At 40.4% G+C, this 60948-nt stretch overlaps 4 protein-coding genes across 5 annotated transcripts; 3 read left to right on the top strand and 1 right to left on the bottom strand.

Annotated features, from left to right (window-relative positions):
- The first annotated feature begins 260 nt into the window (after positions 1 to 260).
- On the top strand, positions 261 to 5058 carry psmd14 (proteasome 26S subunit, non-ATPase 14). The gene is made up of 11 exons (XM_061035136.1): positions 261 to 395; positions 1241 to 1296; positions 1743 to 1814; positions 1916 to 2035; positions 2207 to 2277; positions 2507 to 2657; positions 2767 to 2874; positions 3027 to 3101; positions 3183 to 3308; positions 3804 to 3866; positions 4890 to 5058. The coding sequence occupies exons 2-11, from the start codon at positions 1249 to 1251 to the stop codon at positions 4986 to 4988; spliced, it is 933 nt and encodes a 310-aa protein (XP_060891119.1). The 5' UTR covers positions 261 to 395; positions 1241 to 1248; the 3' UTR covers positions 4989 to 5058.
- A 19213-nt stretch (positions 5059 to 24271) lies between these two features.
- fn1b (fibronectin 1b) lies at positions 24272 to 46034 on the top strand. Of its 2 annotated transcripts, XM_061035125.1 has the most exons (46): positions 24272 to 24536; positions 24811 to 24936; positions 25232 to 25369; positions 25853 to 25984; positions 26375 to 26512; positions 26595 to 26741; positions 26834 to 27001; positions 27236 to 27418; positions 27683 to 27859; positions 29020 to 29175; positions 29284 to 29412; positions 29529 to 29672; positions 31207 to 31328; positions 32247 to 32415; positions 32504 to 32680; positions 32999 to 33127; positions 33245 to 33334; positions 33421 to 33615; positions 34339 to 34617; positions 34720 to 34983; positions 35073 to 35167; positions 35642 to 35810; positions 36037 to 36123; positions 36349 to 36540; positions 37557 to 37835; positions 37982 to 38173; positions 38312 to 38401; positions 39100 to 39366; positions 39467 to 39583; positions 39671 to 39829; positions 39924 to 40079; positions 40191 to 40307; positions 40416 to 40685; positions 40937 to 41124; positions 41214 to 41301; positions 41387 to 41566; positions 41662 to 41751; positions 42012 to 42200; positions 42369 to 42458; positions 42872 to 43326; positions 43425 to 43563; positions 44150 to 44311; positions 44403 to 44528; positions 44616 to 44722; positions 44849 to 44944; positions 45265 to 46034. In XM_061035125.1, the coding sequence occupies exons 1-46, from the start codon at positions 24395 to 24397 to the stop codon at positions 45340 to 45342; spliced, it is 7383 nt and encodes a 2460-aa protein (XP_060891108.1). In that variant the 5' UTR covers positions 24272 to 24394; the 3' UTR covers positions 45343 to 46034. The 2 variants fall into 2 exon arrangements, with proteins under 2 accessions (XP_060891108.1, XP_060891100.1); XM_061035117.1 differs by lacking the exon at positions 37557 to 37835 and having other exon boundaries at positions 24273 to 24536.
- A 667-nt stretch (positions 46035 to 46701) lies between these two features.
- atic (5-aminoimidazole-4-carboxamide ribonucleotide formyltransferase/IMP cyclohydrolase) lies at positions 46702 to 54156 on the bottom strand. The gene is made up of 15 exons (XM_061035104.1): positions 53960 to 54156; positions 53628 to 53754; positions 53048 to 53191; positions 51920 to 52008; positions 51603 to 51754; positions 50529 to 50685; positions 49166 to 49291; positions 48927 to 49034; positions 48755 to 48840; positions 48559 to 48648; positions 48333 to 48458; positions 48136 to 48228; positions 47861 to 48043; positions 47249 to 47404; positions 46702 to 47058 (listed from the first exon to the last, which is right to left on the bottom strand). Exons 1-15 carry the CDS (start codon positions 53976 to 53978, stop codon positions 46939 to 46941), a joined length of 1776 nt encoding a protein of 591 aa, XP_060891087.1. The 5' UTR covers positions 53979 to 54156; the 3' UTR covers positions 46702 to 46938.
- Positions 54157 to 57143: 2987 nt separating this feature from the next.
- LOC132980233 (hydroxycarboxylic acid receptor 2-like) lies at positions 57144 to 58509 on the top strand. The gene is given in 2 exon segments (XM_061046240.1): positions 57144 to 57414; positions 57417 to 58509. Coding segments are annotated over 2 exon segments (942 nt in total). The 5' UTR covers positions 57144 to 57167; the 3' UTR covers positions 58112 to 58509.
- The last annotated feature ends 2439 nt before the right edge of the window (positions 58510 to 60948 follow it).

The following is a 60948-nucleotide window of genomic DNA, read 5'->3' as shown; positions in this document are numbered from 1 at the left end:
TCCAGTTCTGTTTACAGAAGCAAAAGCACAGTTTGTTTAAAGAAAAAAAAGGATTGAAAACCTGCGTAGTGTATTTTGTTTCTCAGCTCAATAAATTAAACTTTAGTTTAAATTGAAAGCATTGAATATAAAACTGATATATATATATATATAAAAAGAGGCAAGAGCTAGTCGTGGTATGTATTAGTCACAGCAGTAGTGAAATAAATTGTGGCGCCCCCTTGTGTCTCATTTACGCAGTTGCCAGTCTTGCTAAAATCTAAAACGTCATCAGAGCGACGGAAGTAGTTTTTCTAAAAAGAGACAATTCTGGCTGATTCATTGTAGACATTTGGGTTGATTCGACTTCACACATAAACACAGACTTTCTTCTCATATATTGACATTAACACAAGGTAAGTAGACTAAGAGCTTTGAAATGTAGAAAGGCTTTAAAATAATGCGGTGGTGCAGGTTTAATGTTAATAATTTGAAGCTGTTTCGATGTAGATGACACAGGCTAAACGAAGCTAATAATAGTAAGCTAACGCTGTTCGTGATCTCTCTTGTGTTTTTTAAACTCGACACATGTGTTTTTTAAAGAGATGTTTCCCATAAGAGCTAAACTTTAAATCAAATAGGACATCATATCTCACATTTTAATGCTGTGTTGACGTGGTTATTGGTGAATTAGCATGCTGAGGCTAACTAGCGATTGGATGCTAACTCCGATTTTATTTCGTACGTAAAGTTACATTAATGAGTATCAGGCTTGATGACATCATTTTGTAGTTTTTATGGGAATTGCATTTATAAACAGATGTGTGTTAGTCAACTTCTTTGTTGGTAAAACTTTCATTAAACCTTATTTAATAAATCAAAAGTTGATTAATGTCATCAGGGTGTCACTTTATATTTACCCATCAGCACAAATATAAAACACAATGTTAAGTTTTAATTCACTGAGGTTGATTATTTCTTATAGAGGAAAATAAATAAATATATATATATATAAAAAATACAATATATATATTTAAAAAAATAATATATTTTAATATATAAAAAATGCAATATATATACATATTTTTTTAAATATATAAAAATATAATATTATACATTTATTTTATTAAAAGCTTAATCTTGTGTAAGAATTAAATAAGTTTTGAAATCCTAAAACTTTCCTTATGTGAAATGAAATGTATCACTCACTGTACAGCCAGAAGGCAAGATGATAATTACTTTGTTATGTCTGTCTCAACAGATCTTCACATGGACCGACTGCTGAGGCTGGGTGGGGGAATGCCAGGGCTTGGCCAGGTAATTACATTGAGCGAAATTGCCATTGATAAACAACGTAAACAATGGTTTCTAATGCGTTCTTTTCTAGCCTTGACGTGTAGCGTAGTGTACGACAGTAATAAAGGAAACTAAACGATTCAATACTTGTATTATGATAAATAAAATGATCAAATCCAGTACTGTATTTAAAAGGCCTGAATTCGGGGCGCTGGTGGCGCAGTGGTTAATGTGCACGCCCCATGTATGGAGGCTGTAGTCTTCCAAGCGGGCGGCCCGGGTTCGAATCCGGCCTGTGGCTTCTTTCCCGCATGTCATTCCCCACTCTCTCTCTCCCTGATTTCCGACTCTATCCACTGTCCTGTCTCTCCAATAAAGGCACAAAAAGCCCCAAAAAAATCTTAAAAAAAAAAAAAAAAAAAAAAAAAGGCCTGAATTAATAAATAAACCCTGCTTTGACTCCTCAGGGCCCCCCGACTGATGCACCTGCTGTGGACACTGCTGAGCAGGTGTATATCTCCTCTTTGGCCCTGCTAAAGGTAATCACTCAACATCTGCACTAAAATGATCCTCTTAAGTTTTTATGCAATTTTTTTGTAAAATTTCTTTGACCTCTCACTCGTGTATTTGCTCTTATCAGATGTTGAAACACGGCCGTGCTGGTGTACCAATGGAGGTTATGGGACTGATGTTGGGAGAATTTGTAGATGACTACACAGTGCGAGTGATCGATGTGTTTGCCATGCCCCAGTCAGGAACCGTACGTATCTTCCCCTAAACTCAATGTATATGTAATTTAAATAATCTGATCTGGAGGCCCATTAAATAATAAATCTGTAAAGCTGACTTATGTCTGTCTTCATAAGTAGTTGAGTAATAAATGATTTGTTTGTTTGCTTTGGCTCGTCATAACTGAATTATCTATTCACAGGGTGTGAGTGTTGAAGCCGTGGACCCCGTGTTCCAGGCAAAGATGTTGGATATGCTGAAGCAGACCGGCAGGTAAAACGTTGACTCAACACACATCTATTATCGCAATATTTGGAAAAGTATTGGATTTTTTCCCCCATACATTGATCAAAATGAATAGAACTATACTAATGTGTCTTAATCAATGGCAAAACAGTTTCATTAATCCTCACTTAAATGACAAATGATCAAATATCTTGGCTTTTTAAAAATCTTGTTCTTCTAAACATGTTTTCTGTCCTTCTCCCGTATTGTTCACCAGACCAGAGATGGTAGTGGGATGGTACCACAGTCACCCTGGTTTTGGCTGTTGGTTGTCTGGCGTGGACATAAACACACAGCAGAGCTTTGAGGCCCTGTCAGAGCGAGCCGTCGCAGTGGTGGTTGATCCCATTCAGAGCGTCAAAGGAAAGGTAAAGATGTGTGGCTGATTTGAAAGAATCTTGTGACTCTGTATGCATTCATACACGTTCTGATTTTGACTGTGAACTCTTAATAATTTGTGCCGTCGGTCCTCTGCAGGTTGTTATCGATGCCTTCAGATTGATCAACGCCAACATGATGGTGTTAGGTCATGAACCAAGACAAACCACATCCAATCTGGGTCATCTGAACAAGCCTTCAATCCAGGTAATACATTGTTCATGGCACCATCATCATTGTGTAAAATAGATTACTGAAAAGTAGTGGAATTTTACTTCTAGCGTGTGAGATTTTCCACTCTGCACCCTGAGGTTGGTTTTGTTATGATGTCATAAAGTTAAGCTTTTTTATGTTTTCAGGCTCTTATTCATGGACTTAACAGACACTACTACTCCATCACCATCAATTACAGGAAAAATGAGCTGGAGCAAAAGGTTTGCAAAAACACTTATCAAAGAATCATTTAGTTATTTGTTTTTTAATGAGACATGAAAATAATCCGTTTCATTTTTCAGATGCTGTTGAACCTGCATAAGAAGAGCTGGATGGAGGGTCTGACCCTGCAGGACTACAGCGAGCACTGCAAGCTCAATGAGACCATTGTCAAGGAAATGCTGGAGCTGGCTAAGAACTACAATAAGGTACAACTTTAAGACCACCGGTTGTTAAAAACTCAAGAAAAAGCAACATTATCTTACAGTTGAAGGCTGAAATAGCCCTAAAACATCAGGAAGGAGAAAAAAGGTTCTATTGTCCATTATTTCAAAAATACTGTACCTTTAATTTAAATAAACGGAGTAGATTGAAATATTTTAAGAATAAAGTGTATGATTCAGAATAGAAACAAAGAAAGCTTTGTAACCCCCTCAAATATGAAATCAATTGACATGTGATTTTATGATTAATCCATAAAACAAGAAGACGGCTACTGCACTAGTGCTGGTGCTTCATTGATGCAGATGTGCATGCTGTATTTAGCTTTAACAAGATATTAAAACATTTGCGTGGGCTAAAATTCTCTAGTATTTCTGAAGAGAAATAAAATGCAACACGGATGGTCGCATGCATGCAAACAAGCAGTCAGAGCATGCTACTGGAGCCCCTACTCAATATTAAGACTTTTCTTCTCACCTCAGGCTGTTGAAGAGGAGGACAAAATGACCCCCGAGCAGCTGGCCATCAAGAACGTTGGAAAACAGGTAAAAATGACATTTCATGCTTCAGTAAAGAAAATAATTGATACTAATATTATTTTAGAATAATGTATTGCTTCATTTAGGTCAGTGTCTGTTGATGATGGTTAGCACAGTGGTTTGAGTCAGACTTAGCATATCCAAACAGAGTACTGTTGTACCAGCTATGTGTTAAGTTCTAACCTACGATGGAGTCTATGCACTACTAAAATAAAAGGTTTTGCACCAGCTATGGTTCCAACTAAGGCACAAGTTATACTGTAAATGTTAAACGTAGCTCCTAGTATATGTAAAGTCCTCCTTAAATTACAGATTTTCATTTTCAAAGGTGGGATAACGTTGAGGATTAGGTGGAGCAGAGGGTACTACCGTCTGTTTGGTGTCGGCAGTGCGTTCTCTGTGAAAGATTTCATCCCTCAGAAATGTATTATGACTTTGATTTGTAATCACACTTCGTTTTCCATGAGCGGAGATAATTCCATCCATCCAACAACAAGGTCAAATGTCCTAATGTTTTAGTGGTAGATTTCACCACTCAATGTCACTGTAGTTGTATATTGAGGCTATATCTGTTTTTAATCACCTAATTGTAAAGCTTTATCATATTTTACAAACATTTCAGTCGCTGATTATGGATTACCGTCGTTAATGGAAGTAATTTTCAACTCTTAGTCTGTTCTAAGACAGTCACGCAGCGCTGTAACAAACACTGCATTAAAAACTGCTTTTCACTGATTGGTCACAGGAAGTTAAAACGTAATTTCTGCAACAGTATTTTGGTTAGTTTGGACGTTACTTAGTTAAGATGACCGAACAACTCAAGTTAGAATCGAATCAGTTTCAAAGTAGGGTTCAGTGTGAACTTTACACCCAAACTGAAGACAGAACTTGCACGTAGCTGGTGCAACAGGCCACGGATGACTGCTTTGTTAAATGTTGTATTACCCACAGACTTGTTACAGAAACAGTTTGTTTGAAGAATCTTCATACCAAATCCCATCTCATTGTTATTTTCTGTCCTTCTTGCAGGATCCCAAGAGGCACTTGGAGGAGCATGTTGATGTTTTGATGACATCCAACATTGTTCAGTGCTTAGCTGCCATGTTGGATACCGTAGTTTTCCAGTGATGGCCCTGTGTGTATATATTGCAACCATTGTTTTCTTTTATATAAAATAAATGTATGTATGAAAAGAAGACTCCGGCTTCGTTTGTATCTCCTTTTTAAGCAGCAAGTCGTACAATTGTGACAGCACAAATATTTGTTTGAATCAATGCTTCCTATTCAACATTTTAGTGTTGGATTTTTCTTCCCTTTTTCAAACATGTCAAAGGCGTAATTGTCACATCAGTTTTATTACACTTCTTTAAGATAAGGTAAGATGCTCCTTTATTCATCCCACAACGGAGAAATGTACATTGTTACAGCAGCAAAGAGCATGGATTGCCAAGAAAAGAAACACACAGTGCACAGTCACACAGTGCGTAATTAAATAGAAAAAGAAACATAAAGAATATAGATAAAAAATATAGAGAGCTGAGAGCTGAAGTTTAAACAGAATGAAGTCAGAATATTCAGTAGTAAGAACACCATGTCCACAGTGCACATACAATGAAACATGTTATTGCACAAGGTAGTTTGATAACATAAAAATATATTATTGCACAAGGTAGGAATGAATTGTCCGGTTTGTTTGTGTGTTTTGTGATCTACTGGGAGCAGGCTTGTTTTAACAGGCTTGTTATTAAGTCTTTTAGTTTTGTCTGAAATATTTTCTAAAATGAGAAGTCTTTGTTTTGTTAGTTTTACTGCTTAGTTAAGATGTATGAAATTACAGTGAGTGTAGAGTTCAAATATGAATTCAAACTGCACAAATGGAAGCTCTTGCTTTAATGTAATACTCATCCCAACCACTTGATGGTGCAAGAGTTTGAAGTTACACGGACCAAGTTGTGATTACATCTCAGACAGGCTTGTTTGTCTCAGTCGAGTGTTGTCATCAGAAGATTTTTGTGCAACTTTTCATCCCAGTTATTTGTCAAGAGTTAAAGCATCCTAGTTTCACAGACTTTCAGGGATTTTTTTGACAGCTTTGTGGAGATTGTTGTAATTGTTGACAAAGCATACTTCAGGGGAACACTGCGTACTTTGCCAAAATGTAAAAGAACACACTTAACCTTATCAAAGTGTCCACTGTAAACTCTGACTGCTACACTTTAATACTTGACACACTGTGTTTCTTCTATCAGCTCTGTTTTGGTGTTCAAATGTTGATGCTTCCCTTTAAGGCGAAAGCTCCAAGTTCATTAGAAGCGAAATGGTGAGTGGTGAAAGCCTTGTGCCCCTGCTGACCTTTTGTCATCTTAGATTTTCTAAAGCTTGCGTCTTTGTACAGTAGACAGACGTCAAGTCAGACATGAGTAATATACAGCCAGGACTTGAAAAGAGGAATTCAACCCCAAATGTGTCCACTGAATTGCAGCTTTTGCAATGTTTTTTTTTTGCTTACAAAGAGGAAAAAAAGAGCATGATGTTAAAAACATAAACCTGACTCATGAAGAATTTTATCTCTGAGGATCATCCCAGATAAACTCAATGAAACAACTCGATAAAGTCACCTATCCTCTGAAGGAGCATTTGTAGATTATCAATCATATTTATCCAATTGGGTTACATTGCAACACAAGTCCTGTTCTCTAGTAGGAGCTGGACCAAACAGCTGATATTTCGATAAGTTAATCACAATTACAAGGAAAACGTCTCCATAATGGGTTCACATGGTGTCAGCCAGAGGTGCAGCTCATATTGCAATAGCAGCAGAGAACATGCAGCATATGGTCTTTCTCCATCAGCTCCAGTATACACTAACTGGACAGAGAATTATGGCAGACGTGGGCCCCAGCCATAAAATCCAGATCTTCGCGTTACATCATTTTCTGTTCCTAAGAGAGATCTGTGCTGTGTTCCCCTCAGAGGAAGAAGTTGGCTCTTTCTTTGAGCATATTGTGAAAAGTGTGAAAATGTGGGGCTGTGAAATGAAACACCTTTCCTAGCATTTGGGAAAGACGCAGTGGGCCTCACCATCATCCAAAAACGGTCATTGAATAACTCAAAATCCAAGAGAGCTTAAATAAACACTCCAGGCTGTATTAGATCCATGCAACAGCTGTTTGGGATGTGTTGAAGTAGCAATGTGAAAAGGCATTAAAATGCAGATTTTAATTTTCATCAAAGTGGGAAATTTTTACAGATTATTTTTTTGGGGTTTGTGGTGGGGGGGGGGGGGGGGGGCAGTGGGAGTGGAGGATTGCCTTTCTTTTAGATAGCATAGAGCTGAACACAGTTGTTGTTCATGACTTTGTTTCTAAAGCTGAATAATTTAAGCCTCTAGTACCTCAATTAATTTAGTCGAGACACGAGCCAGACATCATCTTAAATGAAGATTGAGAATGTGCACTATGAGCAGACGGACTCTTTTTGGTGCACCTGTTTTTTTTTTTTAAACACTACAAAATGGAAACCCCAGTTTTAGGAAAAGACATGAAAAAGTTGTTTTAAACTGTGTCCAATGTGCAAAAGATAGTAGTAAAGTTCCCCACCAGTGGAAACAACTTGATTTGGGGCCAAATGAGCTGCCCTATGTACGAAAAACAGTTTTGCCTGGTTCAGTGATGAAGGGTCCCAAGATTGTTTGGTTTTTATCCAAGGGTTATATTAGTGATCATTTAATTGGGGTGCCAGATAGTGGTTAAGGCGTGCGCTCGATGAACGGAGGCTGTAGTCCAATAGGTTCCAATTTGTCCTCGGCCCTTTGCTGCATGTCATCCCCCACTCTCTCCTCCCAGCGTTTCCTGTCTCTCCTCAGCTGTACTATCCAAATAGCAATGAAAAATCAATCATCACAACTTTCTTTGCTTATGGTGCCCAACCATATGCTTTTGGTGCACCCCCTTCTTTTGCCACAACTCTTGACAGCCCAAGTCCACCACTGGCAATAAGTTATTTTCCATCATTGTGTAAAGACAGAGGGAGGGGGAGGCAGACAAGCTTGTCTGCATGGACACATGAATTTGTGTACTCACGTGTTAATTCCCTTTTAGGGGCTGAATCATCATGCCGTGTTTTCATTCTCGCCAGCTGAAATCATGGAGACGTATTCAGACATGGTCCATCCTGTTATAAATGTTAGAGATGTCTCACTGAGATTACAGACTCAAATAAAACCAGCGTGCGGCCTGATTAGAAGCCACGCCGTTCGGCAAGTACCATAGAACAATGATATCTCTCTCAGGCCATCAGAAAGAGACTTCCCCTTCAGAAGACTTCAATGTAACACACAAATCTCAACCGGCTCTTTGTAACTCTTAAGATAAAAAAGCTTTAGAAATGCTTTCATCTCCCTCTATCAGTATGGACATTAGTTCATATAAAACCAGCTTAATCTTATTTCTGTTTGACTGGAGACTCAGTAATGCTCAAGACTTTGTCAGACCTTTTTTCCTCCTTCTGCAAAATCTACTTTCTCCTACTCATTGCATGGACACCCAAAGGTGAACCGACTCATGCACATGCTCCTTTCCAAACGAGTGTTTGCCTCCTTCTATCCACTAGTTGTGGCAAACCACTTCCAAGCAGATCATTTAAAGGGGGGAGGCTCTAAACATGACTGGGGCTTTAGTTACCCCTGATGCTGTTTGGTGCGGTTTAGGAGGACTGATCACTCCCACGTGACTTCAGCCAAGTACACAACACTCTGCCCCGCCTCAGTGGATAGGAGCCAAAGGATGACTTAAGGATTTTTTAAGAGTGAGCTATCAAAGACCAACAAAGAAGAGAGTTGCAAACAGTGAATAAACACAGCTTTGCAAAAAGACAATACTTGAACTGTGAAGTGCTTACACTTCTTTAAGCTGATCCAGTGTGCTTTCAAATCCAAAATCATCTTTTTGAGGACCTTTCTTTTTTAAGTTTCAAAGTTCATACTCAACCTTTGAAAACAGCAGATGATTATTCCATGTTACAGTTTATGAGCTATAATAACGTTTCTGACAATTTCACATGATATTTACCACGGCTTTAGCCTTGCTAGCCGCCATGCTAGCTGCTTTGCTCATGGCATGTTGTGTGGTTGATTGGATGGATTTTTGTGACACTGGGGAAAATCTTAACCAGGATGAATCACTTTGTAATCACTTTCGACCACAACAGGTCAAGGGTTTCAATTATCCTGCAAAATATCTAAACATCTACTGTACTCGCTGGATTGGAAGAAAACTCGGTTTAGCATTCCTGGTTCCCAGATAATGAATCCTAATCATTTTGGTGATCCCATGACTGTATTCCCCATCACCATAAGATGGTTTAAATGAAATAGCTCAGCAAACTGTGGGAGCAAACACTTATTGGATTTGGTAAACTCATTAATGGGCTGCTCAAGATAAACCGTAAACTTCTTACGTGATCCTCTGACTATCATCTGATGCCATCAACAGACAAAAGTACTTTATGTTAAGATGCATTCAAAAGCTCAAAGACTCTATTCCTGTACCAAGCGTTGTCCTTCCAGCAGCAGCCCAAGTTTAATTCCAATCGAGGAGGCTTTACTTATTAAACAATGAAAAAAAAAATCAACAACCACAGCAAAAACATGCCAGACCAATCCCTTTCCCATCCTTGTCTTTAGTTCGAATCAATCTCGCTACACTGATATCGCCTCACATTTGTGCAGCCTTCCAGAGCAGCTAGCATAGCTGTTATCTCTTATTCATATATCTTAACCTGGTTAAACCAACATGTATGCATGGCATTTAAAAAAAAGGAAATTTAAACCACTACATTCCCAAAATAGATTCCATACTCTGTGGTACATAAAGTATATATTGTGATTCAGAAAAGGAAGATAAGTGAAACTTTTGTTTTGTGACCTCTCGTTGTTCTGCTCATCAGATTGGTCGCAAGGAATGTGACTACTTGTCTGCACACAGTATGTGAAAAAAGTGTATGTTCTATAAATACTGCTTGTTCATTATTACACATGTATGTGAATTTTTGCACATCTGGAGGAGCATCCCTTCAGGGTCATAAACACTCACCCAACAACCAAGACGTGCTTTCACACAGCCTCCATGAAGCGCCTTCCTCACCCTGACTGTATTCTACCTTTTCTCCTCTTCCCATTAAATGTAACCAAGCAAAGTTAGTGGACCATTAGGGCACTTAAATGTAATGCAATCTGCTAGACAGCTGTGTTACATCAGTCTGACTCTGCCCCAGCAGTCAGATAGCCTGATCAGTCTCTCAGCACATCTGTTCAGTCAAGAAATAAACAGATCTGCCCTCTCGGCTTAGGGCTGCAGTGTTTTCTGGCAAACTCTAACGTATACACCATGTGAAAAATGGTGCCTGCTACTGTAAGAGGGGGCATGACATTTGGATTTAGTGGAATGTGAACTGTTTGTATTTAGTACTGAATCAAACTCAGACCAGACAGGAGACTTGGATCATAGTTTGAACAATCAGTAATCATCTGCAGAGCGAGCCTGCCATTTAAAAATAAATGAAAGCATGAATGAGTGGCAGTGACAACATAGTGATGCTGCTTCCATCATTCCAGTTCAACCAAATTCCATTTTAGGAATATTTACTGTATGACTGTGTTTTGCTCCTTAAAATTTGAGTCCGTTGAGTGAAAGCATAGATATTTACCGGAGCTCTGTGACTGCTTGGCAGAAAATATAAAGTATATGAAGACAGCAAATAAATAACAAATAAGAGTAATTTCATGATTTGGCGAGACTATTTCTGAAACTTCATGGCAATTAAGTCTTTGAATTGAGTTAAGAAACATGAGAAAGAAACTGAGGGTGTGGTGGTATGAAAATGTTAAAAACACATCGCAAAAAAACACAGAACAATTTCAAACACTTCCGTTAACTCGCAGGACTTGAAAAGTTCCCCTTCATTCTTTTCCTCTACACAAACAACTTACGTGAGCCTCTGATCTCTATTAAGTAAAGCAGAGCAGAGTTAACAATAGACCATTCCCCTGACTGGAGGCTGTAAAAGTCACAGTGCAGAGGGGAGTGTGTGTACCTGCCTCTCTTATTGTGGCCTTCAGTGACCTGCTCTGACCCCCACCAAACATCACAAAGAAATCAAATATAGTACCTAATTACTCTCCTACAATGTTTGTGCATTTGAGTTTTTTCCCCATTTGCTCACTACTACCTTTTAGACTTTAAGTTATAAATTGGAGCCATACTAGTTTATTGTTTTAATTTGAGCCTCATTTTGGTTCCTCTGGTTGCTGTCAGTGTCAGAGAATGATCTTAAATGGGAATGGATTAGATGACTGGATATAAACTTTATTCATCATGTCAATTTAAGGTAAACTGACACACAATCAAGAGTTCATCTTCTGGATCAAAAGCTAATATGGAATTGAAAGAGATTCTTATGTAAGTCTTTATTCAAGCTTGCAATGTCAGTCAGTTTGGGCTGGATCCTTCTGCAAGTGGCCATCATAGCTATGCAGCTTTTGTTAAAACATCCTGCAGAATATAATCTAAGGTGCATTCAGTAGTAAGAACACCAAGCAAAAATTTCCAGTCATACAAACCAGGAATATTAAAAAACTATACAGCATTAATGTGCTTGATGTCATTTCTGCATTACAAATATTATTTATTTTTTCATGTGATTTCATGTTCTGCTGTAATCGTGGTTTAAAGATCATCTGAAGACTTCGACGACATGAACATGAAAACATCGACTCGAGAAGCTGAGGAGGAGAAAGTCCTCCAGAAAAATCAGAAACTGGAATACGTTTTAAATGCAGAGGTTTTTTTTTTTTTACTGATGCATTCAGGAGGGCTGTTGTGAAAATATACTAAGAGGTCCAAAATCCTTTCAATTTGTATACATTTATTTTAAAGTCTTGTGCTGCTTTTCATTAAAACTGTTCTTTCATTTGTGTAGATTTGGTCCATTTGTTTGCAATGGTTTGCACTCACTTGACAAAAAACAACTGTAAGTCATGTGAACTTAATCGTGCTCTGCAGATGTGAGTATGAAGTGGCAGAGATGAGTGGGAAGTCTTAGTCCACTGGCCAAACTGTGGTAAAGTGCTGATTCCTGGGAAAAGGAAACTCTGACTAAGACTCCCATTTGTTTTCAGGCATGTGCAAAGGTGCTTGGTTTCTGCAGGGAACGCCAGCGGCCAAATTTTCAAAGCCCGGGGAGTCTACTGCCTAACTGTTTCTTATAATTATGAGAGGTCATATCTCTCTCCAATGTTTCTGGTCTTTGTCTATGTTATGTTATGTTATGTTATGTAATGCAGCCATATGCTTCCAATCCACAGGGGAGAGTCCAGAGCAAAAAAGCAGAATTTACCAGAACCTCTTATCTTCCAAAGATAAACATAGCAGGGAGTAGCTTACCCCCCTCAGAGTGTTTGTTTAAAGGTGGCTCTTAAAGTATCATTTAGACAAATGAATGAAGGGAAGAATGGGAACGAGTACACAAAGACCATCAGCCCCGTGATTAAAGCATCAGGGACGATACACCCCTTAATGTTTTTATCATGAAGCAAGAATTTTTGGAAAGCAGATGATTTCAGAGAAAGAATGAGTTCACTTTGTCCCCCCCAGAGAGATGTTTTTGTTCTTCTGTGTGTTTGGTCCTTTGGTAGGTTTACACACGTGTTTTTCCCCACAGCCTTTGCTTCAGTGGTCGTGGTACAGTAATGACAGTTAGGCAAGGCATCACAACAACCGGGTCATGGTGTTGTGATGTTTTTTGTTGCCCAGGACACTTCCACTCATCTCTGAAATATCACTCAGTGGTCTTGGGTTGATGATGTCACTGTCCGCAGAGTTTCCACCACAGCAGAGATGAAGCGAGTGGGTGTGTTACTCGCAGTCAGACCGGCTGCGTTTGCACAGGGACGAGGGTCCCATGGAACAGAACCACAAAAGAGATCGGCTGTTTTCATTCGTCTTGTTTTCAGGGCCTCAGTGTCTGGGTCTGTGTCAATAATGAACTCTAAAATTCTCTACATGCACTCACACACACAAGAACATTAAGCTACTCTCCATTTCGCACTATATCCCTCTCGCTCCTTTAATTCATGGTTACATAACACATGGGTCCTCTCAAAGTGACAGTAATGAGATATAAGTAGTGGTTTATATGTAGGAAATGGAAAAAACAGCAAAAATATTTTTCAATTCTGTATTGCATTCATGAAGTTTTCTTTATTATTTCAGCTGGAATTACTCACACTTTAAGTTAACTTTGGGGAGGCCTCAACGCTTTGGAAAAATGTTGGTGGGAAGTGAAGTCAAACAGACTTTGGGGTTTGTCTCCACTTATTTTACTGTAATGCAGGCAGCTGGAAAAGAGCATTAAGTGAATGCATTTTATTACAGGAGATTTAAGTATCTCTATATTTCTGACAGATGATGATGTTCTAGAGTCTGAGTCACTGGCTAAGTTGGATGGCTCTACGTAAGACGTTTCTGCAACCTGACAGAACAATTTCAAAGAGCAATTTTTAAGAGATAAAACAAGAGAAAAGCCAAAAAACTCTGAAGTCACACATAATCCCTCTGCTTGGGATGAACAGATGTCCTAAACATGATGTCAGAATTTAAAGTACCTGAATTTTCCCAGATAGTCTACCATTCATTTTTCAAATTCAAACTACCCTGACATGCCCTTGTTGCCAACTTCCTGTTGCGCTTTTAAACCATCTTAGATTTGAGATAACATTTGAAAGAAAAACAAACAGTATCAAATAAAACAGCTCAACCAATGCTTCTTCTTATGATAAAAAGCTTTATTGTAGAGGCTAGTTCATAATGGACCTGGTCAAATTAAACCAACATGGGCTAACAGGTTTCCCATCCTGATGAAGGACTTGTGGCTTCATCATGTGGCCAAAACATGTTGGTTTAATTTGATCAGTTCCATTATAAACCAGCCTTTACAATAAAGCTTTTAATTTTAAGAAGAGTGCCTTGGTTAAGCATTTTTCTCTTGATTCCTTTTTCCTTTAAAGAGCACCTTCTTTATTCTTTATTTTTTCACCTGCCTAAAGAACGACAAAGCTCTTCTATTTTGTTTCAAAATATATAGTGTTCGTCTTTCAGTCTACATGACACATCACTCACATTATATAACAACTACAGTATAAACAGGACATTTTTTGACATGACATAATGGTTTAAGTAGAAAATTATTTTGCATTTGGCAAGATAAAGTGCTGTAGCAGTTTAACTGACATTGTTACATTTTATGAACAAAAATACAGATACTTATTAAGTACTGGTACGGTACCCATTTATTGGCGTTTCCACCATCAAAAGTTGGGAATGGAACCAAAATAAAGGATCCGTACTGTCCTATTGGTACCCTTCTGTTGGGATGCAAAGGGTACCGATATGACCCTAAAGGGTCCCTTTTGTTTACTGTGTCCCGTTCTTCTTCTTCTTCGTTGAACTTAATTAATAGCGGGCTATACTGTGTTGGGCTGCTATGATGTCACACTATTACATAGCTGACGTGGCTGTGGAAACGCAAGCAAGACCAGGGTTTACCATACCAAATTCTACCAAACTGTACTGAACCAAACCGGACTACTTGGTTGAAACGGGGCTTTATACTCTTGATACTCAATATGTGGTATAATGTGTGGGGACTTTTTTTTATGCAACTTTGTTGATGGTCAGTCTATAGCTGGACTGATTCCTGTTAAATGTAGTAGTGATTTACATGTTTTGCAGAATAAATGTATGCTACTGACTCAATAGTTCCCTGACTTTCCTTTGATTCTTTTAGTTTTTCTTGCACTTTCAAAAAGTATAAATTAAATCAGATTTTCAAGAATTTTACTTCTGACCTCCAAAGAAAATTACGTAATTGCTAAAATAATTTGGCAACTTGACCCCTCCTCAGTGGCCTCACCTCAGAAACCTCCAGACTTCCTCTTTGGTCCTTACACAATCACCACTGACCTAAGCATCTCCACAACAAACATAAACTTTCACAATCACAAACAGGTTATATTTAGATTGTTCTGTATACCATCATATCAAATACTTCTCTGTCTTTTTATTCCATTTTGCAATGTTCAGTTCAACTACAGGTCAAACTGATATACTCTCTCTACATAAGTATGTTTTCAGTAGCTATTCAAATGTGGTTAGCCACTGATATGTCACTTCCTTTACCTGAATGTGCACCTTACACCACCTGTTGCATAACAGTCTCCAGTGAGTCAGATGAACAGCACCTCACACAGGCCTCTTTAATATGTCTTTAAAAGTTACCAGCATGTGGTCTGTCAATGTTGTCTGATATGCCTTCAGGGGAATATGAGCTGTGTCATTTGGGAGTGTAGAAGTGAAGAGACATGTTGAACACATAAACATGCACAAGCATACACACTCTGAGATGATGTCATACTTGTGGGAACCTCTATTTACCATCATCTCTTCAGCAGACTTCGTTTAAGCAGGATGAGACAGATCACCCTAAATTTATTTACATTAATTTTTTTCCTGGAAATAATTACGTTAGCCAGGGTGCATGTGAGGCAGATGTTTTTCAGTTTTTGGTCTCTGCTCCTTGATGATTTTTTTAGGCTTGAATGTCCTTTTGCTTGTTAGTTTTTCTCATAAGCACAGCACAGATTTGAAAATGTTGTTTCGGGCAAAACTGAGTAATGAAGAAACAAGTCATTCAGTAAAATATTCTGGCTTTATTAGGAGATAGTTTTTTTTCCAAGAGTATGATGGTGTTTAATAGGCTTGTAACTTTAATTGCAGTGGTAAGCTAGGATTGTGTGCCTACTTTGGTATTTAAAAGGCAGAGCTTCGGGAAACTCCTTTCACTTAATCCTCAATGTTTTCTCCATCCACAGAAGTATTCTGCTGGGAAATAGTGTAATAAGTTCTGTCAGTGTGCCTTTCCAAAGACTGAGTAATTCTCTTGGTTCTGATTTATTTGGTACTGCATTGCCATACATGTGATTATTATCAAACCTAGAACATTGTCAGAGTTTATTATTAAGAATTGTTTTATTCAGCTCTGAGATGAAAAGGAATCTCTCTACTTAATCTTTTATAACAACTGCACACAGTAGGCTTAAAGTATTTTGGCCATAGTTTTTGGCTCTCTTTGGCAGTCAGTCAAACATTCTCCTCAGAAAACAGCACTGTGGCAAATGGTCTGCGGATTTCTGCAGCCTCACAGGGAGCCAAATGGAGAGAAGTGCTCAGGCTGAGACCAAAAATGGTAGTAGGAAGGAAAGGCGAGTGGGTGATGGCAAGAAAAGGTTGAATGATAACATCACCCATATCAAAATTTCTGCTGAATGAATAATACTTAGCACTTCACTTTGTTCAACTTTTTAGAACACCTTTCTATTTCACAGGTAGTTCAAGTAGTCAGTGAGTTCAGTAATACTCAAAATAAAAAAAGAGTCTATAAAATCTCAGTCAGGTGTTGGAGTAATGTGTCACCAATGTGTGAACAACCCATAAAAGTTTAAAAGTGTGGGAACTGACCCCCTTCTTGGTACAGTAAATCCAGTTTTCCTTGACTCAGTAACTCCTGTTATAATATAAAAAGCAACTTGCAGGGACTTGTGACATGCTATTACAACACAATAATTATTACATTTGTGTTGTTGTGTATCATAATCACTGAGTTTCGTTGAATGTTCATGATGTAGCAACTGTGTGACTGAATGCATTTTAGTGCATCCAAGAAACGTACAATATTTTGTTTTTTAGAGTTTGTTTTGCTTTAAATTGTTAAATTATAAAGGCCCGATGATTGAGCCTTGGGGAACTCCACACATGTTGTTACTATAAGGAAACGGCCTATAAATGAACAAACAAGACAACAAAGCCTGTGTCCTCTAGTTAGGCCTTGAAACACTTTGAGATTGTGTCAGAGAGTTTCATCTAGTCTGTTTATGAATCCGTTATAGATGTGTTTACTTAAAAACTAAAATAAAGTAGACCAGATACCTAAAATGTACTCTAAATGTGGATACCTGGTTAAAAGAACCAACTTAAAACAAATCATAGGCATTAATTTGAACTACTTTCTAGTAAATGAATCATACTTATACATCACATTTCTTTCTCTTGATATCTAGCATGGTACCACTTTTTTTTTAAAGATTTGATTATTACCAATGTTCTTGTCTGATGATAGGTTTGTAATATCATCACTTGTCTGTCTTTGCAGGAGGGACGACACTTAATCCCAACATCATCACCACCCTACCAAGCTGTGAAATGCTATTATATCCCTCCTGTTAGACACTGTTAGAATCATTGTCTGGGTGTGAACTGTGACCCATGCTTCACTCAGCAGCAGACTGCTCATCCACAGCTGCACTGTCCTTCCACCCCCCTCAACCCCCTCATCTCTCTGCTTCCCCTGCCCTGCCCTGTCCAAGTTGTCCCTGCTGATCAGTAGACCTGTGTATCACTTCTAAAAGTGGTGTCAAAACAGAAACCTAACACATGTGTCTCCAAAAAAAAAAGGCACAGAGGGAGGATTTTTGTTGTTGTTACTGTGGTAAGGGTTACAGTGAAGTACTTCTTCATTTCTTGTTTCACGTACAAGATCGGTGGGTGACTACGTGCAACACACAAATTGGGTGGAGTCTGTGAAGACAAATCAGCATGCCTTGTAGACTTTGTTTGCTGAGGTGTCTGTGTATTTTTGAGCCCGGGCATATTTGTGGAGGCGTCTGACTATGTATGAGTCGAGGGGACTGTAGTGGTATGCACATGAGTGCTTTCATTTAACCTCCACACAGACTCCTGTCAGTACAACTCCTACTTCTTTTTCTATGCAAACCATTTCAGGTACACAACCCTTATTGTGGCTCCTGCTCTTGATTATAAGACAACAGGGGTTGTTTCTTTCTGTTGATTATTTTCCCAACAAGGCCTGCGGTCTTATGCTCATGGGGTTGTCATTAATTCCTGACTTCACCTGAGACAAGACAGGTGAGCATCCTCCTTCTATGTACAGCTCCAGGTGAGCTGGCATGTCCATGTTGTCTAGACGGGATGAGTGAGTAATGGTGATGCCTACAGCAGGGTACACATTTAATGACATTTCCCCGCACTGGTTTGGAAAGTGTGTCTGCATCATCAGGGTTCAGTTGCAGAAAAATATTTAGTGGTGATGCTCTATGAAAGGCTAATGTTTGTATTTGTGTGTGGTTGCGGTTTGGACAAAGGACTGCTGCTTTTGCAGGGAAATAGTCTTGTCGCAATGCCCTAAAAGTACACATTGGTGAAGAGAGAGAGGGGAAGTGCAGACAATGAGAAAAACATACAACAAAATGAGGGCAAGACTCTGAATTACATTTGTCAACATTCAAAGGACTCATAAACCCTGATTATGCTTCCCTGCAGGGTAGGAAAAGCACAAATCTCCTTTATGTCAAAGACGACGTCAGAAAATTGAAGGAGCAGACAGGAGAGTTGTAAAATACGTTGCTCTGTAGCTGTGTGCACATAGCCTACCGGAATCAAACACAACAACCTATTGTCTTTAAAACCAGAATGATGGAAACTGCTCAGTCGTTAAGGCTCAATGTTTTAAATAATATGGAAAATACCACAAGTAAATAGCCTGGGATTGCATCCCAATTGGCTCCGCATTTTGGGCACAAACAGCTTTTAGTTCAGAAGACGATTAATTTATGTAGCTACTCATTAACAACAAAAACATTTTTTTTTGCTGTGTATGTTTTGTCTGACTGTTGGCTGGCTTCTACTTTGGTCTTTTTCAACTCTCCAAAGGGCCAGTGAAATGTGCCTATACTCAAAGCCTCTCTTTGTCTCCTCCTGCCAGTAGCTTTTGAGGACAACCTGCTCAGTCAGAGATGACGAGGCAGGCAGGTTGTTGCAAGGGGGGGAAGCGCTTGAACCCACATCGCAGACACACACCAACAAAGTGAGTAATAGACTGACCGAGGTCAGGGAAGAATGATTCCCTACCTCACAGCCGGCGGAGCTTCCCGTACAACCCGTTGGAAATGTGCCCTGTCTGTGCGAATATCATCACCTTTCCACTGGCAATCTAATCAGGAAATCATTAGTGTGATGAACTGTGGCCTCTGCTTTGGCAGATTATCAGTCTTAGTTGATGTGACAACAGGAAAAGGCACAGACAATTTCACATGGCTCTCAAATTCTGTGCTCGTCTGCAAAGCTCATTTTGCATGTCTTACAAAGTGGCCATTTTTTATTTGCATGACTGAAAAAGATGTAGATTTGTTTGTTTTAATTTTGCAATTTACCTTCCACAAAAACAGTCTGGGTATTAACCCCAGGAAAGAACAGCTCCTTCTTTCACATTGACTGACTTTACTGTAGACTGTGTGTGAGGGGCGAGGTTAAAGAAGCATCCAAGGAGCACACAACTTCCACCAAGACCTTTTTACTGTTTTACCTTCTTACTCCATCAAACAAACACATGACACACTGCAGAAACAGATATGTAACCCTAATAAGCTCAGCTTATTTTCATCTGAAGTCACAGAGTGAAAAGACCGCACAGCCAATGTTGGTTTGACAGGTGGAGATATAAACCGTGACTGGACAGAGGAGGCTGAGCTGTTTGCAGAGGTGTGGGCTTTGCAGTGGTAGGGATAAAGATGGATCCTAAAAAGATAGAGAGGACAGAATTCTCACAGGAAGAAATTGTCTTTTAAAGTTAAGATTAGACAATTTATAGTGTCTGCAATTGAACCTGCAGAAATGATCACCCACATATAATTCTTCACAGCTCTATCACAATAGATGTGATGTTTCCAACATTTTAAAAAAACAAAAAACTAATATCCTGCTAACACAGAATGGTAGACAGAGCATTTAGAAACTATGGAGCCAGATATTTCCTTCAGGAGTGGGTGGTGATAAAACTGAGCTAAAAGTTGAGTAAATATTGAACTATTGCTTTGTATCTTTCCTACCTGTAAATTTGCAACTTTTTCAGTTTTACAGGTCATACTCGACCTTTTTACATTGCATGGTCAAGGTAGAACAGTTCCAGAATCAAAACAGTGGGGCAAAGTCTTTCAGCTTCGTTGCTGGCATCTGGGGTAGAAACAGAGTTGAAACAGAGGCCAATGGCAAACAGCAGAGCTGATAGGAACAGCACCTATATGTGTCTGTGTTATCTCAGACTTATGTGTGTATATGTAAAGCTTCTGATGTTTGTTTACACACCGTGAGTCTTTTGATTTGCAATGCCATAATTCTGCAGAATTCCTGCTTAAAAAAGCAAATGTTAGTGTTTTGTTTAAGGCTGCCCCCTAACGAGTGACACGACAGTTGTTTCAACTGAATTAAGATTTTAAGGCAAATACTTTCACACCATCATACAACAAAGTCATGCCCTGTGCAACTTGAATTATTTGGTCTGTGCGTGGACAGTTTGTGTCAGCTTACAGTTTTTTTCCCCACATTTTGGAGCATTAAGAGCCATGAAATGTCTTTACTTTATCTGCTCCCTTTGCGCCTCATCCGGTCTCTCGTCTCCGAGGCTGCTCATCTCCTGGGTGTGGGAGCGGCTTGTGTGACTCAGTCGATGAAGCAGCACCATCAGTACCCTTTACTTGTCAAACCCTTGCTGTCACTCTCCACACGGCCTCACCCAATCTGGTTTCCACAGTAACTCTTTATTGTAGCGCCGTGTTGTGGAATCTTGTGAAGAGCTTTGTCAGAGTTTTCGTCTCTGAACAGGTCGCCTACTCCTTGCGACCTCTGGCATTTCTTGTCAGCAGACCAGCAGATGCTCTTCACATCCTGTGAAGAAAATTCAGGCTGATTCAGAGCCGGGCAATGACGAGGAGCAGTGAGAACGCTGACAAGCCCAGATTTAGTTGCTCAACCATTTTCTTTACACCCAACAGCTGTTTGAGTGTGTACTTCTGCATAACTGCATCTGTGGTATTTTTCTCTATGTATTTAAACAACTGCAAAGTTACCTACTCTTACTTTTTCAGGCAGGATGCTTATGGCAAACAGCAGGAGAACAGATCGACATGGGTGTAATATAGAGATAGTCATTGACCCATTGCTGTTTATCTCCCACTGCCTTTCAGCATAAATCTACAATTTTACTACCCAATTTACGGTCCCTCTACCAAACCATCTCAAAAAAAATTTCACCAATCTGTCAATTAACACAATCACAAATACCTTCCCCCAACTATTCCATCCAGCTGTGGCCATCTGTCTCTCACTCACCAAATTGCGCGAGCACAGTTTGCTCCACATGTGTTAAAGTTGGCACACTTCACAGATGCCTTGTTTTAGATTTGGAAATAGTTGAAGTTAGTACCAGTTTCTTTTCTCTGTCTGTCAGCCAAGTAGAAACCCATTACTAATATGGATAAGTTCTGGAAGCACGCAAACTAATCCTTAAGTGAGAAACCATATGAAACCAGTTTGTGATAAATGTGTTTGTCAAACCTGTGCACACATTTGATTGAATAGTCCTGGGACCTGTTGCTATAGTCTCCTCAGGGACATAGCAGTCAAAACCCCACCTGACATTGATTAAGTGAGTCGCTCTCAGTGCACTTTGTCATTTCTGAGAAGTCTATGCACATCTCTGTGACTCGACTGTCAGTGGTCAATTTGCAAGTAAAAAATGAATGGGATAAAACAAAAACGTTATCTCCACTTCAGCTACTTTGAGCCGAAGAGATGCTGGTTGATGGATTTTGTTTGCTTTGGAAACTCTTTATCTCCTGTAGGTTTTAATCTAAACAATGGATACCAGTTTGTGGAGGTAGCTTCAAATGAAAAGTTATCTCTCATTAGGGAGAATAAAATGATCAAATCTCAATGTCTTCTAAAACACATAAGCTACCATTGACAGCTCAGCATTTATGCATATCACAGCTGTAGATTTCTGTGAATAAATCGACTGTGGGAAAATAAACTTGAAGAAAATGTATGTTTTGTTAATCTAAGTATAGATTATTGTTGTTTGGTAATGCTCTGCAGCCTTTTCAAATTAACCTAGCTTAATGTAATGCTACTTGCAACTGATTTATAGCAAATTTCAATGTTAAAAAACAGCTGAATGCAAAAGACTAATTCAAAACTTTAGACAGCAGCATCCTGCAGAAATGCCAGTTCCAGGTCTACAGGATTATCAGTCCAGGTTCTTACTCCACTCAGCTCCAAAATACAAATCACTCACACTGAGGGTCAACAGAAACTCACAGCGAGAACGTCCAGAGTGCACATAAATCTTTGTTGAAATATGGATGTCTTGTATTCAAAACAGAGACAGAGAGAGAAGAAGACGTGAGGTGGTTTGCTTTGAAATAAACCAGGCAGCCTTCCAGAGACTTTAACAGAGACGGCTCATAAATCTGAAAGTGAGACCCAACAGCTCAGGAAATTAAGTCATACCCCAAATACACAATTCTGGTAGGAACTCAATGTCCCTTTGTTCCCAAATATTTATACATTCTTATAAACCCGATTCCTCCCTTTATTGCATGCCTGCACATTTCAGGAACACATGCATTGTATAACTTCTGTGAATATGAAAGTTAAACATTTTGTTAACTTTCTTGCAGCTTCAAAATCTCCTGGGTTTTCATCCTCCACAGTTTGGCGCTGTTTCACAAGTGGAAAGTCTGTGGAGGCTTTTTCCACCCCGCTGAGATTAGTGACTCAGTTGTACTTAGTTTTAGAGCAAAAACAGTGTTTGTGCTGTTTTCTTCCTCTCTTTCCCCAAAACCATGTGTTTTATTTTTCAAACCTCATTTACCACTCGTACCAAAGGCCATTTGACGGGAAATCCAACACCACAGTCTCTCGCACAGGAGCTGTTCTCCACAACAGACCTTTCAACAGGTTCATGACATGAACAAGGCAGCACCATGCGGTCATCTTAATTATTTTCCTTTTTTTCCCCTTGTTTTTTGAAAAACATTTAATTTCTTGGCAGATACATTAACTTTCCACAAATTAACCCACATACCCTTGGTAGGTACATAACTATGACTTCCCAACCATCAGCAACCAACCATCAGCCATGTGTTGTTGCAGATTGTTTATCCACAGATTGTCTTTATTATGCAAAGCCCAAGGATTTAGAGGAAACACAAAATACATATGAATTTCATTCAGCCATCAAGTGCATAACATGTTGTGCCATGCATCTTGAACTATATCATTAAAATGCAAAGTCATTCAAAATGAGTCACATGCAGACACAAATTTAGAGTTACATGGGAACAACTAAAATTAGTTTTTTATTGTCACCAAAATGTGAAAACATTTCATTTCAAAACATTTTAGATTCAATAACTGAATTAAGAATTCTTATGTCCTTAAAAAAATATTGATTCTTTCAATAGCAAAAATGTGATTCCCTAAACACTTGCGTTGCTCATGATGAAACATATTTCGAAATTTGTTTTTATAGAAATGCCAGTACATTCAAAGCACAAAATTTCACTTCCCAACATTTAAACAGAAATGTATGTTTGCTTGGAAAAGTCATGTTGACTGACTGTGAATAACACATTAAAGCACTTCTCTGTAACGCAAACTTGGCTTTACCAGACAGATGATAAATAAAGAAAGGAAGAAACTGTCGACAGATGTAGAACAGGTGAAGTGGAAAGAAGGAGAGGGTGTGTGGGGTGGTGTTGGAGGAAGGCTACATTGATTCGGGTAAGACTGTCTGCGATGTTTTTTTAAAATACGGATTATATTATATAGACAAACATGCAAATAACACATATCAGAACAACAACCTTCAAGGCTTTAAGTATGCGACATAAAGGTATTAAAAAAGACTTGAACTCATTTCTAACAGAGTAGGCTAAGTGTAAAAAAAGACTGTTGTTGTTTTTTTGTATTAGGCCCTAATATTGACACCTTAAGTCTGAAAGAAATCTGGTGATTGTGTTTGATGTCTTATTGTGCATAAAGATAACTGTCATCATTGTTGTCTGGAGTTTAAGCTTCAGAACTTAAAATCTTCCTCGTGCATCAACAAGCTGCTGTTTTGGACTCGTTAGGTTTTTTTCTCATTTTATATTCTGGACAGTATTCACACTGTCAACTTGTTGATTAGGGGGGCATTAGTTATGGGCCTAATAATGTATAACAAACGACAGTAAAACACAGGCTACTGCTTGATATTTTAATTCCCCAAATCAAGTGCCAATATGCATTTTTTTTTTTTTTTTTTTGGTCCCTGGAAGTGAGGTGTCGAGTGTCAGTATTGCTCGGGTGGGTCATCCAAACTCCCGTTAGAGCCCTCCCCCTCCAACAGTGTGCTGCGGTGTGTCCGTGTATAAAAGCAGCGCGCTCCCCTCTCCTCGGCCTGGTGCACCGGCTGCGAGGTGGCAGCAGGGAACTGAAATCAAGGGACAGAAACTACATTACTCCAAGCTGCATACGTTTAAGCCCTTTCATACTTTACCTTGAAATCCTTATTTTTTTTCCTAGACAATGACTAGTAGCCCGCTGACTGGGTTGCTGGTTGCGCTGTGCGTAAGCAGCGCGGTGCACGGGTTGCCAAAGAAGAGCAAAAGACAAACTGGCCAGTATCAGGTGTATCCTGAACTCCGCGATGCATCGGCCGTTTCTCCAGGTTGGTATAAGGGTTGTTGTTTTTTAAATACAAGTTTTACACAGTTTAATTGTCATGTGTTTGTAAATACAAGGCATTATTTTATTTCATTCCTTGATAGTTGAGTGTTTTTGTGCCAATAAATGCAGCATTTAATATTAACTTTTTTTCATACACAATGATTTTATTTTGCATTAATTTGCGGGTCGAATCATCAAATACGGGAACGTCTCTTTTCCGAACCAAAAATTGTAAAAACCTTTATGTGATGATTTTCTTATTGTATGATTTCCAGTCGGCTGTGAGGAAAACGGTCGCTCATTCAGACTGAACGAGCAGTGGGAGAAACCCTACCTCGGGAGCACGCTGTTGTGCACCTGCAATGGAGCAGCAGGCATCAAGTGTAAAACCAAGCCTGAAGGTCAGTGACACACCGACCGGTTCATTACAGAAATGTCTCATGTCTTTCCAAGCCCAAACTGGAAACAAGTTAAAACTTACTTTACTTTTGGAGGCCGACCCCCCTATGTCTTGTTTCAGAACTTTTGTGTTCATGCCAACCATGAAGCAAAAGTGGCTTATCTTAACTAACTAAAGCACCAACCCTTAAAAAACACAAACACTTGAGGATGCATAAAAGTTCACAAGAAGTGCGCACAGCACGTTCACAATGGCAGCGTCGTAACCTTTCTCTCTTTCCTCGGATTTTCTCTCAGTGGAGGAGACCTGTTTTGATAAGTACAATGACCGGACGTACCGGGTCGGGGAAACCTACGAGAGACCAAAGGACGGGATGATGTGGGACTGCACCTGTATCGGTTCGGGTCGAGGAAAGATCAGCTGTACCATTGCAAGTGAGTCACAAGAATATGAAGTGCTTACAGGTTAACAATCAACGCAAATCATGTTAGATTATCACCAAATAAACACATTTTAAAGAATTATGAATGCAGGTTATAGTAGGCTATTTGTAGTTCTCTTGACAAAAAGGGGGATTTTTGGCAACATTTTATTGTGAGGTGAAAAAAAAAACACATGAAGTCTTCCTACTTTGTAGATTAAAAAGCATTTATTCTTTCAAATAGTACTTGATACAGTGTGAGGGAGGTCCCAGGAATAACATGATCCCACACATGACCGGCTACAAAACAATAATTAGTTTGAAATTAAAAATATTTCTGTTATTTTTCCGTAAATTGGAAACCACGCAATCCCTCAGGATGTTTTCTTTAAATATCTAAATTGATAAAACATAATAATCAGTTGTATTGATCTATATTTGTCAAAGTGCATATTAAGGAGATTTTAAATCATTCGGATTGTATTGTCATTCACAGATCGTTGCCATGAAGGTGGCAGGTCTTATAAAATCGGAGACACCTGGCAGAGGCCTCACGACACTGCTGACTCCATGTTGGAGTGTGTGTGTCTCGGAAACGGCAAAGGAGAGTGGACCTGCAAACCTGTCGGTGAGTCACATTTTAAACCATGCAGGTTTAGCAGGATTCTAACATTTTCTGTAAGAAGCCTCCTGAATGCAGATTAATGTGAAATAATCCAAAACGGAATAAGCAAGCTGCTACAACACACACATACACACACTCACAAACTTAGATACAGGGTTAACGTCTCTAAAGCCTTACCATGCAAATATTTGACGACAGTCAACAGCTCAGACAAACAAGGTGAGTGTGTGAGAGAGCACCTTTCTCCTCATTTCCCATTTTATGCCACCGTTGTTGATTTTTACTTGGTTTATTTCTCTAATGTGATTTGGATGTTGTGATTTAAAGTCCGATCTGTAGTTTTTCTTGACAGACTGCAGCAACAATTAAGCCTCTCCTGTGTTTTGTGTGCAGCCGAGCGATGCTTTGACAACAGTGTTGCATCATCATACATGGTGGGGGAGACGTGGGAGAAACCGTACCAGGGCTGGATGATGCTGGACTGCACCTGTCTGGGAGAAGGAAATGGACGAATCACATGCACCTCAAGGAGTAAGAAGAATCTAAACACCCGGATTTCTTTAAACCACTTGTTTATTGGCAGCTTTTTTGACCGCTGTTGTTCTTCTACCAGATCGTTGCAATGACAAGGAAACCCGAAGGTCACATCGTATCGGAGACACATGGACAAAGACAGACACAAGTGGACAGATCCTGCAGTGTCAGTGCTTAGGGAACGGCCGTGGCGAGTGGAAGTGCGAGAGACACAATGCAGTCCGAAGTAAGATTCAAAACCTCAGTTTCAAAGTTGTGTTCATGCCATATGACTCTCTCAGTATTCACAGCCCATAACGCTGTCATTCTATTAAACAGCTGCAGGTACTGTGGTGGTGACCCCACAGACTCAGCAGCTGCCAGAAGGGACTTGCCGCACAGAATCTGGATCGACATACAGCGATGGACAGCGCTGGTTCAGAAGTCAGGGCAGCAAGCACATGATCTGTACCTGTCTGGGCAACGGAGTCAGCTGTCAGGAGTATGGTGAGTACAGCGGGGGGGGAAGAAAAGCAGGGGTCCCAGTGAAGAAAAGGGAAATTATTAGACTTTTTGCTCAGATTTTAGTCTGAAAAAAATCCTCTCAGATTTGATTTACCGTGAGATATTTTAGAGAACATCCCATTCATGTCACAAATAGTCACCATAATTAGATGCACTTGTCTTTGTCTCCACTAACAATTCTAATTTTCCTCACTCTTCCCCCTTCACTCTGTACAGAGGCCAGGAACCAGGCGTACGGTGGCAGCTCTAACGGCCAGCCCTGTACCTTCCCATTCGTCTTCATGGGAAAGACTTACTACTCTTGCACTTCAGATGGACGCACAGACGGGCAGCTCTGGTGCTCTACAACCTCAGACTACGAGGCAGACCAGCAGTACTCGTTCTGTACTGAGAAGAATGGTGAGACTCAGAGAGGAGGACATAATCCTGCGTTTGGTTATTTTACTGGTATTCTGGAAATATCTGGCTGATGTTACTGTTTGTTGTTTTTTAAATTGGATGTTTAGTTCTGTTTGTAACCTGTCTATTCCTGTGTTGATATTAATTAATGATAGGTTTATGTCCTTGATGATCAAGCTTCCCTCTCATAGAGTCACATTCTAAATCACATACTAATCAGACCAAAAACATGCAGTAAGTCCTGTGTCTCCCTTTCCATTCCAGTCATTGTGGCAACAAGAGGTGGAAACTCCAACAACGCTCTCTGTCACTTCCCCTACCTCTACAGCGGACGCAACTATACCGACTGCACATCTGATGGGCGCCGTGACGGAATGAGGTGGTGCGGTACCAGCTATGACTATGACAACGAGCAGCGCTTTGGATTCTGTCCCATGGCTGGTAAGTGTTTGTGTTTGTGCAAAACTGCTCATTGTTTGTTTCACAATATGATTTACTGAGTGGAACTTATTTACGTAGAAAAAAATATAAAACCATGATGTCAGTAAAAACGCGGGTTCATAGGAATACTTCTTTTTGTAGTATGAGTAAGAAGGTAATCAGCTTCCTTGGCAAGACGTAGATAAGAAGATAAATACCACTCGCAAACTGATACATTTTTAACTTAAAGCCAAAACACATTTAGCTTAGTCATAGCATCAAAAGAGAGAAACAAAGCAGAGCTAACCCATAGTCCAAGTCCAAAATAGTCTAATAGCACCTCATAGGCTATGTGCCACACCTCCTTGTATTTATCTACCAGATTTGAATTGGTACCAAATTCTGATAGTGAAATGTATGCACTTTATAAAGCCCTCGAAGCAACAAAAAAGTAAAGTTTCATACTTCAATGTGTCAAGTTCAATGTTTGATACTGAACCAAAGATGGTGATTTTTAGGATCTAAATTCTCCATATTACATCGATCACACTTCTTGGTTTCTTTTTATTTAGGGAGTAGTATATTTTGGAATGTTATTTTAACACGTATGTTCATGTCAAAATAAAGAAAACAAGATTCAAGAAGGGCTGATGTTGTAACATGGAGCAGAACTTTGTGAGCTGTTAGCCCCGCCAATGTCTGTGAGCTGCAAATGTGACATACACACAAGACAGTGCTATCCATTTTCACAATGAACTCTTGGCAGAAGAGGAAAGTTGGTATACTTAAAAAAGTGCCTTCAATCAGTTTTTCCTCACTTATCCTGTTTTTCCCCGCAGAGTTAGAAGTGTTAAACTGTAAACTGCAGTGCTGTGGATATTTTGTTTTTGTAAATAGTGGGATACTTTAAATCCTTTAATCTTTATCTCACCGTGTTGCCAATGACTGGTTGCATGCGTCACTTGCAGAAAATTGGTGTAGAAATAAATTGTGCTCAACGGGAAAAAAAGCTTTGTGGTCATGGGACAGTAACGTCTCTATCAAATCTATTACATAACAACATTTGATTACATACATAATGGTGACACTTTGACACCCAGACAAAGTGAAACACACTGAAGAATACAGGAAAATGTTTGTTTTTTAAACTGTTTTTCCCCCCTTCATCTTTCTTTATGTAGCCCATGAGGAGTTATGCACTACCAACGATGGAACGATGTACCGTGTTGGCGACAAGTGGGACAAACGCCATGATGTCATGGGTCACATGATGGAGTGCACATGCCTGGGAAATGGCAGGGGGGAGTGGAACTGTGTCGCTCACTCACAGCTGCGAGGTCAGAGAGCTTACTCCAAATTGTCTTCTGATAAGTGGTCATAAAGTAAAATCTGACAGTGGAGCACTGAGGTTTGACGTTGACTCTGCTCCTCTTTTATGGAACCAGATCAGTGTATCGTTGAGGGCTACACCTATGAGGTAAACCAGGAATTCTCCAAGCGCCACGACGAGGGCTACATGATGAACTGCACCTGCTACGGACAGGGACGTGGACGCTGGAAGTGTGACGCTATTGGTGTGTTCAATCGCTCATTAGCTGTGGGAATGAAAAGGCAAAAGCACTGTTATCTGTCGATTATTAACGCCACTTCTAACCGTCCTGTGTAATCTCTCTCCCCCCCCCTACATTAGATCAGTGTCAGGAGCCACAAACCAGGACGTTCCATCAGATCGGAGAGGTGTGGGACAAAGCCATCCATGGAGTCCACTATCGCTGTTACTGCTACGGCAATGGGAACGGAGAAATGAGATGTGAACCTCAGCAAACCTACCAAGGTGAAAAAAAACACATATAATCCCAACATGATCTGTTAAAGGTGCAGTCCATTTCAGTAGACGCACAGCCATGTGTCTGCAGAATATATGTGGACAAATGTTAACTGTGTTATGTTGTCACACAACAACTAATAATATGCAATCAACAAGAAGACTTGACAAAAAAAGAAATGCTATACCACAAGCAATTGATGATATAAACACATGACTTAGATCTTCATATTTCTATATTTATCTAAACTACACTAGAGATAATCATTCAAGGATTGAAGGGCGTTTGTTGTCATTCGAAACATGTTATTACCTGAAAGGGGTAAAAGTGAGGTACTCGGGTCTTGGTTGCCAAAGACATAAAGAAATCATAGAAAAAAAGACAAATCTTCAGATCTTCTTTGTACACATTCAAAGAGTTGCAATTTGGAAACCAGAATATCTATTTGAGTGTCTTTTTATCAATAGGTTAACAAATATAGAGTATAGGTCTACATTTCATTCTCAGCAGAAGTTTCTATTTTGTAGAGGATCCAGTTTTCAACATCAGACTTTATATCTGTAACACTTCAATAAAATGAATGTTTTATTAGGAGAGAAAAAACAGACGCTAAGAGATTAAATTCCTAAACCATTGCACAGTTCAGTATAATATGAGTCTGTGGTCATGAATCTCTTTTGCAAAGAGCACTTCAGACAAACATATAAACCAGTCATCATGACCACAGTGAAATGTTCTCCGGCTTCAATTTATTTCCTCCAGGGTCTCCCAGTACTTTCCTGACTTAGTTAGTCTGCTGCTAAAGCTTAGGTCGTGTTTGTTGAACTTATTCAACCTCCCTTCATTATTTAACCCCCCCCCCCCCTCACCTCACCTACCTTTAACCTCCCATCACACGTCACTGAAGTGAGCGTTTACTTGCCATGTTATTGGAAGGATTAGGTTTTTTTTGTGACTTTGAAGCCTGGCAAATGGTGAAGTGTCAGCCAAACACATCACCCCTGTCTTCCCTTTGGTCTTTGTAGTAGTTGAGAGGGTTTTTTCCTCCCCCGCTGACCTGCTGAGGGGTAGCTTTGAACACACTTACTACCTCAAATATCTAGGCGTACTTGGGAACAGTTGCTTAATGTGATACTTTGTACTGCAGAACATTGTGCTAATAAAACATTGACTGATGCTGCAGTTGCAACATTTATCAGTGCAGATGAACCTATGTGTGTGTGTGTGTGTGCAGAACATGGGAGTGTGAATCTCTTTGTGTGTGTGTGTGTGTGTGTATTAAGGAGTACAGAGGCTAGATACATCGTGATGAATATGGCACTCTTGTGTTATGCCAAACCGTAAGATGTCAGGGGGTGTTTGAGTTGGTTTAGCACCGTCTGGTGGTTTTGTTCTGGCCCAGAAAAACGATGATTTCATGTGACAGAGCTTCAGCTTTAAGTAGCCAGCTCTCACCCACACTCTATAAAAGTAACACCAGGTATGTATGTGTCGTATGTATTCTCTTCCACTCAATCTTTTCCTCTATCTGTCTGTCTTCAGACGGCCACAGACCCGTCCAGGTGATCATCACAGAGGCAGGAAAGCAGCCAGACTCCCACCCCATTCAGTGGAACCCTCCCTCATCTGCGCACATTACCCAGTACATCCTCAAATGGAGAATTGTGAGTCAATCATTTGGTTTGCCATGCCGGTTACGTTTTTTTTTTAAATTTTTAAGTCAGTAAGGTCCCATTTTCCCCTTAAAGCCGTGTTTTAATATTTGCTGACTGATAGCATTACTTAAATGAGCAAACAGTCTGAATGAGGTCAGGTGGTTTTTTTATGTTGACTGGAGTTTGAGCAAGGACAAACAAGGTGGGTAAGGGTAAGAGGGTACATGAACCCTCCTTTATGACCTGCACATACACACACAGGTTTAAGCGGATTCCAATGAAAATATCCCGCTGACTGTGATTTGTTTTCTGAAACATCATTTACTCTTTGAAGCTCTTTTAAGGCTGACAGGCTGGTCAAAATATTTGTAGAAATTAAAGTCAAACAGATTTCCTCTGAAGGGGGTTTGTATGGTTTGTATGTTTTGGTACACTTGAAGCTCTCATCTGGCCCTCCTGCTGAGAAAGTTTGTAGTTTTCCTACAGAGGGAAAAGCCAGTCTAAATACTTCCAAAGCAGGATGTGTAAAAAGTATAAAGCTGAATCCAAAAGATCCAACATGTACAAGCTTCCATGTAAGTCCTAATATTTTGAATCAAATAATGCTTTCCATAAATCCCAAAATTTTAATTTTCACACATTTTATTCAAATGTATAATTTCTGTTTCTAGTCCATTTATTCGTTTTTTTCCCTAAAGTTTTATTAGAGCTTCCATAAATGTAACATGGTATTCATCAGCAGATGGAGTTTTTAATCCAGGAGAATGTAGATTTTAACAAGCTTACCTTTGTGCTTTGAAACAGCAGCAGGAAAAAAAAAAAGGCTTTTGATTTCATCACACAAGCAGATGAAGATTGTACAGTTCTTTGATCAGTCAAACTGACGTAAAACCCCATTAACTTTGTATCTTCTCGCCCCTCTGGTAGAAAAATAACCGTGGACCATGGCGGGAGGTGACCATCCCCGGCCAGCACAACTCCTACACCATTGGCGGGCTCCGTCCAGGCATCACTTACGAGGGTCAGCTGATCAGCGTTCTGCGCTACGGAAACCGCGAGGTCACACGCTTCGATTTCACCACCACCCATGGTTCTTGTGAGTAGACTCGACTAGAAACATTTGCTATAAGCCACAAAGATCTGGAGAAATATTCACAGAAACAATTGATCTCTTATCATTTAAGTGGAAACATCGGAGGGAGAGACGACTGTGCCTCCTCCCGTGATGGACACCTCTGAGTCTGTGACAGAAATCACCTCAAACAGCTTCGTTGTGTCGTGGACTTCAGCCTCTGCTACCATCTCCGGCTTCAGGGTGGAGTATGAGCTCAGTGAGGACGGGGCTAAGCCAAAAATTCTGGGTAAGAACCTCTAACAATCACTAATGCTGCAATAATGTCACATGCAACAATTGAAACCAATTCCTATTAGGGGTGTATATTATGGATACAATCTTCTATCAATGTCATTTATGACATTTTTTGAAAATAACTAACAATGCAATCAACAATTCAATTCAATCAGCTGATGGAAAAATTGTCACTTATTTGCAATATTGCATTAATTGGTCTCATCCGCCCAGAAATATTAAAATCCTAGGTATCAGAATAGGAAAGTGGTATTATATTTACACTGTATTTACTATGTACATATAGTAATTTTTTGTCCTGCTTCTACAGATATTCCTCGCACGTCCAACTCTGTCACCATCTCTGAACTCCTGCCAGGACGCAGATACAACGTCAATGTCTACGAGCTCCCAGAGTCTGGACAGCCAAACCTCATTCTGACCACCTCCCAGACCACAGGTGGGAGAATTTCTCATGCGCTCTCTGTTCCATCAATATACTCAGGGTTCATCCACATATTGTCCAATTTTAAACCAAAGACTATGCTCACCATTCCTTTTCTTTTCCTCTTGTCAGCCCCTGACAGTGTTGCTCAGCATGTAGTCGATGAGGTGGGAGAGTCCTCCATCAGAATCAGCTGGTCCAGACCTCAGGCTCCTATCACTGGTAGGGACTGTTTTCTATTTGTGTGCTAGAACAGTAGTTTGATTCTTTTTCTTCTGGCTGTGTTTAAACACATGTGCACCCCACAGGTTACCGTGTGGTGTACACGCCGTCAGTGGAGGGCAGCAGCACTGAGCTGACCTTGACGGACTCAGAGACCTCAGTGAACCTGGTCGACCTTCACCCCGGAGTCCTTTACAACATTAGCATCTACGCCATGAAGGAGGACCAGGAGAGCGAGCCTGTGTTCGTACAGGTTAACACTGCAGGATCTCCTCTACCAGGTATACATTTACATACAGAAAACTACTTTTGTACTTCATTCCTCAACCCAATAGCAGGTATTTTGTTCAATAAAAAAAAAAGGTTCTTCTATTCTTAAAATGGTCGATTTACTTTTTTTAGATAAGTGTTAGTCGTTTTGCTGACAGCTGATGTAAGTTTATACTCTCAGAGGACGAGTCCATATAGGGCCAGGGAGCTTAAAGAAGTGATTTCTTGTGTTTGGTAAAGACTGAGCCTGTCAAAACATTGCTTTGTCAAAATATACTTTTAGAGATACAGCTATACCAGCTTGATATTTCTTATCTTCGTTTAAGTCTTTGGCCTGTGAATGAACTCTCTTTCATTTGCAGTAGGCTCAGGTACAGACATCTGTTTGGATGTAGTTTAAACACTCATGAAAGCAAGTATGTACATATATGTCCAGCCTACGTACACTTCTTAATCCCCCCCTTTTTTTTTTTAACCCAGGCTTGGCGTACATTTGCTTTCCACATTTTTCAGGTTTTTTTCTGAGCCATTATTATAGAGATGTGTAAACAGGTTACTCAGTGAATTGCTAAAGCATTAAGATATAGATTAGTAAAGAGTTGCCACCATAAAAAAACAACCGATTTCTTGTTTTACTTTGTGTGTCACTGGGGAGTTTTTGTTAAAAGCTCCTGTTTGGTTTAAATATGACTGTAAACACCTTTGTCAATCAATTTGCCACTTACCATCCACAGAGGAGGTCCCGGCACCCACAGACCTGCAGTTTTACGAGGTTACAGATGTGAAGATCACCATCACCTGGACCGGCCCACCCAGTGAGGTGACAGGTTACAGAGTGACCTACTCCCCTGTTGGTCCTGACGGCACTGAGACCAGACCTCTGCCGCTGCCCACCTCACGCAACGCTTACGCCGATATCACCCACCTGCACCCGGGAACCCTGTACCGCTTCTACATCTATGCCATCAACGGTGGCGTGGAGAGCGAGCCGCTGGTGGGAGAAAGGTCAACCAGTGAGTTTCAGCATTGATATAGGACTCCGAGATATTACAAAAGAACATCTTAAATGAGGGATTTTTTTTCTTCACGCGTGCTAATTTTTCTAACTCCTCCAGAGCCTGATTCGCCCAGCAATTTGCATTTCACCGACCTCGGCCCCGACAGTGTGACAGCTACTTGGAACGCTCCTCGTGCCGTCGTCACTGGCTACCGTCTCTTCCTGAGCATTGGGGGATCCAACCCGATCGAGAAGAGGATTCCGGGCAGGGTCACCCAGTTCCCACTGAGGAATTTACGCCCAGACACCCAGTACACCGCCACCCTCCACTCTGAGCTAGACAATGAGCTCAGCGAGGGCATCACTACATACTTTGCCACAAGTCAGTATTGAGAGAAAAAGAACATCATCAGAAAGTAAAATAATTAGTGGACATGAATAAATATATTTCTGATTTTGTCTTCCTCCCAGCCCCACGGATGGGAAATGCTCCTCCTTTCAGCACCGAGGTCACTGATGCCTCCATCATCATTACCTGGATACCTGTCCGCAGGTTCAGCTACAAGGTACATATACCTGCTTTATAGTGTAGTGAAACAACTGTTAGTAATGAAACAAAATTAAAGCTACATTTATCAATATTTTTATACTATCAATGGGTCACTCTGCACCACCTGTCAACCACCCAGGTCGCTCTTAAGCATGTTTTAGCTTATTGCTTTGGTCAAACTGTTTTTATTCAGTTTCAACACATTAATAGCAGCTACAGAAATGTCCTTCCTTGTATCAAAACAGAGATATTGGACTTAAATGTTGTTTGTTTTTTTCCTGAAAAAGAGTCCAAACTAACTCCCAAAGTGCTCTGTGACTTCTAGATATTTGAATAGGTGACAGTTTGCTTACATGTTTGCTGTATCCCCTGTATATGTCAGGGTTGTTCTATCCATGTTTTCACCTGGTGGCCAAGAAATCAATAAATGCAGATTGAATGACTTGTATGTTTAAGAGGTATTTTCTGATCCCTGTCGCCTTCTCTGCAGCTCTCTGTTCTACCAAGCCAGGAAGGCGAGTCTCCCAAAGAACAAACCTCGGACTCTGGACGTATTTTTATCCCTGATCTGATCCCTGGAACTCAGTACACCTACAGCGTTCAGCCAATCTTTAATGGGCGCAACCAAGGACAACCCATCACTCGCAACGCTTTCACCTGTGCGTAACTAATTAACACTTACAGAGAAAGAGGCAGCAATTAAAAAAAAAAAAAAAATGAAACTTTAAAATGATTTGTATGACTGATCAGCAGATTGATTTAATTCTGATGTAAGCTCACGTAGAGCTGCTCTAACCACTTTGCACGAGTTTGTGAAAGAAGTTACTGCTGCATCAAATCAAGTTTCTCATACTGGTGTCATGGTTTGCTTCGTTCTTCTTCCAGCTCTTTCTCCTCCCACTGACCTCAGAGTCCAGTCCAGCCCGGACACAGGAGATCTGATTGTCCATTGGGTCGCCTCCACAACACCAGGTAAATATTGACTGTGCTCCCCACGCACTGTCAGCGCATTTGATAATGCCAAGTCTAGACCTTGACCTAGAGGGTTTTTTTTTCCCAGCAAGGATAAACATCTTTTCCCGGTTTCTCCTCTTCATTACTTACAATGACTCATATATTTATTTTGTGTAGAAAAAAAAAATCTTGACATTATGTTCCATCTACTCAGTATTTGTCATGTATGATAACCCTCTGCAGGCATCACAGGCTACAGAGTGACAAGCACTCCAGTCAATGGCCAGCGGGGAAACTCCCTGGATGAGCTGGTTCGAGCTGATCAAACCTCAATCAGGCTGGAGAGCCTGAACCCTGGAGCTGAGTACAACATCAGTGTGTTCACTAACAAGGGCCATTTGGAGAGTGTGCCTGTGTCTACTATAGTCACACCAGGTAAGAGTCACCATTAAAGCATTCACACAATCTTTTCATCTGCATCAAACCACAAACCTGGGTCTTCACAAACAGAGCTATCAAAGGCTTAGTCTACTGTAAAGTATATGTTATATTTCTCTCCCTTTAATTATGTTCACATTTTACCATGTATGCCTCTTCACACTGGAACTCTTTCCATCTAAAATGTTTTCATGTGAGCACAGTTTCAAAGAAAAGAGGCTGGGAAAAATCAAAAACAATGTTTTCTTCAAACTGCACTAAAATATTTTTTGCCCACTAGGGGCCAGACAAACTTGATATTGTTTTGAATCACTTACCATTCAGCAGACAACAGCAACATGAACATCCCATTAGAAGGATGACCATACGATGAATTAAGCTCAATACTCACCGTCCTTTTATCTCAGTTTTGGTCTCTACCGACTCCACAGAGTAGTTTTTATAATGTATGGCTTCAATTTGATTGTTGTCAAATGTTAATCAGCTGTGTGATCCTGTGTGATCCTGTGGAGCAGGAGGTTTATCACAGATGGTAAGCCGAATAGAGCTCTCTTCTGCTGCTAGTAAAAAAATGGTAATGAGAGCAGTTGGATCCATCCAAACATGTAGTGAGCTAATATGGACTAAAAAGCTTCAGTGATGGAGACAAACTCACTGTGAGTGTTTTAATACGAGCAATTCATGTTTTTTTAATGCAGCTTTATTTAACATAACCTTACTAACATGAAGATTGTCTAATTAAGCATGGTGGTCTTGAATTGAAATGGTGATGGTGTTTTTTTTTTGAGCATGCTCAGTAGTATTATAATAGTGACTGCTGTCATTACAAAATAAATAATGTTTAATGACTTCTCAAGCATGGCGACTGTTTCTCTCTGGGTTTCATACTACTGTTAAGGAATGGAAAAATGTTTTGTTTTTATTTTTATATAACCAATGTAATTATTGGTGGTTTTCAGTCTTTCCTTCTGTCTAATTTTGCCTGCGCTTTGCTACTGACCTAACCCTTTCAGGCATCCCAAAACCAAGTCGCATAGACTTTGTCGACATCACTGACACCACCATTGGCCTGCGCTGGACCCCTTTGAACTGTTCTACCATTACTGCTTACCGGATAACCGTAGTTGCGTCTGGCGAGAGCTTGCCAATTTTTCAAGATATGGTGGAGGCGTCTGCTGGTTATTACACGATTTATGGTTTGGAGTCGGGCGTGGACTATGAGATCAGCATCTTCACTGTAACAGAGGAGGGGGAAAGCGAGCCGACCACACACACAAAGCAAACACACGCTGGTGACTTAACTCTTACACTCCGTCTATGGGGAGGGGCTTGGGTTTGATCTGAGAGAATGACTTAAGGCACATTAACTAAACTTTTACGATAAAATACAATTCTATTGTGTACTATTAAGCTTTGGGTTTTTCTTTGATACCTCCAGTCATTCCAGCTCCAACCAACCTGCAGTTTAACGGTGTGGGTCCTGACCACATTAGGGTGACGTGGGCAGTCCCCCATGTGGCCACACCTAGCGACATCTCCCGCTTTGTCATCCGTTACCACCCTGCTGCAACCGATGACGACATCAGGGAGGTTAATGTTGGCGGAGCAACGAACACCTTTGTGCTGCAGAGTAAGAGAACAGATCTTTTTTTGTATAAAGTGTTTTTATCATGCTGTAAATTCTAAAATGAGTTTTTTTTTTTTTAACTTTGCATCGCTCAATTTGAAGACATTCTCACTGTATGCCAATCTCTTGATCTCCATGTAGACCTGCTGCCCAACACAGAGTACCGCATCAGTGTTGTATGTGTGTATGGTGAACAAGAAAGTCAACCAGCCACAGGAACTCAGAGGACAAGTGAGTATTAAGTGGTTTCCAAAGCGGATGCCTGAAGAAAGGGCCAATAGTGCATCCAGACTGGTTCATGTCTATTTTTTACCAAACGTGTTTAACAAGGATCACATAAAAAAAATAAACAATCAAAACTACTTTGTTATCAAGTATATTTTAAGGCAGATAGTGAGACATTAATCAGTCATTTAAAATACAGTAAAACACTTTTTTTTTAAATTGATGTTTCATCTGCTCTGCTTTGAACAGAACAAATTAAAAAAATAATTAATAATAAAAAAAAAAACTGATTCTCCTTTTCTTTTTCTGCCAAAGTCAGCAGATAAAGGATATGTAGCTTTGCAGCTACATATCCTTTATCTGCTGACTTTCTTTATTTTTAAGTAGGATTTATTTGTGACATATTAATGTCAAATAATACATGTCACACACAGTTACATTAGCGTTATTTATCTGATAGGCAGTAAAATAAACATTTTTAATAAATAGGGACAGTGTCAGTTTTTAGCGAAAGTTGCATATTTGGTGAGTAGGCATGAACAAAAGAATCCCTATGAAGTTGTTCTGCTGTGTTCGTTTGAGCAGCCCTGGATTAAGATTTGAGGAAAAGACAAAGTCACAACCTACACATAAAAAAAAAAAGACAATGTCATTGCAAGTCATTTGAAATGGATAAAATGACATACAACACTTTGTCTCTCCAGCTCTGGACTCTCCTACTGGCCTGGACTTCTCGGACATTCGCACCACCTCCTTCACCATTCACTGGCTGGCTCCAACTGCTGCCATTACCGGATACCGTGTTCGCTACCAGGGGACGAGCGGTGGGAGGGCCAAGGATGAGAGGCTTCCCCCTACCAGAACCTACTACACTCTGACCGGACTGACACCAGAGACTGAGTATTTGATTTATGTGTATGCTGTCAGCAACAGTCAGGAGAGTCAGCCGCTGACTGGAACACAGGCCACCAGTGAGTTTCTCTATTGGTTCCTTTGCTTAATTACAAGACTTAGTTGCTCAATTTTTGATGAAAATGCACCTCTTTCCTCCCCCTTTTTATTCGTCTCCAGTCTCTGATGCTCCCACTGACCTGGAAGTAACATCGTCCACTCCTACCAGTATCACCATTCGCTGGGACGCACCCTCTGTCACAGTAAAGAACTACAAGATCACCTATGCAAGCACAGGTCTGTGTATGTCTTTAAATCCATAGTTTCTTTAAAGCCTCACCGACTTTCTGAATTTAACACTTAGTCCTTCTGAAATTTCTTAAGGTGGTGAGACTCAGGATTTCACAATCCCTGGCACTCAAACCACAGCCACCATCACCGGTCTCAACCCGGGCACCGACTACAGCATCGGAGTCATCGCTGTAAGCGGAAGGGGGGACAGCCCGCCCTCCAACACCCCGGTCTACATCAGACACACTACTGGTAAGGCATCGTGAAATAGATGGTGCTTGATGAAAAATCTACATGCTGACGATGTAGATCTAAAGCTTGTTATGTGTTTTTTTTTCTTCTTCAGACACCGAGCCCCCCACTGACATGAGATTAACCGAAGTCACTGACAACGCCATCACAGTGCGCTGGACTCCTGCTCAGGGACCAATTACAGGCTACAGAGTAACCAGTGTCCCAAAGAATGGCCTGGGACCCTCATACTCTGAGGTGGTGGCCCCTGGTAAGACAGAATAAAAAGTAAAAAAAAAAACAGCTGTCCCTTTAACTGGATATGATTTCAGAATATAAAAAAAAACTGACTTACTGACTTTATTTTGTTTCCTTGTTACAGACCAGACAGAGATTACCTTCACAGGTCTCATGCCCACTGTTGAGTATGTAATCAGTGTCTACGCTCTGGCAAATGATGGACAGCCTTCTTCCCCTGTGGTGGATAATGCTATCACTGGTAAGTTAAACCATTTTATTTTTATTTTTTTTACAGCTTGATAAATTATGTAATTAAAAACAAAAATTCAAAGCAAAAAGAAACACCTGTCTTCGTCCTTTCCTGCAGCCATGGACCGTCCCAAAGACCTGACCTTCTCTGACATCGACTCCACCTCCATGCGCATCACATGGGACAGTCCAGACGGCACAGTGACGTCATATCGCGTCTTGTACTCCAGCCCAGAGGAGGCGGAGAGAGATCTGCGTCCAGCGCCAAGAGGTGACCAGGACAGTGTGCTGATCAGAGGCCTTCGCCCCGGGACAGAATACACCGTGAAAGTCATCGCTCTCCATGGCCGCACACCCAGCAAGCCGCTCGTGGGAACCCAGGCCACAGGTAGAATCAACACAGATAACACTAACATAGCCATCTTCATTCAACAGGCCGAAAACAGTTACTTTTCCAGAAGGGCCAGATTAGAAAGAGGGAAATGTCAAGGTGCCAGACTCTCAAGTTGCCAATGTCAGACTTGTAATGTAAGCTTGAAGTGAGCTTTTTGCTTGATTTAGGTCATCAAAGAGCGTTATTTGGCCCACAGGCTTCCAATTGCACAAGTGTAAAATTCTGCACATCTTACTGTTTTTCAGTAATCCCTTCACCGACTAGCCTGATGATCTCTGATGTCGGCCCCTCCACCTTCACTGTGTCATGGCGAGCCCCCAACGCAGGCCTGTCAGGATACCGTGTGGTCGTCATTCCCAAGACCATCAACGGCCCGACTAAAGAGTTGAACGTTGCTCCGGACACCACACGTGTTGTCGTACCAGGACTCATGGTAAAGAGAGGGAGATTTTAGTTTCAGTGTTTACATAGATTCATAGTCTGTCAGTTAGTAAATTACAACTGTATGTTTGGGTATCGTAGGTGGCCACCGCGTACCAGGTGCATGTCTATGCTTTGAAGAACTCCGTCACCAGCAGACCGCTGACAGGAGAAATGACCACACTGGAAGGTAAGCATCATAACCATAAACGGACACATTTCATGTCATCTCCACTGCTCTTTTCAAAGCCTGTTATCTTACCTTCTCAATGCAGATGTGAGTACTCCTCGGCGTGTGCGTGTCTCTGACGTAAAAGACTCCTCTTTCACACTGAGCTGGCGCTCCAAGTTGGAAACAATCACTGGTTATCTAATAGAAGCTACACCAGTCAGTGGCTCTAACCCCATCATCAGCAAGAACATCCCAGCGGAGACCAACACCTACACTCTCACAGGTACAGCACAACACCAGTAAAAGCAAAAAAAAAAAAAACTGTTAAAAGATGATTTCATTTTTTCAGTGTGCTTTTACTTGCCTTTTTTTCCATAGGTCTGCAGCCAGGCACCATATACTCAATTAGCCTGTACACTCTGAATGGCGTCACAAGGAGCCCCCCATTTACTCTCATGATCCAAACAGGTACAACCAACATCTTTCTGATTACCATTTTTTTTTGCAAATAATGTGAAACATGCTTTTTTTTCCTCCACACTTTCCACCTTGAGTCAGACAGTGTTATAGGGACATAGAGCTGAATTGTTAAATTAACTTAAGTGAGATCTTAGAAACTAAATTGAATTGCATAAAGGACTGTAACCACTGGCAAAAATCACACCTGTAATCCTAAAGTGCACACAGCAGTCAAGTGATCTAATATGACTTTTTTTTTTTATTCAAAGCTGAACCAGTGGTCCAGGCTCCCACCAGCCTCCAGTTCACATCTTTGACCCCCACCTCCATCACCTTCGCCTGGCAGCCACCTGCCACAGAGATCACAGGATACTACGTCACCTACGAGGAGTCAGGAAGGGGGCCTCGAGAGCTGACCCCGAGACCCCACGCTGGCCAAAACTACGCCACCATATCCGGTACGTGATAAACAAAAATATTGACACAAAAGATAGTATTTATGTCAGAATTACTGCTAAAATATCTAATTTGTTGAACTATTTAATTTGGCTTTTAGCTGGTTTAAAGTTTCATTTCCATTTCAAATGAAAAGTATGTTTGAAAATAAAATAAACTCCTCTCTTCAGGCCTGAAACCAGCCACAGAGTACATCATTAAGATTGTTGCCATCCAGAACACACAGAGGAGCACACCTCTGGTTGGAAAAGTCAGGACTAGTGAGTATATTCAGACTTCAGTGAATGTGATGATAAATGTGACTTATTTAATTGATCTCACAGTGATAACATTCAAGGTATGCGTAAACATTAGAATAAAATGTCAGGGTTAAATTTGCAGCTTGAATTTGCTCAGCTGAGCCATATTTTGCTTTTGAAGCTTAAGAGTTCTTCAGATAGAATATAGGCTCCTAAAACAATAATATCCACTTTTATTTTGAATGCCTCCAGAAATGTCATTCAAAATATTACGCGTGTTTGCGATTCTGCATGAAGACACTTTGCCTCGAAGTAGAATCCCAGCAATGTTACGTATCTGTTGCCCCCTGTTGGCTGAGATATGTTATTGCAGCTCTGCTTTACCTCCCCCTAATCTAACCTGCTTGCTTCCCTAACCCGTCTCTCCCGCCCAGACCCAGACTCCCTGCTCCCCCTGCCTCTGCCCCGCCCTGGCGGTGTAGGCGACAAGCTGGATGTGCCTGAACCTGACCTGGACAATACAGTCCAGGTAGTGGGCACCAATGGCCAGGATGGGCATGGTGGTCAGAGCCAGCATGTGGAGTACACAGAGTACAACAACAATGGAGACAACAACAACAACAGATATAATGGGAACAGTGGCAACCCACAGTATCCCTATGGGCAAGTACGTGAGCCCCTAGTCTTTGTGCCCCTTCCTGATGCAGAGGGCCGCAGGCTGCCCATCCTGAAGCTGAACTTTCCCATCGGCTCCACCTTTGGTAACGATACTGGAGTGCCACAGGAGGCCCAGACTCAGACCTCTATCTCCTGGAAGCCCTACAAGCAGAGCAACGCCTACCTGGTGTCCTGCCATCCTCTCACACACCAACATGAGAAAATGTTCCAGGTAAGAGACGAGTGCTGATATTTTCTGGCCCAACCAATCAGAATTTGTCTAATTTATGAGCTTTGAATCTCTTATTTAACCAAAACAAACCTGTCTAGGTCCGCCTGCCAGACACAGCCACCACTGCAACCCTGATAGGACTCACCCCTGGAGCCAACTATAATGTGATTGTGGAGGCTGTGTTGGGTGCTCTCAAACACAAGATTGTGGAGCAGGTCATCACAGCTGGAAACACAAGTAAGAATCCAACAGCAACTGTGTCTGAACCAGGTCTTACTAAATCCAGATTCCAGGTAATCTAAATCCTGCACAACGGCAGGCAAAGAAGGGTTTGATTGGTACTCTTTCTAACTTTTCTGGGGGTGAAAGAAAGCAGCAGGTGGCTCCATGAGTATCACAAACCAGTGATGAGAGTTCAGTAGAGGCCAAACGTTCTCTTATACAGAAAGAGATTAAATTTGAAAATGTTGTGATATTACAGGCTAGCTCTTTGTTAATGTAACCACAGAATATCCTAAATGTGAGCATGTAACCTTAATTCATTTCCATGAACAGTGGACCAGTGTTAGCTAGTAAGTCTTGGCAAAAGTGATTGAAATTGCAGCTAAATAGTATACATGTAAATGTAAATACCTCACCAGTAGCTTACCCCGAATCATTATTTATTAGCTACAGCTGTGTTCATGCATGTAGAGGATCCATTGACGGGCATGTATTTACAGGATGCACTATTGAAACAGCAGTTTTTGCATGTTAAATTGTGTTTGTCTGTGTCTAATTAAATAATAACCAAAAGCTTTCACACATTTTGTTGTTTCTTCAGTCCCAGGGGGAGTTTCCTCCAGCAAGGACTCATGTTACGATGCCTTCACTGCAACCCACCATGACGTCGGTGCTGAGTGGGAGCGGATGTCTGAGACCGGCTTCAAGCTGTGGTGCAGGTGCCTCGGTCTGGGCAGCGGCCACTTCAGATGTGACTCATCTAGTGAGTGTCTTTGGAAACCTTTCCGCCCCCGTGGACATGAACCATGTTTTCATCATTCGGTCTCTTTAACTGTAATTGTGTCCCTCATCAGAGTGGTGCCATGACAACGGCATTAACTATCGCATCGGAGAGAAGTGGGACCGCCGCGGAGACAATGGTCACCTGATGAGCTGTACTTGTTTGGGAAACGGAAAAGGAGAATTCAAGTGTGAACCACGTAAGCACTTTTAAACCATTGGAAATTGTCACAAAACGATGTAAAATAGCTGTCTATGGATTTTCATGTGCATGTATGACCACACAGATGACTCGGTGTGTTACGATGATGGCAAAGCGTACCAGGTGGGAAACCAGTGGCAAAAGGAGTACCTGGGGGCCATCTGCACCTGCACATGCTTTGGAGGACAGCAGGTACGACACATCAGCCCAACTGGCTTCGGGGGTCTAATGTACATTTTGATACAATAACTCATAGTTCTGTGAGTTAACAGAAGCATGTTGAATGTATTCACCCTGGTGTATTTTTGGTCTCATCAGGGCTGGCGATGTGAGAACTGCCGCAAACCAGGTGCTGAAGTCGATGACAGTCTGCTTCGGCCTGTAAGATATGGAGACAACTCACTACATAAACTGGTGAGCAGAAAATATATGAAACGCATTTAATACATTCATTTTCTCATGAATATAGTAGGGTTTTGCAATATTTATGGCCGTTGTACTCCAAAGATTGTTAAATTGTCATACAAAATGTCATTTCAAAGGAACTTCCTTACAATAGTTTTTTTCTATATAGTTGACATTATACCTTTAAATATTTTATATCACTGTTTTTCTAAATGGAATAATCTCACTTTGGACAACATGAACAATGTGATCAGATTCAACCACAATACCTGATTGTACCTGGACATGTGATCTCACCAGCTCAAATCTTCCCACTATTCTTCCTCCAGAACATTCATTGCCCCATTGAGTGCCTCCGTCCCGACCTGCTGGCAGACGCCATCGCTCCTCCAAATCCTCGGGAGTAAAGGATCCGTCCCGTTTGTCTCCCTCACTTACCAATCGCTGCACTCTCATCCTGTAATGTAGAAGCCTTGCTGTCTGCAACCAAACTGAACTAACTGCCCAATGACTTGGACACATATTTAGCTGAAGATTTAAAGGCAAAAATAGCCATGCAGCCTGATCAAAGATTTTTTTTTTCTAAAGCAAGTCTTTTCACTGTTTAATGTCAAGTCTCTAAATTCATACTGTTGATAAATGCAGACTCCAGACCTCTTCATTCATTGAGCAACGTCCCTCCAACTTGTTTGCCTTCTCAACATGAGAATTAGACATTTGTCAGAATGGCATTTCGTTTCCTTTAAGGTATACACACACATTTCTTAATCAAGGGCAGAAACTGTCAAAAAAACAAGGACTGTGTGAAAGAATGTCCATGTGTTTAAATTGTCCATGAAAATGTGCTTTTCTTTTTTGTCTTTTCCGTAGCCCTCCTGAAGGGTCGCACTGCTTGTGATTGACACGTTCGGATTTCTTTCTTGTGTCTCTTTACTAATTTATCCCTGTAATTGCAACGTGTGAATGTGTGAACTGGGAAGTGAGAATATGAACTGTTCTATTTTTGTACTTTGTTGTCGGTGCCAAAGTTGTTTCTACCTATGACCAAAAAAAAAGTCCCTTATTTTAATAAAGCTGGAGAGATCCTGAAACCTAACAATCCTTTGACCTTTATTCAAAGTTTGTAATTGCAATTTTAAGAACGAGTTCTAGTTTTGTATTATTTAGGAGCATTTAGCAAGGCATCAACTATTAGGTCTTGCAGAGGATTTTCTGTCTCTGGTGGTTAAGGGTTTCTTCATTTCCACAACTGTGCAGTAAGCCACCCAAATGTAAAGACACAAAATACACAAATTACAGAAATCATTTGTAAATTAGATCAGTAAAAGATGATTGAGAGCCAAGCTTTAGATCACCTTTAAATCTCATTTTTAAAATGTATCTTCAAACTGTCGAAAAAACTAAGAAACTAGGTTCAGGGTGTACTTGGACACAGTGGTGCGTAAGAGCTGAAGGCTGTCAGCATGTTAACATGATCACAATGACCATTCAATCATGCTTATGATGAGTATGTACAATGTTTAACATGTCAGTTCAGGGGGCTGTTGGAAATGCTAACGTTAACAAAATAGCACTCAACTCAAAAGGACAGATGAGGCAGTGACCTTAACCTAATAATGACACTAGAAAGTAAGTGGATCACCAAGTTATTCAAACTTATATTGTGTATGACATGAATGACTTCAAGTTTTGTAAAATGTAAATCAGCTGTAAAAACATTTCAAACAAGACAAAACACTTCCTGTCAGTAACATTTTATTTCACACTGAAAAGTGAATGACCTAGAACGAATGTTAACAGTCGCTGTATCGCTCTAATGTAAGTTCACAAGTCAGGAATGCAAAAGATGTGTTACAAAACAGTGAAGCTGTGACCTTTAAGCTGCAGCATGATGAGGGGAGGAATGTTTTGAGTATCAGTGAGGTTAGAAAAAGATTAGGACTCAGTGATAATGCTAAACTGTGAGTGCAGCATGAAGAACACCTGAACAAGAGCTGAGGTGCTCAGTGATGGAAGAGCCGCATGTTGGTGTGCACCAGAGTGATGCCCTGCTCGTTACAGGCATTAATCACAACAGCGTCAGCAGCAGAACCCGCCGGAGCTGCGATGTACTCGACACCGCTCTACAGACACACAGAGGGAGGGACATGTTGGAGAAGATTGTTGGAAAGCTCCTAAGTAAACTTGTGTTCAGAGTTAATTATTCCTTCATGCAGGAAGATTGAATCATGCGTCTCTGCAGGCCAGTGGCATGCATTTTCTGAAGGTGAACGCAGTATTAACACATGCTCTTGTGAAAGTCGTTATATTTACCCGTTTGGCACGGTCTATATTATCTCTGAAGGGGAAGAAGGCGTCAGAGCTGACAGCCACAGTCTGCAGGGAGCTGATCCAGTTCTTCTTCTCAGTCTCTGACAGAGGCTCAGGCACCTCATCGTACATCGACTTCCAGACCGCCAAGTCTGGGCCCTGTCAACACAAAACACACACAAGGCAGGTTTTGTATATCCGGCACAGAGATGTGACATTGAACATCACTGAGCAGACAGCTCAGCCACATCTTTTCTTAATGGATCAATCCAGGTGAAGACATGAATTAAATTCTAATGTTGCCATAGTGAAAAACTGAAGCTCTGATTGACCAGCCATATAACAGGAATCAGGCGGAACATTTTCTCATCTGACAGTACTCAACAGAACAGACACTAATGTCTACATTATGGACTTTGTATTACATATGTTCAGTGTGATGTTTGCAAACATTTCCCAAGACTCCTTTTTCACATTTCAACATGACAGCCACCGGTAATAGAAAATAAATAAACCGAAGAGTGCACAGAAGGCAAATACTCCGAAAAGCTTATAACTTCAATCGAAGTAATGCTTTCTATCAAAAGGGCCTGTTGCCCAGAGAGACCCGCTTACCTCTCCGATGGTGTCGCTGACATACTGATCGATTGCATTGGCCATCTCTGCTCTCTTCACTCCGCTGCGGAACTTCATGCCGAGGACGCGAGGGTGGTGTCTCAGCCACCAGTTATCAGCTTTATCTCCTGCCAGGCGGGTGCAGTGGATACGAGACTGCTGACCTGCACCGATACCGATCACCTGTGAAATACAGACCAGAGAGAAAACGTTTGATACATACTCGCAGCTCATTCAGATCCACTTCACCCTCCTTCCACCTGCCGTGTTCGTACCTGTCCGTCTTTAGCGTAGCAGACAGAGTTCGACTGAGTGTACTTGACAGCGATGGTGGCCACGGTGAGGTCACGCTCAGCTTCCTCAGACAGCTTTTAGACACAAAAAGTTCAAAGGATGAACTCAATTACATTAAAAAAAAGATGAGCTGAAAATACATAATAATAGTAAAGTTGAACGTGCTACATTGACTCACAGAACCCTTGGAGACAACGTTGCTGAAGAACTCCTTATTGATGAGACCTCCGTTCCTCTTTTGTTTCAGGTAGAGACCAAACAACACTCTCACCTCGGTCTCATCAGGCTCATAGTCCGGATCCATCTAAGAGAAAAAAAAAGTATTTTAAATCAAATAAGAAATTAAACTAAACTCTGATTCTACTCTTCTTTATTTAAAAAGAAAGAAGATACAAATCTCTCACCTGCAGCACACAGTAGTTGCCGCCCTTCTTTTTGGAGAGGATCTTGAGCGCCTCCTCATCATAACCAGGAGCAATGATACCATCAGAAACCTGAGGGAGCAATAAAAAAAAATAAAAAAAAACCCGGTGTAAAGCAAAAACAAACATGACAATCATTTCTACAAGCATCGATTTGTTCTTCGGTGAACGATTTTACCTCTCTGGAGATAATCTTGGCGGTGGGGACGTCACACACATCTGAGACAGCGATGAAGTCTCCAAAAGAAGACATTCTGTCTGAACCTGTGGATGAGGAGTTCATACAATCTCAAGTAAAACAACACAAGATACTCGATGGTTTTCTGCTTTAAAATACCAACATCTCTGACCTCTTGCTCTGGCGTAAGCTGTCGCCAGTGGTGTGAGACCAGTCAGCATGTCATGCACCATGCACACTTTGGCTTCCTCCTCAGTCAGAGGAACTCCAACTGCAGCGCCTGTAGAAGAACAACAGATAAAGCAGGGTCGTTTTCACATTGAGAGAAAAACAAAACAAAAAAAGGAACTTGATACCACAGTGCACATTTATTCTGTTAAAGACTGTATCGAATTGTCTCTTTGGTCTTACCAGCGGGGCTGACGTGTTTGAAGGAGGCGGCAGCAGCCATGCCGAGGGCGTTCTTTAACTCTCTGACCAGCTGCCAGGCGTTCAGAGCGTCACAGAGGTTAATGAAGCCGGGGGAACCATTGACCACTAAGAGAGAGCAGGAGAAAAAAAAAAAAAAAGAAGAGGGACAAAACTAATCATTAAAACAAATGGCATCAAAGGTGAAATTCTTTGAAGTTTTCGGATATAGTTTGGAAATTAGCATATTTCAAGCTATACCTCATGACCTCCTGTCTTAGACTATAACGAGTACGGAAGATAACAGCAAATAAAGTTTAACAGGGATATTAACGTGACCCTACTGCCACACACACACACACACACACACACACACTCTTGTTTTGACTTTGTTGAACTTGTTAGTTTTTTCTTCAGTTGCATCCTTTCTAAATCTTGTCAAACCTTAGATGTAAAATACACCAACTTGCTTCATGGAGTAAAGCTGAACGAGAAGATCAATACTACCGTCTTATAGGTCAGTTTAACTGAGACTGAAATCTGACACAAAGAAGACTAAATCTACCTACCAACATCTCTTCATTTATTGATATACTTACTTATACGATATTTTGGTTTAGTTTTTACTGAACCAAAGTGTAGAAATGAACATTTTACAGGAGGACATATGCCTCATCATTCAACATTAGATAGTTTTGAGGGGAGGCAAAAATAAAATATATTAAATAAATGTAAAATATCAAATGGTTGCCAAACTATATATAACTTGTAACATTAGTTAGCTTTTGAACAGCTTGTAGATCAGGGGTCCCCAAACTACGGCCCGCGGGCCGCATACAGCCCCTCCCCACATTTGGCCCGGCCCTCAGAACAATTCAGAATGCATTTTAAAAATCAAAATTGTAATTTTTTGTCATAGGCCTATAAAAGTTTAGCATTTCAAATAACATATTCTTTAGCTGTGAACTTTTGTCATTATTAACTCACATGTTAGGGAAGAGAAAATCTGATTCAGAATTCAGGGTATTTAACCAACATTTTTTTTGTTCAATGCGAAGAAAAGGCTGTTTGTCTCATCTGTCAAGAGGCGGTGGCTGTTAAAAAAAGCTAAAAAAAAAAGTGGACTGTTAGCTCTGCAAACTGAATTTGTACACCAAGTACCCGTCATTTAAAGGTGAAGTTATGAGGCCCTCAAAGAAAAAAGTTTGGGGACCCCTGTTGTAGATGTATTTTATTACCTTTACAGATTAAAGTTAGCCGTATGTGCAAAGTTAAGCTAAAAGTGAAACTTTATAATTAAGAGGAAAATGTAATCGTTTTCTCCGGCTTCAAGTATTCATGTCATGTACATGCTGTGTGTGTCTACCTTTGAGGGGGAGGGCTGGGCGCAGGGTGTAGAGCTGTGCAGGAGCTTGGTGAGGGTTCATGCCGTAGCGCAGAGGCAACTGGGAAACACCACGGCTGTGCTGACCTCTGAAGTAGTCTGATATGGCCTCGTCGTACTGCGCTGTGTGTGTGAACGCCTGAAGAACAATGGACATCAAATACAGCACGATGAGAAAAACACAAACTTCTACCGTCTGCCACAGCTAGGGCTAAAACCCTCACAGTATTTAGAACGCGTCACTTGACGATTGTGAATTAAATACAGGGCTGTAGATATTTATTTTCATAGAACAGATTTCATCCCAAAGCAATAAAACAAAGAACACTTCAGTGAGTCTGTATGTTGAAAGTTCAGGTCGTCAGATGTCAAACTCGCTACCTGAACAGAAATTACAACACCCGTCTAGCCTCACTGGACTTTGCCTAAAAGGTCAATACAAGACAAACAACAAAACTAGAACAGGATATCAGAAAGAACGTCCTGATGTCCTGAGGAAGACAATCTGGGGATGTTTAAGGAGAGTAATCTAAACTGATACTGAACCTGTAGATCAAAGCACTGACAAACCCAGACCTTTTCTAATGAGATCGATGGATCTACCAGCATGAGATTACTGTTACACAACTTTTTAAATCCTGCTCATTCATTTAATAGGACAGGCATGAATCATTTGTTTTTCCACAGTATGAACATTTTTTTAGATTGGACTTGACACAGTCTGGACAGAAAAATATTAACTGTCTGATTTTCTACTGAAACAGGAGCATCAAATAAATAAATTAACAGAGGTCATTTCAAAACTACAAATTGCAATGCCTGGCAGCATACTCATTCACCAAAACACCAAACATGTGAATCTGAGAAGCTGGATCTAATCCATGTTGGAATAAAAAAAAACAAAAAACTACTGAAATCATTTAAAAAAAAAGAGGTGTCTAATAAGAAGAGGCATTTCAGAACAATGACGTACTTTGTTTTTCAAGACTCTAAACACGCTACTCCTTCAGCTCATAAACTTGCAAGTTAAAATGCTGGGAGAGTGGGGTAGGTTACTTTGAGAGCCAGAGTCCTGCGGGTTTCCAGGGTTGTATCTTTGTCTCCTGAATTCTGCATCTCCTTGGCGACCAAAGGATAATCAGCAGGATCACACACAATGGTGACCCGAGAGTGATTCTTGGCCGCTGCTCTCAAAAGAGTTACGCCACCTGGGAACAAAGCAAACAAAGAAAACACACTAAAGCTTCAGATTTATAAAAAAAATAAATGATTTTTTGGGGGTTTTGATTTAAAAGCATCACTTTGCACAGTTATGAATAAAGTGTAGCTTTATATTTAAACTACCAACACATGATCTCATCCTCACAGCTCACCGATATCTATCTGCTCCACAGCATCTTCAACGGTAACATTCGGGCTGGAGACGGTCTTCACAAACGGGTAAAGGTTGCACACCACCACTCTTCAAGAGACAAACAGAGGATAAATGTTATAAATGTTAAGAAGGGTTCAAAGTTGAGGTACTATCACCATGGGGGCATCAGGTCAGGATGCAGGAATCCAACAAGACTTGAGTTTAGGTAACAGGTTTAATTTGTCAAATTAAGGGGGGGGGGGGGGGGGGGGGGGGTCGTCTATCTCCCAAACTGAAGTCTCCTGACTTTCATTCTGCTGTAATGACTCAAATGAAACAGCGTGCTCTTACTACTTTAAGCCTTTTAGAGGAAATAAACAGTAGGATTCTCTGTCACACAACATAGCTGAGAAATCCCTCTTTAAGGCTAAATCATCAATCTGTCCATTATTATTTTTCTTTTAAACGTTTCATTTTACAATTACACAAATGTGTTTAATTATTCTTCTTAAAGTAGCGTTGGGCATTATCTTTATTAAAGGATTGATTAAAAAAAAAAAGGTTACAGACTACTTACATCATCACTATTTACCTTCAATATCGTAGCACATCAGCAGACTTGTGCAAATCTCCCACAGCTCCTTACTTGATCCATTCAACCCCATGCTTTTTAATTAAAATGCACAAGAAGGCGATACAACTACGCATTCATTGATTAATTAATCTTTATTTATTAATAGAAAGAGAGAAAAATGATTGAAAAAGATAATATACTTTGAGTAAAGGAACCACAAAGAAACAGATTATTTCTGTCTGTGTGTTAACTATCAATGTGTCAATATCAGATATGAAGTTATATTCTCCAGTGATGATAACACTACGAAGTCTCTGATCACATTCTACTCGCCTAAAACAAATGAGAGTCACAAGACAGAGACAAGCAGGAGCAGCAGTTTGCAAATTATTGTCTCCACGTGCTCTCTGATGGCACACAGCAGGTCTATACTAGCTTGTGATCTGCCACAGGTCACATGTGCTCTCCTACTCTATTAGGCTCTGTAATAATGAAGTCCAGTTCAGCTTCCTCCACTATTTAAAATAAATATTTATCTCGTCCTCAGTATTATGTATTATCTGCTTCTCTCACCTGACCAGACTGTAGCCCAGTTTCTCCATGTCTGCCGAGTCAGTGGGGGTCTTCCTGGCCAGGATTCCTCCGTGGACCGCAGGATGGAGGGTCTTCACTCTGCCCCCCAGCATCTCTGGATGTCCAGTCAGCTCAGACACATCCCTGACACAGAGCAGAGGTGCTGACAGGTTAGAGAAGGTAACCAGCTACTGGATTTAGGGAAATTTGATTTAAAGTTACAGCTAAAACCTAGTCTTCACAGGACAGCTATTTTACAAACAAACGATAATATTATTCAATATGCTGCAGTATGGGAAGTGGGGAACAAAATAAAGTACAGTAGTTAAATGCAGCAACATTATACAATCAAAACCATCGGTCATAAAAGTCCCATTGTGCTGCAGAGTAAGTACTATTTGCAGATAAGGCTCAATTCAGTTAGATATCAGGTTTTGGATAAAGAGGAACTAACATGAAGTATTTTCAGTGACATTATAGTTTTAATCTGCGTCGGGATCTGAATGCATCTCTCACATCTGCAGCTGCACATTTTTTTTTTTTTTAAACTTGTAACTTTCAGATTTGCCTCAGCACCTACCTGACAGCCAGTTTAGCATCTCGCAGGGCTTTAGCTGTGCCACCTGAGGCCACCAGAGACAGACCCACATCCACCAGTCTTTTAGCGAAGTCCACAAGTCCAGTTTTGTCCGACACACTCAAAAGTGCTGCGAGGACAGGGAGAATGATAGTTACGAACACTTACTCTTCAGGAGCTGTAAAAACTAAAGTTAAAGGATGGTTTACCCAGGATACCATGACCACGTTGGCTAATGTTAGCTAGAGCTAGCAGCCTGCATGTTGTGGAACAAAACTTTATAGTGACGAAGGCGAATTAATGGAAATTGAATTTTAAAAAAAAGGGACTCTTACCAATCTCTGAAGACGCCATGTTTACGATCACAGAGTAAGTCTGCAGGCTGCCTGGATGTCAAGAGAGTTTCTGCTTCAGTCTTCTTCACTCACGTGAACAAGCAAACTTTGCAGGGCTAATGAGTGGAGGCTGACACAAATCATGAAGGACTTTTCACTGCTTCTTCATGCGCTTCAAAACCAGAAAGTCCCGCCCTCATGAGGTCATCCCGCCCCCCGGACACGCAAACGCATCATCGACCAGGAAATGTGCGTTTTCATCCAATTGTGTCTGCAGAAAGGAGCGGAAATTACAGGTCGAAAAGACTGATACATTAAGGCTGAATAAGATGATAGTGCATTGGTGAGTGGTGCAAAAATGCTGAGATGAACATGATAATATGTAATCGTGTAGCCTAACAATAGAGCACCAATGATAAATCATTTAGGCTGTTTTATTTGTAGCTGTTCAAACTGGACAATATCACTAATCTATGGAAGCCCATTTCCGCCAGTAAAAAAATAAAAATGAAAATCATAAAGTCTCATAATTTCATTTTTTTATTTCATAATTTTGACTTTATATCTCATAATTATGACTTTATATCTCATAATTATGACTTTATTATTTTCATTTTTATTTTTTTAACTGGCAGAAATGGGCTTCCACACTAATCACATAGTATCACTTATTTTCTTAAGTTCCTTTAATTGAGCATCCGCATTATTTTGTGTGTGTGTGTGCAGCATGCGGTAGTTAAAGAAGTGACATATTTCATTTGGCCACAAGAGGGCAACATTAGCCTTGTCGTTAACATGTTTGCTTGATAAATGTCTAAAGCTAAAGGTCTAACTTTCAGTTCATCCCCTGAACATTTTTGATGAAATTTGCCTAAAAAATATATTTGTAGATCCTATATATTTGTTTCACATGAAGCCAAGGTAATCAGATTTTAACATGGCGATCTTCATTAGGCTACATTTTTAACTGAGGATGTGGAAGTCTGTGATACTCCTCAATTTTCTGTCTTTAGAATTTTTATACTCTGGGAAGCACTTTCTTTATTGTTTAAGTTGAATGCATATTTTAGATTTTTTAAAATGTTTTTCTGAATCTCTGCTGCTCTTTGGTAAATAAAACCTAAAAATGGGCTAGATGCACACATTAGTGCATCTAGCCCATATCAAAATAAATTGAATTTTACCTAGGCCTACAATAAAATGACGCAGACTTACAGTGTTGATGCTTCTAAAATATATTTATTTTTACTGCTCAGGAGAATTGAATACAGCACTGCCACAAATAAGGTCCAAGAACATGAACACCATAAGCACTGTAATTGATAAAAACGTCTGTATCAGGCTTTTCTTGCAACGATAAATGACGCCCACTAACACATACCTCCCCCAACAGGCCACGCCCTTTTCAATAAACTTTATTGGCAAAATACTGAGCCTTTTCCATGCTTTCGAACAGCGTTTTAAGTCGGACAGATGTGAATTTATTAGGTCCTGTCACTCAGTCCCTGACTCCCCCATTAGTTAAGTGACAGAACAGGGCCCTGGAAACCTGCACCAGTCCGTGTGATTACGTTAAAAGATCGCACAATCTGTTCATATTTACGTAATGAGGCCGACATTTTGCTGATTGATTAAACTACAGGGTGTAAATTTTTTAAGGGTTTTCAGATTTATGAGCCAACAAAGCAAAAAGAGGCCGATTTATTTGTCTAACTATGAAAATGGGAGTTTCTGGTAACAGCTGACATCTCAGGGGTGACTTGAGTGATTCAATAGACAGTGAAGCATTTTTATAGAAACACACAGGCTCACTATGCATTATTGGTTAAAACAGGACACAGGCACGGAGGCCGTCAGCACTTTAGTCCGGCTAAAAACTGACAGCATTATCAGCAGTACTATAACTGTAATTTACGCAGGGGTATTTTTAATCAACATGACTGGTATATTCAGATTAAACTAGAAGAGAAACAGAATCAATGACCCTTATATATTGCTGCACTGCCTTATCAATTAGCTGTGATTTTTGTACTGTGTCAGAGAGGCCTGTGTCATAAAACAGGCCAAATAGCATTTGTCACACAGCTGACAAGTCACACAACTAAATGAGCTCCTATTGATTCCCATGATTTTTCATCAGCCAAATTAAAAGCTGCAGTTTGATAGAGGTTCAGTCTGAAGGCTCGTTGTGTATTCTGCTCGCCTCATTAAATCAAGTCTGGAAAGTTCAAAGAAAAATTCCTCAAGGTCCTTGAAGTTAAAGCAGCTGGAAGCTAGTTAAAATGATATTTGATGAAGCTGTATGTATAATTTGGTTAATGCTGTGCAATGTGCAAAACATCCATCCAGGTGTTCAACTAAGATCTGGTAAAAAAAAAGCCACAGCGTATGATTCACATCTTTTACATGAAAGTTTGAGTTTTGTTAACTCAAGTACAACTGACTTGATGTCAAGTTTATTTGACTAGAAACTTTTATTTCTTTGAATAATCACAAATGTATCTCAACTTATCTTTTTAAGTTCAGTTAACTTAAAATTTTAAGGCAGCCCGGACTAGTCAAAAACGTCTGGATCCATACCCTGCTCTCCAGAGGAGTCCAGGCCTGGTATGTCATTTTGACATTGTGATGATATGCTTTCATGTCCTCGACACACAGTTTAGTTAAATTTCTCTTAATTATTTGTATGTTCATGTCCCCACGTGTGTGCGAGTGTAGGTCTGTGTATCCTTAGATCGGGTTGTGGGTTCTGATATTTTGTTTCCATCTAAATATGTCCAAAAAATATCCCAAAATTAAAAATGGGTTTGAAGACTGTTCCCTAAATCCGGAGCTGTCTCACAGTTTGTTTGTTTTTTTGTTGTTCTGGGATGTATCACAACAGCATGATGCTTAATTGCAGGTGGAGTTAGGGGTGATATCAGATTTTTTTTAGATTTTTTTTACAGTTAGTGGTTTTTACATGGAAATATACGAGTTGATGTCTTGAGACAAAATTGGCCACAGAATCTTTTTTTTTTTTTTTTCATGTTCTGAGTATCTGGCTGCAAGTAACAAGTGGTAAATTAAACCAGTGTGATGTCTTGTGGCTTTTTGCACTTTGCCTTTTGGGGGGGCATACTTTCTCAGAAGAGCTTACCTCAAAGAAATGCGGAAAAACCACAAACACTTTATTTCCGGCAGCCAGAGAGGCAACATCTCTGACAACATGCAATGCAAATTCAACGGGACTCTGCTGATCAGTGTGCTCCCTCCACTGCTGGCGACAGAGTTTGTTTTTGGAGCATTAGGAAATGGCTTGGCTCTCTGGATCTTCTGCTTCCACCTGAAGCCGTGGAAAAGCAGCACAGTGTTGCTCTTCAACCTGGCAGTGGCTGATTTTCTCCTCAGCATGACTCTGCCTTTCAGGGCCAGCTACTACAGCTCTGGGATAAAGTGGAGGTTTGGCGGCGAGATTTTTGCAACATCTGCCTCTTCATGCTGGCGATGAACCGCAGCGGCAGCACTGTCTTCTTGATGGTGATCGCCTTGGACAGATTCATGCGTGTGGTGCATCCCCATCACCTCATCAACTCTCTGAGCATCTCTAAAGCTTGGTGTGGAGCTCTGGCACTGTGGTTGATCACCATCTGCATGACCACTCATGTTTTCACCTTAAAGCACATCAACACAACCTACTGTGAGAGCTTCATGATCGACACTGAACCCGGCCACAACCTGACCTGGCATAAGTTTGAATTCATCTTCTCCTTCTTTTTGCCTCTGCTTGTGATTCTCTACTGCACGATCCATATCATTGTCTTCCTGAGAGGGAGGCAGCTGGCCAAGGATGCAAAGATTAAGAGGGTTCTGTGCTTCCTCACAGTGGTGGCAGCGCTCTTCATCATTTGCTTCCTCCCGAGCAACATCATTCAGCTGCTAATTTGGATCAAGACCAAGAAAGTATCCAGCACCCTGCAGGAATCTGAAGTCTGCCCGGCCCTGGAAGACCTGACCACAGCTTTTTACATCAGCATCAGCCTGACTTATCTCAACAGCGCATTGGATCCTTTGGTCTACTACTTCTCCAACCCTGCCGTTAAGAACGGCTACAGGAAAGCCCTTCATCTGCCCCAAGCAGACACGGCAGAGAGTATGGAGAGGAAAACTTGAGAGCCAGGCTCCCAGTCACTCAGTCAGCTGGCTCACAGAGAGTATTGGGGGGATCATTGAGATGGAAGCAGTAAAATGAAAACCTAAGAATAGCTCATTCTAATTTTTTCTAACGTTTTTTTTGTAAGCTCTGCAGCTAAAAAAAAGACAACATTTTACTTTTTTCATACAGCAAATGTCACCTAAATGTTTGCTCCACATAATTAATTTCCTTTGCAAAACATGTGCAGGCAGCTTTACTTGTCATTCTTTGTATAACCTCTGCACTTTAAGCATTGTTGGGTAGTAAGACACTTTATCAGTTGTGAAGTGGAGATACTATTGCCGGAAGTCAGAAGCAAACAAGCTGCTTTATTCAGCAGTATGAAGAATGGTAACACAGGAACACACAAAACAAATCACATTATCTAGATATTAATTTGTGCAATATTTATTTGGGGACGTCAGGGGGCTCTGTGTTTCTCTGTAATATTGTCAGCAAAAAAATAAAGATGTAGTAATTTGTCAGCAAAGGCATGTCTGATAGAGGGATTCAGCGTATGTGGATGCATGTTTATGTGTCGATGTGTATGGTGAGGGGTGGAGGGGCTTGAAAGATTTTCGTCTACGATGGAGAGGACAGAAAAATGATATTGGGATATGGGATTTTTTTTAGTTGTAGAGTGTAAATAAAAATGCATTAAAATCAATTTTGCAAGTAATTGTTGAAATATCCAAGACTGTTAATAAAAAAAATAAAGAGACAACTCAACTATTTTGTTCATGGGAAATAAACTCTGGTGCTTGCTCATGTCTCCATTAATGCATGTCCTCTATACAATGAATAAAGAACATTAATGCATGACCACAGCTCCAGTTTTTGCATGTGTGTGTATTTTATTTTACTTATGTGTGTGAGAAGCATGTCTCAATAACAGAGTGTAAACCAGAATTTTCATCCGGGATTAAAAAAGTAAATGAAGTATGTAAAAAAGTGTGTTCGATGAAAGTCTCAAATGTTGTGAAATTACAATATTGTTGCACCCCAAGGTGGAAACTAAAGATACACTTTGCAGAGAAAAATCAAAGAAATCGATTTAATCTTAAATTCTTGAAGGAACAAAGACATTTGTACAAGCTTATTGATGTGCATTCTTCTAAGAGGAGAAAAGGCAGCGTTTAGATACTTTTTTTCAAATAGACGTTTGACATTTTATGACATGTTTGTTGTCCTGTTTTCTTCTTACTTTACCTCACTGCTTCTCTACTTCATGTGAGTCGTCAAACACAATACACACATGTATGAACAAGGAGATAATATAATAAAATATAATAGTGTGAGTTTTCTATACAAGGATTTTATTCCCCAAAAGAATTCCTCTATACAATGAATAAAGAACATCTGATTAAATATGACAAGAACAGGAGAAAGCTAAATGGAGAGGTGCACATCTTGAGTCTCAAACAGAAACAGAAGAATAAAGCTGCAGGAAGAAGTTCATCCTGAAACTCCATCTTGCATGTTGAGAAACTCCTGAAAAAAAGAAGAAAGAAAGAAAGCAGAATTTAAAGTCTGTTATGTAATATATGTTATATAATACATTTATACATGTATTTGAATGTTATAAAGCAACTGGTTTATTCATCATATTATTCTCCCTATCCTCCATTGTGTCTCAGATTAAACCGGCTGAATGAGGTCAGCTTCAGTTACCTTCAGGCCGCTCAGCGAGGGGGCGCCGTTTGTCCTCGGTTTCCCTCTTTGATGCTCTCTGTGTTTCATGGAGTCACGAGCGAGCGAGTTCACTCCATCCTGACTGAAAAACCACCCTTCAACAGTTTCTGGTGCTCTCCATTTTGGATGATGAAGGTCAGTACGGTTTTCCTGATCTGAGGACACATTAAGGTATTCATGTCAAAAAAGCAGATGCACAGAGTGCTGCGTGGGTGTTAACACAAGTTTCAAAAGAACGTGTCCCTCTGGTGCTTTTCAGCGTGGGGACCCAACTTAGAAACTATTGAAGACGTCGGAGACACTCAGAGAGGAATTTAATAAAAAAGCCTTTAATTCATCAGCGCTACGATTCATAAAAACATGCCAACATTTTTGCAGGTGCCCTGATGAAAGATACCCCTCTGAGTGTCTACGACCTCTTCAGTAACTTCTAAGGTATTAATAACATTTATTTTCATATAAAACAGGGAGTGGGGGGGCTCTAGGTGAATTCTTCGGAGAATATCCTGCTGCGTTCTCAATTCAGCTCACTCGGACTTGCTGCAGAAAAACTAAGGGTCTGGCAGGAGGCACTCTGGGTGAAGTCCGAGGGAAAAGTTAGGCTGTTTGCGTTCACACATACAGCTCCTCAGAGAGTTTCTCAGGAGATTTTTGCAAGTGTGACAGCCCTAAAAGACATCACTCACACCTTTAAACCACAACATCACAGTTAAGATCTTCACACCTTTAGAGAAATTCTGCAGTCGTGAACCTTATAAACAGGAAATTATGTTGGAGGAGATATATTTGTACATCAACATCAGTAGTGTGCATTAACCGCAGAACAGAGTCCCAGAGTCATTTATACACAGGGACACTAAAGTAAATCTGATCTTATCAACACATCTTACTTTGAACAGCGACAATTCAGAACAAATGTTATCTCGAGACCTTTTACAAAAGAGCGTGCTCTTTGGTATGTTATCTACTCTACAATTTTATCGTATTTTAAGTTCTGTAATACTGTAATACAGCCAAAGATGAGTTATTCTGACAGTTCAGTTCAACAGAGCTGATGAAAGTGTTTATTTTAAATCAAAATACATTTACTGGCAGAAAGCTCCTTGAAATGACTCCACAGGTC

The sequence above is a fragment of the Labrus mixtus genome, chromosome 1, assembly GCF_963584025.1.
Source record: "Labrus mixtus chromosome 1, fLabMix1.1, whole genome shotgun sequence".
Classification (NCBI taxonomy): Eukaryota; Metazoa; Chordata; class Actinopteri; order Labriformes; family Labridae; genus Labrus; species Labrus mixtus.
Note: the sequence above shows the minus strand (reverse complement) of the source record. Positions and strands in the feature narration are given on the sequence as shown.

Coding starts and splice junctions, on each gene's coding strand:
- psmd14 (XM_061035136.1), top strand. CDS start 1,249: ATGGACCGACTGCTGAGGCTGGGTGGGGGAATGCCAGGGCTTGGCCAG. Junction 2,875..3,026: donor TGAACAAGCCTTCAATCCAG/GTAATACATTGT, acceptor TTATGTTTTCAG/GCTCTTATTCATGGACTTAA. Junction 3,102..3,182: donor AAAATGAGCTGGAGCAAAAG/GTTTGCAAAAAC, acceptor TTCATTTTTCAG/ATGCTGTTGAACCTGCATAA.
- fn1b (XM_061035125.1), top strand. CDS start 24,395: ATGACTAGTAGCCCGCTGACTGGGTTGCTGGTTGCGCTGTGCGTAAGC. Junction 24,537..24,810: donor TGCATCGGCCGTTTCTCCAG/GTTGGTATAAGG, acceptor TATGATTTCCAG/TCGGCTGTGAGGAAAACGGT. Junction 32,681..32,998: donor GGCTAAGCCAAAAATTCTGG/GTAAGAACCTCT, acceptor CTGCTTCTACAG/ATATTCCTCGCACGTCCAAC.
- atic (XM_061035104.1), bottom strand. Junction 49,292..50,528: donor CCCAGCCCTCCCCCTCAAAG/GTAGACACACAC, acceptor GCTCTCTCTTAG/TGGTCAATGGTTCCCCCGGC. Junction 48,459..48,558: donor GCAACTACTGTGTGCTGCAG/GTGAGAGATTTG, acceptor TTTTTCTCTTAG/ATGGATCCGGACTATGAGCC.